The sequence below is a fragment of the Colius striatus genome, chromosome 1 (genome assembly GCF_028858725.1).
Source record: "Colius striatus isolate bColStr4 chromosome 1, bColStr4.1.hap1, whole genome shotgun sequence".
Lineage (NCBI taxonomy): Eukaryota > Metazoa > Chordata > Aves > Coliiformes > Coliidae > Colius > Colius striatus.
Window position 1 is genome coordinate 109,281,453 of NC_084759.1, and position 60,948 is coordinate 109,342,400.

The 60,948-nt window shown below is 42.4% G+C and overlaps 1 protein-coding gene across 1 annotated transcript; it reads right to left on the reverse strand.

Annotated features, from left to right (window-relative positions):
* Positions 1–3,459: 3,459 nt before the first annotated feature.
* PTGFRN (prostaglandin F2 receptor inhibitor) lies at positions 3,460–54,026 on the reverse strand. Its single transcript, XM_062006962.1, has 9 exons — positions 54,022–54,026; positions 44,250–44,659; positions 42,987–43,406; positions 38,909–39,292; positions 33,119–33,544; positions 25,839–26,258; positions 14,821–14,928; positions 7,932–8,237; positions 3,460–6,998 (listed from the first exon to the last, which is right to left on the reverse strand). Exons 1-9 carry the CDS (start codon positions 54,024–54,026, stop codon positions 6,832–6,834), a joined length of 2,646 nt encoding a protein of 881 aa, XP_061862946.1. The 3' UTR covers positions 3,460–6,831.
* Between the last annotated feature and the right edge of the window lie 6,922 nt (positions 54,027–60,948).

Consider the following 60,948-nt stretch of genomic DNA (forward strand, 5'->3'; position numbering starts at 1 on the left):
CACAATGAAAGAGACTACAAAAGAATTGTGTGCACATGTGTGTTGTGCCAGCCTTGTAGATGGTCTGCAGTAGGCACTGACTGGGCTCAGGAGATGATTCAAAGAATATACTACAATATATACCTGCTCTCCTCCTGAGAGACGAGCACAAATGAGCATGGTCCTTTAGAGATGCAGAGACACAAAGGCAAGAATAGACTCCTGAAGGGAAGAATAAAAAAGGAAAGAGGGGAGGCTGAGGGGGAAAAAAAACCCCAAACCATAGATGAAACGAGCTAACAAGGCTGGAGAGAGAAAGAAAGAGGATGTACCTGAGCATGGAAGGGGAGGTTGGTACTGCTGTACTTTTGCACCTACATTTGGCTGTAGGCACATACAGCTTTTGTATATCCAGGCAGATACTAAGCAGCATGGATGGTTTCCCAGCCACTGCACATCACGCTCAGGGCCTGAGATGAGGTCATCACAGAGGCAACAATATCCACAAATGTAACACCAATCCTATCCTCTCAGACATCTTTGTGGATTCTTGGGTGCCCAGCAATGGGTACATTCATATTGCTAGCTCTACTGGAGGGGCTCTGGATGCATTGTACTTTCTCTCAAGCCCCATCCTTCAAGAAATTTCTTGATATTTAATATCTCTTGATATTAACTTAATACTTCTTCAGACTCCTTGCCACCTGTTGAAGGCCAAATCACTGTCAGGATCATTCAAAGAAGGAATCAAAGGGCATGAGCCAGGTTAAGCTGCCAACAAGAACAACCTCGTCCATTTATCTGCAGCTTCATTATTCACTCTTGAAGCCAGCAGAGGTGTCCTCAGACTAAGTCTGTGGTCTAGTCTAAGGCCTAGTACATACTGGAGTTCATAAAATCCCACATGAACAAAGCATGATATAACACTAACTTTTTTCACAAAGTCTGCTTTGGAAAGTCCTGCCTTTCTACCCCCTTGGCAGAGGTGGAAGCAGACATGCACTTACATTTCTGGCACTTTGTGGAATGCAACTTGGCTGCCAGGGAGAGGAGAACAGCTTGTCCTTGTGGCAGCTTTTCTGAGGAACCAGGAAACCTGCAGGACCTGGCTTCCTCAGTCGTCATTCAGGCATTCCCCTGGAGGTCTCTATATCAATCATCTGCTGGCTCCAGGCTAATGCTGTTTTTCTCAGTAACAGAAGGAGAACCCTGGCAAAGGGCTATCTGATACAAGGATAAGTGCTGTATTTAACGTGTATTTACCACACACAAGAGCAAACCATGGCTTTTTCTCCAGTTAGCATATTCCACAGCTTCAATCACCTGCTAAAGGCTGTTCTCTTGAAATAGCATCTGTCCTGTTACCTGCTGTGCAGACCACAGTCCCCTGCAATCAAAGAAACCTACAAAATTCCATTGAAAAGGCTACAGCCATATATTTCCTTGGAAAAATTCCATGACTGGGCTTCAGCTTCACATGATGAAGAGGAGGCAGGTCTTATGCATCCTATTTGACACCAATCAAGCTTCAGCCCAGAGGAGGTTTTATGACTGGCCTTGACCTGAGCAGAGTCATCGCAGCACAACCAGGCTTTATGGTAGAACAAGCAGAGCCAAGCACCTTGCCTGAGCCTGGTGCAACAAGAACAATTAAACTCTCCAGCTCCGGCACAGAAGTGCTTTTCAGACTGCCTCTGTGATAGTAAGGTGTCAGATATCTCTACAGACAGGCAGTTGAGCTGAACCCATGGCAGATAGGAAGTGATGCTGGAGACTTTGTAACTCACATCACTCACTGCAATACTCAGGCAGTTACTTGAACGTATCCCACTTCATCTCCAGACTTGAAGATTTAGCTTTTTTTACAGTAAAATCCTTACAAGAACTGTATTAAAGATCCAGGTCATTCCAAGGGGTAGGGGAGGCAAGAGGATTTTATAAAGTGAATCCAAACTTACCAGTAATCTGTCTCCTGTACAGCTAGAGACCAATGACTGCTGCTGCCCAAGCATGTCACTCCTGACTCATGGATGTGTGTGTTAAGCATCTGCACCTGCCAAAGGCTCTGCTGAGGGATCAGAGACCATTTATGACATTCCTCTCAGCTGATGGCCCCTATCATAAAATCATAGAAGGGCTTGGGGTTGGAAAGGACCTCAAAGATCATCCCGTTCCAACCTCCTGTCATGGGCAGGGACATCCTTCTGTTAGACCAGGTTGCTTAAGGCCCCATCCAACCTGGACTTGAACGCTGTCAGGGATGGGGCATCCACAGCCTCTCTGGACAACCCATTCCTGTGCCTCACTACCCACATAATAAAGAATTTCTTTCTAATAGCTAACCTAAGTCTACTCTCTTTCAGTTTAAAGCCATTATTCCCTGTTGCTATCACTATACTGCCTTGTAAGAAACCTCTCTCTGGCTTTTTTGTAGCCTCCTTTAGGTACTGGAAGGCTGCTATAAGGTCTCCCAGGAGTCTTCTCCGGGCTGAACAGCTCCAACTCTCTCAGTCCATCTTATTAACCGATGTGCTTAAGTCCTCCAGCCATCTTCGTGGCTCTCCTCTGTACCCACTCCAACAGCTTCACGCCTTTCTTATGTTGGCAGTCCCCAGGCTGCCAGTCTTTAAGACTTTACAGCTTAGTGCTCCTTCCCAGCTTTTTGTAAGCACCCTCTACAGAGAATATCTTTCCATGCCAGCTGCAATACCAGCAACTGGTAAGAAGCCAAAAGGTAAACACTTTGCTGTCAACTAGCCTGCGCTGCAGCCATCTTGCACACAGCACGTACTAGTCTGAACACAAACCCACCTTGCCAAAGCCTGTCTTGGTCTCCCCAGAACCACTTCTGCCTCAAGCAACTTCCTCTTGGAAAGTAAGCCACCTCGTTGCTGTACTACCATGACGTCCTTACACGTTTGCTGGGGTAAGGGGATTCTAAATTCAGCTGTTGGAATGGTAAGCGGGAAGTTTACTTCCAACACTACTGAATTTCCCCCCAGTACCTTGGAAACGAGAAGCCTCAGGATGGATTCAAGGAAGACACAACATCTAATGTCCAGGTTTTACATCAGTTATTAAACACACACTCCAAACTCTGACTCCTGGCCCTAGGTAATCAAAAGTAAATTCCCCCAGGATAAAGGGTGACTTACAGTGGGGTAGAAACGGAATGGACTCAGAAAATCATTACATTCCTCAATTCATCCACGTAGGCAAATGTTTAAAAATTACTGTAAAATAGGGCTCAGCCTTATCTCACAGGGTAAATATTAGCTGGAAATAGGACTGTACAGTTTACATTTTCTAGCCTTGCCTGAATAATAGTGTCTGTATACATACAAGGTACAAGCATATAACTACTGCCCAGAGCTCAAACATCCAGACCCACAGCACAGATATAATCAAAAAGGGTCGCTCTTTTATTTTAAACAAAAAGAAACATTTTACACAGCATTGTTAGAACTATTCGGTACCTGCATTCCAGAATTGTGCCAAACACTTATTTTATAACTTTGAAATTAAAACAAAAGAAAGAAAATATCTTGCCCTTCTGCCATAAGATGTTCAAGCTTGTCCTGGACCAAAATTCCAAGTGCCTGGAGGAATTTAACCAGCTTAACCAGGAGACGTGGCAATGCAAACAGAGGGAGATCAACGTGAGCCCTTAGGATACTTTGACAATACCACAGGTTGCAGCAGGGAGGATTTGGATTCTTGTGCTGCATCTCAGGCAGCTTACTCTTCTGACACTCTGCAGGTTTAATACACAACCAGATGCACACACACCTCCACTCACACAAACCCTGGTCACACAGGAAAAAATAATAATAATAAAAAACACAAAAAGTGACCTAGATTGTGGGGTTTGGGGTTTTTTTTCCATTACAGATAAGATTCCCACTCTATTTTTAAAAAAACAGGATAATACAAAATTGGCACAAGTAGAAGGAAAGCTGGGGCGCAAGTCTAGCCCTCAACTTCAAGCCTTCCAACTACAGCAAATACAGGGTGGAAGGAGATGCAGCATTGTCTTCCAAAGGGCTGGCAGCAGTTCAAGCTTGCTTCACTTGGAATGACAAAGATGGTTTGTTATGGGCCATGAAGGAAGGTCAGCATTAGCTAAGGACATGGGGATCTTTCACTAGAGGAGCAGGGAGCCCTGACCAAAATAACCCTGAGTTTTTTCCAGCAGGGAGAGAGTGTGTTATGTCATGTGCTTGGGAAGAGCTGGCAGTTCTCTGCTCGTTCATTCCCTAATTATTGCATTACAGTCATGATCCTCTCTCCCTAAAACCTAACCCAGAGCACATAGAGTAGGAGTCAGTCTGCAAGGACAGAAAGTGACTGATGCTGTGCTTTGAACCTTAAACATCACTAGCACCCTTCCCAAGATGCCCCAATGTCATCGCCCTTCCATGAAGAAAGCAGATGTTAACGCAGGAAAGAAGCTTCTAAATTAGTCTGGAGAGGACAGACAGCATCCCAAACATCAGAACAGTATTTCATAACAGAGGAAGAAAAGCAAAGACTTCACTACAGCAGACAGACAGGAGAGAAAGAAAAAAAAATCTTGCTGTCAAAGAAATATCTGACTGAATCCTCTCCTCAACTTCCTTCCTTTAGAAACCATCGCTACAGATTTCTAGGCTTTCACAGCAAAAGCTAGAGACTGCTTCTGCCCTGTTTTCCCCAGCAGAAGCAGCTACGTCTGCCTGCAACGTAGACCTTTTCAGAGCTCTTCCAGAATAGAAAACATCAGGCCCAAAAGAAAAGTTGCTATGAATGCTCAGGCCAAAATGTTCCAGAGGTTCCAGAGGTTTTGGCTGTCCCAATTTTGGAATACTACATAAATATCGCATGGAATCAAATAACAAGTTGCAAGCCCCAACTCTGCAAATCAAGTCTATTTTGAAGATGTTTCACATTCAGCTTCCAAAAATCATTGGACATCTCTATGCAGACATATGTATACATATGTGACTGCATGCACATTCAAATGGGAAAACTTTCATGTCAGCTTCAGAACAAAGGTCACAATGCAAAGTAAGAGGGGAAAAAAAAACCAACCAATTTTAGAATAGTTACAGTGTTGAGTGCAAGGTTCCACAAATGCTGATGTGAAATGAAGCCTTCATAGCACAGATATTAGACCTGCAGCTCCCCTGGAATGTGTAGCGGGATAAGCTGTTAGTGAAGCAGGTCATCTAGTACATAACTAACATCTAGACTGGCAACAGCACACCACAGCCACTACCTTCCATGGATGCTCTCCTTTAGTATCTTTTATCTTAAAAAAAGAAAAAAAGATCCCAGAAAGGATTGAGCACTGGCCTCAACTGTACATTTCTCACTCTTCTTGATGCAAGCCAAATCCTGGCTGTGACATCAGACTATGGTACAGTCCTGCCTCCTTGTTTGTCTATACACAGTATCTTCATTCTGACTTATTGCTTAAAACACCAGCTGTGCTGGGAAGACAGAACTGCCTCGAAAAGTAGCTGCTCCCACTCAGGAGCCAGGTCAGAGTATGTGGAAGACCAAAGCAGGACTTCTGTACTATAGCACCTAGGAATAGGTCTCAAACCCATGGGGAAAGCCCTGCTGCAGGTCCATGCACAGGACCAGGACCATTGGAACCTGAAAGATTTTTGCTGCCCTCTTGGGCTCATTCCTGTTCCTACCCTGAGCTGCACTTCAGCTACTGTGGATCCCAGACTCTGCTCACAGGTTCAAGGATTACCACGGAGTGACTGGCAGAAGCAGCATTGGAGTCTGGTCTGTGTATTTGGTAATCCATAATTTACAAGTCTTCTCTAAACATGATCAGTTGGCCAACTGCAAAGATCCATCTCGTTTTGGTATTGAGATTTTTTTGTCATAATTCACACCATCATCAGTGGGTCAAGGTCTCCCACTTCCCTGCCAAGGCCAGCAGAAGGCTGGGCCTTGTCATTAGATGCTACGTGCCCACCTGCCACAAGCAAAACAGGGTCTCAGGCACAATGTAAGCAGCTATAGTGAGGAGAACAGAAAAGGGTGGAAAAAAATGGTGGCCACAAGCAGATATCTGACAAATGCTTGTCTGAGGATCAACTCTTCAGGGTTGCCAAGTTAGTCCATATTCATCACAGCTAAGAGCTTTGAACACTGTAATTTAAAAAAAAAAAGTTCAAAAAAGTGTCTCAAAGACCTCCAGACAATTTATGTTTTGGGGTTAACTGCAAACCTTTTGAAACCAGGTAAGAGAAGGCATGCTAACAACCATAAGCCAAGTATTTGCTGGAACAGCCTCAGGAGGCACAAGCAGAAGAACTTTCTCTACCTTTCAACCCAACACTTCAAGAAGTCTGTGAGATACCAAGGCGGACTGAGAAAGGGAACAGATGATATGATGGGGATAAGGGGTAAGGTAGATTGGTTAATACAATGAAAGTTTAACACTTCTACCAGCCCCTCTCCCACCCATTGCCCTGCCCATCACACTTTGATACAGGGATATCTTTTGAAAACCAAGAGGAGGGGCAAATTCCCCCACCAAACAAACAGAAAAATCTTTAGTGAATTTTGTCACAGGGGCCTACTGAAAGAAGGCTCAACAGTTTGCACATTAGAAGGACATATTCCCTATGCAGAAAGTGCTGCTGGAAAAGGAGAACTCCAAGTTGTTAAATATGGCCTGAACACTCCCAGGACATAACGCGTAACAAAGAGAAGCTTGAGGTCCAGACTGGAATCAAGAGAGGAAACACACTGTCTTGTCTGTGGCCCGCAGTCTGTGAGCAAGTGTCTCAGCACAGTCCAAGAGCCCCGGAGTCCCTTCTGAAACACGAGTATGTCTGGCTCCCATGCTCAGTCCATCTCCATCGACATCAGCCGGCGACGCTCTCGTCTTGTTTCCTGCACTTCCTTCTTGCAGCACCAACGGGAGCTGCAGTAGCCAATGAGGCAGGATAAGAGTCCAATGACAGTGGCCAGACCGATGCCAATCAAGAGTGGATACTTGAAAGCATTCAGAACTGAAAGAGAAAGGCAAAGTCATTAGACACCATTGAGAAATTCAGAGATTCCCTTTATTTTGCACCTCCCACCCCCAAAAAAAGGAGAAACTCCACATTATTCGGTTACGGGTAGAATAATTATTTCAGAAGGAAGTCACACTAACTTTCCTTCTTGGCTTCTGTCTTTTGAGGTTTGGAAAATTGGTCTTTTCCTGGACTCCCTTATCTCCTCACTAATTCTTTTTCTACCATTTCAAAGCCTTGGAGAGGCTGGAAGCACAAGAGGAGTCTCAGAGTGAGATAGTAAAGTAGAGGTAGCTCCAAGAGGTATTGCTCTTGCAAAGTTTCCCCATCAGAAGCAGACTGGGGCTGCACTCTGCAATCTGTTTCCAAATGGCACGGAGTGGATTCCTTCATGGTCTGCTTGATTTGAACTACTCGTACAGTATATTCACTGCCACTCAGCAACTCTGTCTAATCAATCTCCAAAGCTGGTACACTAAACAAGAAGTTTGATTCCTAAGCACCTGCTGCTGAGTTAAAAGGCAGGGTTTAAGAACTGTAAGGAGTTTGGAAAGCACAGTTACAATAGTTATCTGCACAGTAGGGACAACAAAAACTTCTGATACTTTTCAAGTTCACAGAACTTCCCAATATGACCTGTCCTGGAAGTATTGAGAAGAAAGCAACTAAACCCCTCCTGCATTGATTTTCCTCCTTAGCTACAGTCTGAATGCAGCATCTAGTGCACAACTTGCTCCTCATGAAGTCTAGCAATACTTGCAACTCAGGGTGGAAAGCAGACAAGACATTGAGTGCAGAAAGCAGCACATCAACAGAAAAGGATAACGAAATCTAATGAGATTATGACCGGCATCTGTAAAAATAGTCATGGGGAAGATCTGTCACAAGGACACAATACGGTGTGTATAATGTGCTGCCATCTCTTACCATCCATTTTCACAGACAGAAAGATGGGTTTGGCTTTGATGTCAGGTTCCCGCTGCCACACGCCGGTGGGTGATCGCACCCAGGGGGTAACTACGCAGTAGTGGTTCCCAAAGTCATGGTCCTCGCAGCTGTGCACACGCAGTCGGAACTCCAGTGGGCTGATTCTCTCCAGGCTGACGTCACTGCTCCCATTCCTCCTGCTCTGGGTCACGATGCCCCACCGGTCCAGCGAGGCCAGCAAGACTGGCTCTCTGTCCAAGGCAAAGGAGCGCACAGCAAACCAGGAGACATCGAAGGACATATCATCTGTATTTGGGGACAAAAAACAATCGAAGTTGGTTGGTGAGCTCTGAGAAGTAGAGTGCCAGCTCTCAGTAAAAAGCTTAATCTGTAAGAAGCCTAGCCAACACTGCTCTGACAGCAGAAGGGAAAAAAAAAGAAAATAAAGGAAAAAAGAAAAAGAGAGTGCCCTGAACATGTCCTTTCTAGGAGGATTCAAGCAGTGAACTGCAATGAAATGCACTGGCAGGAAGAATGCAGATGCACAGAAAGGGTGACTTACTATAAAGGGACAACAAAGAGCAGATTTTTACCTTTCCTGCACGCTATCCTAAAATTTCTATTTAATCTCTGACTAAAGTTTTCACTAAGCAGGTCTAGTGTCATAATTACTCCTAAAACTATGCTGAACCTACAGTGCAAAGGGAGTGGAAGTGCTAGGTATCTGCTAGCAGTATCAATCAAGAGGCTATACTACCACAGTCAGAAGGCTCTTTCCTTATGTTTCATCTGCCTAAATGAATACAGAGATTCTACACAGAGCAGAAATAAATACCTACCAAAGTACAATGCAATCGGGAGCAAAGCCTGAACACGATGCTTTTATACATTTTTTCCAGAGTTGTGGGTTACTGTCACACATCATCAGGCACACACCTCATACAAGTTTCAACACCCAAGGAGTCAGTCTATAAAACACATTTGCAACACCTTCCACATTTAACACAGCTGACAGGGAGTCAGAGTTCATCAGCACATCTAGTTCTTTCTAGGTTCAGGCAAGATCCTATTGATCCCATTAGCAGATCTCAGTCTTAACCCTATTAGGCTGATGTAGCTGAGTATCTGCTTTTAAAATCACCACTATTCTTTGCTAACGTGAGCCTAGCAACACCTGTCAGGGTCTGAAACCTGGTGTGACCTAGAGCACAGACAGGAAAACCTGCTCATTTGTTTCATCAACAGGTCTTCTTTCCCGGCACAGCAGCAAACTGATGGGCCCAAACTGGAAACTGAGGCTACTATTTCTGTCCCAAATTTTGGGTACTGGTAGAATATGTACACAGGGCTTAGCCTTTTCACACCGCGGATGGTCCCAGTGATTCTGGCAATGTATCAAACCTCCGTTTGCTAGCATTGATATCTCTGAAAAACACAGTATTAGCAATCTGAAATTTTAAATTGGTCTTTCGCTAATTGAGTTTGCTCTTCTCAACTTTCACATTTGATCTCCAGGCTAATGGAAAAATTAAAGCTCTAAACCTCCTGTACTCAAATTCTTTGCAGATATAAGTGAGATGATTTCTAAGCCTCTCTCAGGCAAGCTAACACTTCAGGAAAGAAGAGAATCTTAAAATAGTGCTGTTAAGTGACAGGACAGCCTCAGCTCTGCTACTTGAAAAATGGCGTTGGCTGGCCAGGTAGAACATTTACCCTTACTGCAGACAAAAACAACACACCTACTGTCTGGAGTCTCTAATAAGGTGCACTGGTTTTACACACATCTTGAAAAACGAAACCAAAACATGAGAACACAGATATTACTGCCAGAGACACCAGCTGACCAAACTTTTTTGGGACACTGGTCAATTTCCTGCCCTGCCTGCCCCGGCCAGGTAACAGTACAGAACCTCAAGAGAGCATCTGGTCTGTTTTGCAGCCTTACAACAGGACTGAGTTTCCCAGTCCTACATGGGTCGTATGGACCAGCAGCTCCCACATCAATCACTCTTGCCTATCATCCTGCAAACAGTACCATTAGTTACTTGGCATAGCACTCCGATCGCTTCCCTTGAAAGCAAAGTTAATAAAAATTACCATAAACGCACGTTCAGTTCACGGGACCAAACTTTGACCTCTGCTTTGTGCACTCATCCAACTGTCTGCGGGAAACAGGGCCTCTACTGGAGAGAGCTCTGTTTCTATAAACTGCTCTTCATCGCTGCTGCTGCCTGTTTATGCCAAATACGGTAATAGCACTGGTCCACAGGCAGTCACGTCGGGAATAACCGATTCCTTCCAACAGTCATCAAGACTGCCATTACCTCTTCTGTTTCCAGGTACTGTAGGAGCATATGGACACCTTCCAGGCTAAGTCCAGCTATGCTAAACATACCATTGTGCTTGCTAAAAAAGGTTTAAACAATACATTCAGACAAAAAAAATTTAGCCTTCAGATTCTCAGGAAACTTGCTACCTTTGAAGAATTCCTCCTTTCAGTCTCAGTTAATTTGAGGTTCCATTCCTTCCAAAAAAAAAAAAACCAAAAACCAAAAAAAAAAGAATGAGTGCAGGCACTTTCTGTCATTTTGAAATAGCTGACTATCTTCTGTAATTACAACACGGGACAACAGTATTATGCCAACATATTTTATTAGTCAGTATACACTGTGCAATTAGTGACTCACTACAGACAGTCAGAGGGAGGATTTGGCTCTGAGTACTCTTTGTCACTACCCTCTTTGAAAAAGCTTAATACAGCAAAGTCATCTGATTCATTTCTATACATCTTTAGCATTCATGCAATAAAAACACAGGGAAATTTAGCAAGACTGGGACATAAATCAGATGCTCTCTAAAGATCAGCGATGAACATGCCAAACAGCTCCCAAGAGCTAATAAATACGTAGTTTTACTAACATAAACCAGGTTCCACACTGGGCTTCCCAAAAGCATCTGTACCATGACACCCACACCTTGCATTGATGTTGACAAGTCACTTGCACAATTTTTTCCCCAGTCTACAAAAACCAAACCCAACCACAAGAACTACACTCACAGTTAACATTACATAGGTTTCTTTCACCAGTTTCTTCCATGCTCCACTATGTAGTAAGCAGTGTGGGACACCTGGAGAAAGTATCCCACATTAGAGGAAAGCAAAACATCCCAATGCAAACTCAGAAGGCCATGATGCAGCCAATGCAACTCATCTGCTTTCATAAAGGAACAAAAAGCACTGGAAACTCTGTGAGCAGTTAACAGTGGTGCTATGCTTCCTCCCCATCTTGGCTAGTGAGGATCATCAACATGTAAAGCACATCTTTATGCACATTTCAATTTGCCACACAGGACTAAGCTGTCTGAGTCTTAGCTGCTTCCCTGGCCAATCACTCCTCAAAACAGGGAATCCTATTTCTAGAACAGCTTTTAGAAACCATACACTTCCACTGCTTAGAATGGAGTGCTCTCAGCATCTTGTTACAGTGCTGAATCACAATTTTGAGACTCTTTTTGTTTACTACATTTAAATGATGTTGAATAGGGCTTCCTAGAGAGCTGAGCAAACCACTTAAAGCCATACAAGAAGTAAACAAGCCAGTTTTGTTAAATTCTCCAGAGTGCCCACTGGGTCTGTCTGGAGCAGATAAAAAAAAAATCCATCTCCTTTCAGGCATAGTAAGTAATACTTTTAAATCCCTAAGCACATAGCCCAAGAAGGGGCCATCTGGGAAGTCTAGAGAGACCAATGCTGAAAATGTGTATTCAACAGAAATATCAGAAGCAGCTTTTATATCTTCAGGGCACAGAAGAACTACTATTCCCCCCTGACACACACATACTCCTCTCATATCAATTCAAAACACCAACCACAGCTGCCAAGCCAACATAGCACTTTAGATGGAGCAGTTGCTGCCATGTTCTGAGCTTAGTAATACACACTCCAATTCAGCAGGGTCTCAAAGAAGCAGAGGAAATTAAAACACGCAGTAGTCACGCCAAAACCTTTTCCACCCTTTTGAAAATTTCCCACAGGGTAGGTACACACAAGTACACACAGAGTATTGTCAATTGCCTCTACCAAACAAAGGTCCAACTCATAAGTTACACTTCCAGAAACAAATGGATCAATCTAACTGTAACAAGGCACTGAAAAGATCATCGGTCATTTAACTTCTCCTCACCTCCTTGGAAGTATTTTATTTTTCTGATTATGAAGACAAAAAGGGAAAAGAGGTGATACCTGACACCTCAGCTTATTACAGGAAGCATACATACTAATCCACAGGTATCCCTGCAAAGTTTAGTGCCTATGTGTACAAGAGCAGAGCTGGTTGGCATCTTTACTGTGTTCAAAGTGTTTTGGACATGCATTTAATAAAACGTCCTATGAAATTCCCTGATTCTTTTTTTGCTCACAAGAGGGCTCAAAACACAGTCCTGCATCAGGTCTGACACCAGAAGAGTAGATGGCCTTTGAAAGCCATCATACCTTGCAGAAGAGAGCCAAATGCAATTGCTCTGCTCTCATTTCTCTTCACATTCCCAAATGAAAAGACCATGACTGTACTGCTGTCAGCTGTTTTCTTCTAGGAAACGCTGGCATCTCTTGCTTTGTTTATCTGATTACCTGGTATAGCCTTTCCCCAACAACATGCCTTATTTCCCCACTGGGATGAGACAGCCCTGTTATTTTTCACAGTCTAATGTTTTGCACTCATTTAAAAAGCAATTTTTCCATTCCAATTTTGAATTAAATTGTGATACTGACTCAGCACAGAGACAGATCAGAGTGGTGACACAATAAAATAAGGTTACTACTGAGAAACTACATCTGGTTGTTATCATATGAGCCCTTAAGGCCTTCTTCACCTAACCTGCTTCGTTAACTCACTACTATAGTCCATTCTATCTCTCAAGGCTGAGGTGGCAGACTGACAAGGAAATCTGCACATCCTACAGCTGTTGCGTAGATTCCAGCTGTTCCTTGCAGCTCTTCTGCCAGTCTCACCCAGGAGACCAGCAAGGACTGGAGGCAGGCCAGTTTCTCAGGTGCATTTGAAAGGCCCAGATGAGGCTTCTCCACACAGTATGTTTGGTTAGGCCCCAAATCCTGCTTATTCAGTAACTGGAGGTTCAGAGCATGGACTGACATTGCCCAGCTATGGAACAGATTACAATGCTGACATTTCAAACCTTGCACTGGCTGCTAATAACTGCAGGAAACAGCATCATTTCCAAATCCAGGTATCTCCTATCAATTCAACAGACATCCATGAACCCTTACAAAGTTGCCCAATAAAACATAATTGTGCTGATGAGCAGCTCTTCAAAAAGGACAACTTTTTACTTCGATCCCTTTTATTATCTATCTTTATCTTGTTAGTGCTTCTCGCAGCCTCAAGCTACCAAACACACAAGAAAACATCATTAACCCAACCACAGCAGAGCACTGACAGGAATGCCTCACTGTTACCATGTGGCCTTCTGTCACATTTTGCCTGAGTCAGGGATGCTGAGACTTCATGATGCTGAGGCAACCTCAAGCTTATTTTAGCTGTCAAATGCCAGCAGAAGCAGTGGCTGCTCCAGCAATTATTGCTTTGCAAAGGAAGCCAGCTGCTTTGGGTACTGCCTTGAAACAATACCTGTACGAGCTTGGGCACACCTCAGAAGAGGTTTCCTGCTGAGCAGAAACTGCAGGACAGACTGAGGTATATGTACAGGCATATGTCACTGCATACTATGTCCAATATCCCAGGCTATGAATTTTTTGATAGCAATAAAGTTTACTCAGTTTTTCCCCAATAATACAATCTACAGACTTCTTTCATTTTTTCACAGGCCACACACAACTGTAATTTAGCAAAATTGCTTCTCTGCTACACTCAGATTTAATACAGAACAGACATTGTGAAATTTCAAAGTGATGGGCCTTCACTAAGCTTGGTACTTCATCTCTTCAGCTACTACATTATAAGTAATATTTTCTGCACAGCACCTCTCGTAGTGGCTTCTGTGTAGATTTCTAGATTTTGCATGAATCATGGCATCTTTATGTATATACTCTTATATATTTTTATTTACACACATATTCATAGATTTATTTAAAATACATTTTTTATTTTTATATATAGATAAATGCCTTTTTAAAAAAAGTTAAATTCACTCCAAACCTAAATTTGCCACACAATAACAAGAGTTACTCTCACAGCATTTGATGAAAAGCAGCTCAGGCAATGCTTGGCAAGCAGCCAGGTTTTGAGCAATTCTCTGAACTTTTCAGCTCTTCATAAAAATTTGCCTTTGAAGTGTCCACTACCCTTTTCACAGCAATTAGGTACTGTATTTCTTTCTTCTTTCACACAAAAAAGGAGGCTTACCTCTGAAGGCATCAGCAATGAACACTCATTTTTGGCATTTAGGCTGCTGTAGTCAATTATTGTGATTTTTAGATTTACATTAAGGTTTAAATTCATTCTGAAGTGTGAAGCTGACTGGCCAAGAGACTTAAAGATTTGTTTGCAGATGAGCATATTCTTCTACTATGTTTTGGCAATGGACTTCATTTACAATTAAAAGAAGCAAGAATAGTTTTCATTGCCCATCTAGTGGTTGTAGGCCAAGATTTCCAGCAAGGGGGTCAGTTGATGCTGACAGCACTGGGGGATGGGGGTGGGGCAGGGAAGGAGTGTTATCAGCAAGAACACTTGGTTTAAATTAGGCTGTGTAAAGCAAACATGCTCTCCTCTATCTAGTTCTATAGGATTTTTACTGCTGCTTCCCAGTTCTCCAGCCTCACTCAAAGGGCATAGTGTTGGAACCACTGGTATTATTCTGCCTGGCTGAAGGCAAATGAGTTAAAAGTAAAATAAATTTGCCAAAATACCTGGCTCAAGTGTCATTCCTTCCATTGTGATGATACACAGCAAATCTGCCAGTTCACCCTGGTAAATCGTCGGGTTGTCAGAATGCACTGATGCATTAAACACAGGACCTAGAAAAGAGTAACCACAATTATTCGTGACAGGCTCTTCTTCAGTGTACTAATACTTTATTCCATGTTTTTGAAGTATTCTCTGCTACTTTGTGGAGACAGAGCTCTGAAGTAGGGATAAGCAATCATGTAAGTTTCCATAAAGTAGTTATGCATTTTTAGCCATTAATTTCTGCACTAAGACAGAGTACTCAGACCTGTCACCCAAGACAAAGTCTGCTGTTCAAGCTTGCTTTCTACTGTCCTGCACAAAAGGAGACAGTCTTCTACTAGTAGTAACTCCTCTAGGCACATCAGAGTTCAGGTCTACAGGATGATCCAGCATGTATCTTTTTGGCTGAGGCTGTCAATAGAAATTTGAGTTAGAACAAACAAATATTTTAACAACAGAGACAGTTCTGCTACAGAACTGAAACACAGACAATACAAGAAGTGCATCTGATTACAGTTTTCTCTGGGTTTTCCTTCAAGCTCTGCCAAAGATAGCTTCTTCTGTAGAAGTCTCAAAAAACAAGTGTACAGTAACTCCTTCAGCTGCAAAGTGGTGTTGCTACTGATGAAAACCATTAGGCTGTTGCGACATGCTTAGAGACCATGATGACATTTGATGTTTGACTTCTGAGGTACGTATTTGGGTTTTTTAAGCTTTCCCAAATTTTGGCAACAACTGATACAAAATTAACAAAACCACAACTCCTCAGATATGCCAGCATTGCTATCACTCTCCATTTCACAGGGCAGAAACTGAAGAACATGTCAAAATGTCCTTAGTGATTTCTGTACTAAACAAGGCAAAGGAGATGAGTAGGAAGAAAACTGATTCTAATGGTGGCCTCTGGGGTGGCTTTGGTGGAATGGGCCAGGAAAGCCAAGGAGGAATTTGGAACTGAGATTAAGTAGTAATCCCTTTTTACTCTCCCTGGACTGCATTAGCTTCTGCCATTACCTGGCTCAGCTACCTCTGATACAGCAGCAGTAACAAGCATAGAAAGTTGGTTTGGAAGGAGAGACAAGCTGTTGGGAGTATTCTCCCTCCTCCACTCTTACACTCCACTGTTTTAGTACAGGAACTGTAAATTTCAAATCCACTGAAAATCAGGGACAAACAGTGTTTTTGACAGAGAATATTTAAGGAAATCATCCAAGACACCTCACTTGTCTTTTGCTCTTCCACTAAGTTTCTGTGGAAAGCTATGCTAGTAGCTCACCACACTGCACATACTTACAACATCATTTCCAACCTGAGGCTCTGGCAAGAAACATGGATGTGCCATGAAGCTAGAGCTGTCGGTTTTGGTGAAACTATTCTAGACAAGTGCCTGGCTTGTTTTGGTCAGCAGAGGCTACACAGCACACCAAGACATTTGTTCCAATTGCAATACAATGATTACTCCTGTGGCTTCCAAAATTCCCCCATGGTTTCCACTGGGCACAATGTGCTGCTCTTTGTTAAAGCAAAAATTTCTTACAACCCTCTTTTCTGTTCCAGATACATTTGTACTTTGCACACAAGGGCGGCGTGTAGACAAGTAACCTCAGAGGTTTGTATCTGTTTTGACAGTATAAGTCCTTGCTATTAAGAATTAAGATTGCAAGTTACCCCACCAAGCAAGGATAAAATGGTGCTAAAGATATATGTAGACTACCAGGCAAGATTCCCACATGTTTATGCTAGAACAAGTTTAAGGAAGTAAGAGACCCAGAACACTTTGAAGTTCAGCTGTTCAGGTAGTGACTTGATGAGCAGCCTACAGCCTTAACTTCGGCTCAGCATGATGGGATCCTTTTCTGGGGAAAAGTAGAGAGATTAACTTGACTGCTTCCCAGACTCTTTCTATGTGAATTCAGTTTCTTTCCTGACACTCACACACATCCTTCTCTGCCTCCCACCTTATTCACCTTATTGTCTATTTGATAAAACAAGGTATGTTCCATTATTTTTTTTGGAGCTGTGGAGACGGAAGTTTGATGTCCTAGAGGACTAAAGGCAGCATGGACCAGTGCACTCCAGCCAATTGTAACTAGGAAAGCCTCAAGCTGTGCTTATACTGTAACAGCAACAGAAACAAAGATCTGCCTACATTTCCAGCACACATCCCCTGCTGCACTGTTCAAAGGCAAAACAGCACCATAATAATCTTTATATTGTCTACAGTTTTGGGTCTATCCTAAGTCCCAGCAGCAAGTGAGGTGATATTGCTTCAGGAGTATGGGACACGCTCTACTCCAGCAGACAGGCTTTGTCCTAGCTAGATACTAAGAGGGACTGAGCAAGGGAAATAAACTGCCTGATCCCAACTTTGTCAGGCTAAGGATGGGCTGCCTTTTCTCGAGCCCTGACGGGGTAAACAAGGAAAGACACAGAGTACATATAGACAGGACTCTTCAGGTCTTATTTTTAGGTTGAAAGTCCAGGCATCTACTGCCTTCAACAGACACCAGCTTCAAATCCTGGCATGTCAACAAAGCACTAATGCAGAGCAGAGTCTCAGCACTCCTGTCCATTGAATGCAACAAGGGTAAAAACTAAGCCAGCCAGCAAAAGTCACATATCCTGGTAATGCAGCACTCTCTACATACTCTTCAGTTCTGGGTCACTAAGTGTATCTCTACCCTGCCTCCCACATGAGGAGTCAAAGCTTCCTGGACAGGAAGAAGGCTGCTAGGCAGCAGCTGTGTCTCATTTCATGATTGTAGTTCCCCTTGGTAAGCCACAAACAGTTATTTCCCTTTGGTTATTTCCTTACTAGGGTACATATAATTCAAATTACCATCTGTACCTTCAGGGAGCAATCACTGCCCTGTGTTAGAAGTGGATTTCAAGAGAGAATCATAGAATCGTTTTGGTTGGAAAAGACCTTTAAGACTAAATCCAACCTTAAGATAATCAAGTGCAACCACTGACGTGAGAGAATAAAGAGATATGTTGAGGGTTGTGCTCTTCCCTCAAGCTGAAGAGGGAAATTATCTTTTTTTAAAAAAAAACATCTAAGCTTCAGTACAGCACAAGCTTCTTAGTCCAGTCAAAAATTGTGTTGTTGCAACTTCAAAGGTACAATATCTACCTTCTTTGGAAAGATCTCAGGCCTTCTACTGTCATGTCCCATACCCTGGGGCCTCGGGCTGTTCTCAGGCAGGGAAAGACAAAATACAGTATCTTCACAGATTACTTTTTTTTGCCACCACAAAACTTGAAAAGGCAAGAGGCTTTTTTCAACACAGGCCTGTTAGCCCTGAGCTGGGCTAAAGACCTTTTAGTCCCTTACCCTTGACTATAAGGTACCCTTGAGCCGGAACTGTAGTTACTACAGTCTTAGTTACAGAAGCTGACAATAATCCCTCACTAAAAGTCATTGGCATGCCACCCTTCTCTATACAAGTGTTCTGGTCTGGTTTTGTTCAGTTTTAGTCTAAAAAAACCCAGATGACCAGTGCTTTTAATCTGATTATAACTTGCCCGATTTATATTCAAAAGATGCGTAGCTGTGGTGCTGAGGGACATGGTTTAGTGATGGGCCCGGCAGTGTGAGGTTCGTAGTGAGACTCAATGATCTTAAGGCTCTTTTCCAATCATAACAATTCTATGATTCTAAGTCCCCAGCTTAAACAATTTAATCTGCCTTCAGCTGGACCTGACCGGCAAAAGGTTGAGAGAAGCAAGAACGAGCTTCATGCCAGTCTCAAATGAGCAAAACAGTGTCTGTTAGTGGGTTACAAGCATAACCACAACCTTACCTCACTAGACGTCTGCTTTACTGCAGGCTGAAGAAAAGCAACTGGGAAAAGAACAGCATCAGAGCAAACCTAAGATGCTTCCGGAGATATTTTCAGGCTCTTGATGACCTCCCAAGAGGTCACAAACGTGTCACAAAAATCTACAAGGGTGTGGATCCTATTAGGAGTTTTTTCCCCATTACCATCACACCACAGTATTCAAGATGCGCTGCATCCAGACTTCAAATAAGCAAGACTCGGCACACAAAATTCAAGCACTTTTCTTAAGTTTTTACCTTTTGAGATAAAACAAAAAAAAAAAAAACAAAAAACCAAAACACAGCCTCAACCCCAAGCTTACAGAGCCAGGCTCACAGTAACAGGTAACTTCTAGTAGACACCATCGATACCAACTATCAGGGTCTCAGCATCGTTACGCTCAAGCACTTGCAGTGTCATCACAGAAAGGGTTGGTGAGATGACACGAACTCTCTTTCGATGAGATCTGAGTTCATGCTACATTAACACTGAGAAAAATAGAATTCTACAGACAACAGATGATGTGGCTTTGCTCACCTGGCCACCTGGTATTTAACAGTTTGAAATACTATTGTTGGCACCTACTGGTCACTCGGGAAAATAACCAAACCAGAATTCAGTTTCAATTGCAGGGCTGACAGATCGAGCATGACCTGTAAAGCTCATCAAGAGCAAAGCAAAGTTAAATGTAGGAAAGCCAATCAGGAGTTTGAAAGCTGAGAAATAATCGAATTTTACTAACTTCCGTTTTGAGGATAAGTGTCATGTCCTCAGCTAACTGGGAAACTGAAGAGCACAGATTCACAAAACAAATAAGCATTCCCAATTCTAAGAGCTAGAGCATCAACCATTCCCTAAATTGCCATCTTCTGCTGAGAACTTTGATTTAAACTAAGCTAAAATCTCTGTTCCTCATTACTGGAAGGCCATATGTAAGCTTAGATACAACCCCTAAATGAAGTTTTCTTCTTTATTAATAAGTAATAACAACCTTATATTAAAAAGCATCTGCAGTGAAGATAGCAATAAAGAGTTTTCAAGGCATTTCTTGACTTTTGAATGTTTGAAAAACACTACAATTTTAAACAGATAGAGAAGAAACTGAGGTTAGAAGTTCACTAGTACAAATCTAGGAGTAGTTAAAGTGAGATCAGGTTGCAGGATCAGGACTTATTTGGTGCAATTTCTTCTGAACGTTCTCTTTCATGGCAGAACTCATTGCTCAAACCATTGAATTCATGCAACCCGGGAAGAGAACTCCAGGATGCAAATCCTATAGTGATATAGTTTTCAGCTAAAAAAAGTGTATTGCAAATTCTTCCACATATGTAAATGAAAGGCAAAAGTGTTTATAAGTTGCACTAAATTTCGTTTATTATTTTGTGCTCAATCACATTCAAAGCAAATAGGCTGCGGGGTGGAAAGGAGTTGTTCAAGTTTATTGTGTTAATTTACTCAGCTTACAGATTTACATATTGGAGAAAAATTTAAAATCCTGAGCACTATTTACCTGATGTCACCCCGTTTTCCCTGCTTTCCTTCCCTGCTCAATAATACAAACACCTTAAATCTGCAAGATAAAGAGGAGGAAAAGGAGGGCACATAACCAAAGGCCAGTCAACATCTAAATTTACAACAGAAGAGATCTTAATTACCTAGGCCCTAAGTGACATTTTGGTCTTTTCTGTATCATTTTAGCTAGTACCTCCTGCAAAAAATAAGGTATAGTCTCTCCACAGACATGAGTTATCTTTATTTTCCAGAAGTAAAGAAGAGCAGAGAAAGGTAAAGCAACCTGACTGACAAAAGATCCAAAGCAGCCCGTTCCACCCAAGAAGCCTGTGCCCAGTCCACTACCCAGCATGCAGACCACAATCACTGCATGCAGCTTTCCTGCTTGCAATCAGCAGCATCACAGACCATAATAGAAAAAAAGAAACCCCGATGGAACCCTCGAGTTCTCTGTCTTCCAAAATATTACTTATATCTGCCCTGGCACTAAATTATTCACTGTTGAATGGAGAATACTGTGACCTGCCTTTCTTCAGATAATAAACTCCTTCACCCACACTATTCCAGCCCCACACCCTCTCCCTGCTTCTTCATGGAGCTGTTTCCTAACAAGTTTTACCCTGAACCTCATTCACAGCTGTTACTGGAAGAAGCCCCTCGTAGTTTAGTCTGTGGTTTCTACTTCCAGCTACAAATTAACGCACACAGGCACAAAGGCACACAATGACAAAGCACGTTCCTGCCCATTAACAGTGGCTGGAAAATACCAGCCTTTCTTGCCAGAGAGTTTCTGCTGTATTGCTCTTTATTCATTTCTATGATTAAGGTTTCTTTCCTTTACGAATCTGTCTATTCTCCTCTCTTGAAACTGAATATCTCTCAGGGTCATTGCAGGGCATCATTTAATTTTAATTGCAAGTTCAACATCAATACTCAGCTCATATTTCAGCAGCTTTCAGTTTATCTCAGCTTCTTCCAAAGTGAATGATAATACATTGCTGGGCAGTGAGCTCACATGGAGATGTAATCCAAAGTTGAAGATTTCATTGAGACACTTCCCTTAAAAACTTCTCTTTTATTTTTGCCTCTCCAGAACTTTCTGTCCTCTGCTGAATGGCACAGAGGGAAGCCAACTCAGAGCACAGTCAATCTCCCAATGACTCCCTCTCATAACATACTTCTCAATACAAGATTAAAAGCTTCCTTCTCCCCTCAAGGGAAAGGAAAATGAGTCTTCTGTAGAAATCCCTGTGAGTGTAGTGAGCAAAGACACTCTAAACACTAACGGGTTGCTGGGTTCAGGGTGAAGGGACAGACAATTGAAGGACGAAATCCAAAGAATTTACGATGCTGGGATAAACCAGGTGGATTTCACAGAGACCAGGTGTCACTGCATTTAATAAACAAAAAACAGCCGCAGGCCAGCTGGAGCCATTTCAACCAGATACCTGTACAAAGACCTGCATCAGATAAGCACTCTGAAACCAAGCTATTTGACTCTCACCTTTGTGGGCCATCTCAGCTAAGGCTGAGTGCAAAGGGGAGTGTGGAAAAGAAAAGACAGCCTCTCCCATTTGCTGCTCAGCCCCTTGCAGTGCAAGGGCACTACACCACTGTAGCAACATCTCCAGGTGACTAGAAAAAAAGTGAGAGATTTCAGTGTGAGTGGGTAGGATCACAAGTCTTACAAGAAGTGGTCTTGATACACTGGTTTCAGAAGAACAGCAATGAGCAGAAATGATAGATGTGTTCCAGGTTGAAGGAAAGGCTATGTACACATACATCATCCAAGAGGTCAGGGGGAAAAAGGATGCATTTGAGTTTCAGCAGAAGTGATACAATGAAATCAAGAGAAGATTTCAAGACAAGCAGTGGCAGATGCTCTTGTCCCTCACATTGCTGGGCATCTTTTGAAGGAGATGATAGAACCTCTGTTCTAGACTGGGAAAACCGAAAAGAAGCACTGAAGAGTATTAAAAGTCCTCATATGGGGCAGCTTCCCCTTGCCCCAAAAATAAAGCTTAGTTAGCTCACAGCTACTGAACACACAGCAGGCATTCATTTTATGAAATTAGTCCAGTGGTCCATGTTATTCATTAGGCCAGGCCAGAAGACGCATAAGATCCTCTCTGGTCTTAAAATATACCCAGCAGGGAACAATCTGACATTGATTATTTAAAAACCAATGGCCTGCTAGGCTCCTCCTCACCACTACCACCTCCCATCTTCCAGTTCGTATAATTCAGTGGACAAAATCCACATTTTATCTGTTAGTTAAGGAAGTTTCAAACAAATGTCCTTACATTATCATCTCAGATCATTAACTAAATGGAATAAATATGCCCCTCTGCAACAGCAAGTAGAGAAAGAAGAGAGAAGGTCTCTGCTTGCAGCCAGCAAGTTCTGCCTTGAATGGAAAGAATCTGAGCAAGACATTTTCCACAGATGTTCATGGAAAAACTTTTCAGAGCATTACCACATTTCAAGCCCATTGTGGCAGGAAACACTGAAGTTTCATGTGTGCAGTCCCCAGCTCATATGTAAAAGGTTACAGGCTTCCTGCCATTCAGATAGATCACATTGCACAACGTGTATGAGCACTGAAAACCTCTCCTTGAACATCACTCAACTCAGAGACCGGGAAGGAAGTCAAACTGAAGGGACATATTTCCAATCCTAGGCAAGTCTCCCCATCTTCTATCAAAGGGGAAATCGGTAAAAAAGAGAGAGATAGAAATTCCTCCTATTACTAAAATTTTCTTGTAAAACTCTTTTAAGGGCTTCCTTCTGCTGAAAACATTGCTTCTGTATTGATCACTTCCCTACTTAATCCCTCATGGTAAAAGCTGAAAATGCTATCAAAGTCGAATCCTTCAAAGCAAGGAGACGACTGAAATGCCTTCTGTTTTTTTGAAATTAGACTGTTTTATTATATCCCCTCCAACAATCATAGTTAAAATGTCTTTCTGTTACTGAGAATCCCAGAAGTCAGTGCAATTCCATCTTCAACAGTTTTCCTATCAGGGACAAACACATTCATAAGCTGCTCATCCCACCCTCTCTTTAACTCAGGGTTCAGTGTAACAGTGCTCCCCAACTTTTACAGTTGCCTGGAGAGCTGCATATCCCTGCTTTTTCTGACCTTCTCCTGTTAGCATCTTCCCTCCAACTTTGAGAAGCCTCTCATTCTCCCTAGAAACCACTAGCTACCTCGGCAGTTCTACCTTTCACCATTCCCATTAGGGAAAATCTCACACCAACTTCTGTTTCTGAAGAACAAGTCTGACAGTTGCTTGTACCACACGATGCAATACAAGGGTGTGATATCGGAGCTGTGCTTTCATAGCTACTCTACAACTTTGCCATTGACTCAGTCTCAGTTTGCATCAAAGACAGTACGCCTCAGCAAACAAAACCAAAATCACACACCCACAAGACATCTTCTGTCTTGTGTATTCAAGTCCAAACAATTTTCCAAATAATTGTTCCATAGTTAGTCCATTCTATCTGTGCTCATCATATGTCCTCCCCATTCCAAAGATGAATGTCCAGCAAGGATATCTGAGTAACAACTGAAAGACACAAAGTTCATCCTTCAGCAGAAGAAAGGAAGGCATTTTGAGGCAGATTTTGCTACATGCCAAGATTATTTTGGGAAACGGCTCTCCAGAAAATTGTGCCCGGGATCTCATTTCTCTTTTCATTCTTTTGTGAAGAATGAAGGGCCGATAGGGCTTCAGGATCATCCCTCCCACTGCTTCAGCCCTGCTACTGGAATTCACACATTCCCAGGGCAGTTCTACAGGCTGCCTCACTTTCTTCACGCCACACTCCAGAAATCCTATCTGGGTGAAGAGGCTGAGAGTAGAGTGTGACAGCAATAAAAAAGCAAGACAGCAACACACACATTTCCCTCCCTTGCATAGCTCACAGGTTTCCCTCTAACCATGGATATTAATAGCACCTCGCCCAACATTTTGGAAGAGACTTCAAAGTGACATAACACAAGCAATGTTGGGAGAGTCACCAACAAGCACGTTTGTGAAAGAAAGGCTCCACATAAGAGCTGGGAGGGGTTTGGGACAGATTTCATTCTTGCCAGTTTCTTGCATCATCCCTTTGCAAATGCTGCTGTCACACTATCTGACACAGATACCAACAGTAATAAGGCTAAAACTACAGCCCATTAAACCATCCTGAGAAGACAACAAATCTACAGCAATATTTGTCTGTGACAGTGCTGCTCTAAGAGACATTTGGAAAGTATGCAACTAAAAGATCTTCCGAACAGTAATTTACCATAAAAACAAACAACAAAAAAAGCCAGAGATTACCTAAAACTGAAAGAAGCATTGAGCTGAGTCAGTGTCCTGTCTCTGGCCAGCTTAGGCCAGGTTGCATCTTCATTAGGGTTTGTATCAGAATGCTATATTTCACAGCTTCTTACAAAGGGATGTCCTCATTGCAAGGCTGTGCCCCTATGCTCAGCCCTTGTCCTTTTCCCAGAGTGCCCATTATAAGGAAGTTTAGGTTTTAGAAATCACCTCGTAGAGAACAATTACCTTACAGATGCAATCAGAAGTCAGGCTGCTCTTGCCTAGTCACAGACACATCTTTTAAAAACCCTGTAGGGGTATAGGCCTCACTATAATAGGTGTAATAACTGGCATGAAGAACATGGGATGTGAGGGGAGATCTTCTCTCAAGATGTGCTTAGGAGTAGAAATGGGAGAGTGCAGAGGGTTTGAGGTAAAGCACCTAGCTAAAGAGCTACAACACAGGATGCACCTTTGGGCTACGCTGGGAGCTATTCAAAATTGCTCAAGAAGTCACCAGCTTGGTTTATCAAATAATGAGATAAGTCTTTCACCCGTAAGTGCATCACTACTATAAAAACAACTCCCACAGTACTTCCCACACACATAACGTGATAGGAAGTCATTGTTAAATGCATCTCTGATGATCCAAACCAATGTTGTCCCTCTCTCCCTTCTCCAATGATATACCAGGACAGGCACATTTCTCTAGCAAAATCTCAACAGGCAGGCTACATTGCAGCTGAAGGTGAAGGCTCCAGCAAGGACATGAGGAACACAATGCACTTCTGGGTACCGAGGTTCATCCCAATTTACATAGCTTTGTAGTCCAGCCACAGGAGGTCTTTTAAGGTCCTCTAGTGGTGGGATACACTTGCTGAGATGGCTGAAATGTTACCATTGCCTTGCCCTGATCATTTTATGCAACAACATCAACAGGAAGGTGTGCTCAGGCAATTTAATGTTATGCTAATTGAGTCTGTTTTGGAACAGAAATCCAGTTTATACTAACATTTGTCCAGAGCAGCTACTACCCAACAGCAATCTGGTGATAAAGCTGACAAATGTGGCAGCAGTTATTCCATATGGAGAACCAGCTCTGAGTCTGCAGGACAATAAAAGCTGCATTAATAAAGAAGAACCCAGGGGTTACTATTACAGTCAATTCATTAAAGATCTTTCTGTAATCAATTAATAGCACAAAGGACACAAGTACACCAATAGACAGAAGCAGAGCTCTCAGTCATCGTACCATTTGGAGACAGGGGACCACAGAACTCTCTCCATTCTTTTTGAGTTCACAACACTTCTGCCAGTTTCGATACCAACCTGATGTCTGGAAGTCTATCTGGATAGGGTTGGATAAGCCATTCACCGCTTCACGCCACATGCCGCCACCCCCTGGAGACCAGGCAGTCACCACACAGCGATACAGCCCAGCATCAGAAATCTGGGTCTGATACATCCTGTAGCGGAACTCATTCTCTTGGACCTTCTCCAGAACCACACCATCCACACGGGTCTGGTCTGTCCAGTCTTCCAGCCGCACTACCGAATCCTGGTTCAAGGAAATGATGCGAGTGGTTCCATTGGGATTGGACTGATCTGTTAGTGGCTTCTCAGCTGTAATGAGGACGGAATAGCGGGGTGTCTTGATGTTTTTTGAAGACACCTTGCATGTCATCTCAAAGGTGTGGCCCGCTACAAAGAACGGCTTCAATTTCACTGCCTCCACGGTAAGCATGTAATCTGAAGAGGGAAAGAAAGGAGCAGCAAGAGAGGAATTAATAAACAGGTGCAGACATTTCTGCAGCACCTTTCAATCTAGAAGATTGCAAATAAACAAAGTACTGGTTTTGGAGCAAAGGTTTACCTAAACACATATGCATGCCCCAGAACAGCAAACACAGTCCAATACACAACAGCTTAGGTCAAGACATAACAATTCAAATGAATGCCAAATACTGAACAGAATACAACACACAGGTCCCAGCATGACAGGACCTCCAGGATGTTTCTCATTCAGGAGTAAAGATATTAGTCAGAAAAGACTCAAAGTCACAGTGCACAAGACTCACTGGATCTGGAAGAGCACCCTCAGCGACAGGGTACAAGAACACTGCTGAAGTACTCATGGCTAGTGGCAAAAGCTGCCATTAACTGAACTGGCAATGCTTAGCATAGCTTCTTTTATTTCTCTTGAAAATTCACCCTAAGAGCAATCCAGACATTCAGCTGAACTCTCAAGATCAGTTGAAACTGCATGACAAAAATGTTGGTGCTAACAGAAGTCACCATCCTCAGCACTCCCATATACACATCTCTGTGCTGGAAGAGTTCCGTATACCTCTGTTTCCACGTGTGTTCTTTTACCTTGTTTCTCATGCCTTCACCTGAGTACACACCTACCAGAAGCCTTGACATTTCTCAACAGCTCATTTGGCTTCCAGAATGCCAGCAACACTTACTACTCAGTTTCCTTCCCTTTCTTCAACATTCTCAATGTCTGCCAGCTCCTCAGTCCCAAGAATCCCTTAATTACAGGGTTTGGGAAAATTGTACATTTAGAAACACAGCCCCCAAGACATAAAAAAAATAAAAGCTCACAGTGAGAAACTGAGAAATGAGGAGTGACTGAAATCAGAATCAGATGAAAGGAAAGGGAGTTGTTAGTTTCCTGGCACTGTGATGAGAGACATCCCACATACCCAAGTTCTTCCTAAAGAAAGAAGGGCTGGGACAGAATACATAGCTTACAGTCACTTCCTGATGTAGCAGCATTGGAAAAATGCAGTCAGTCCTACTTTCTGGACTTACTTTGCTGCAGCATGTTCTCCCTTCCCCCCTTTATAAAAATTGAAAGTAGGTACATTGATAAAAAACTACATAGATCACCTTGATACAGGGTGAAACTTCTCAGAAAAAAAGGGAAATAAGCAATGGTGAGATTATAATGCATTTCCCACAACTGAACTAAATGCAGTAATATTTATGCCCTCCCCACAAGAGTAACAAGATACTTGTCAAGATTACATTTTGCAGTGTTTTGCCTTCAAGCAGCAGTTTTCACAATGAGTAAACACAGTCCACATGATGAGAAACCCAGTATGACAACTTTAAATCAGTACTGTATAAAACAGATCACAGTACAAAGCCATATAAAGAAACAGCAGGAGCAGCAAAGGCTGAGCTGCTTCTAGTGGTCTAGCTGAGCGAAGAATTACTTGATACTCCACACCAAACCCCTTCTAACACTTCCACCCACTAAGCAAGTGGGAAGACAAGAGGTTGCACATTTAGGCACCCAGGGTACAATCACAATTGAAGTTGCACACGGTGAGTCATTTTCCACTCCCGTATGGCAGAACTCATCATACATCTGATTGTAGACTTCATATCCATTTTTTTCACCCTCTGTGTCCATGAGATTACAATATCATCCCCTTCATAAGGTAGCAGCAGTTAGGAGTCCAGCACAGACTTGCCATGTATTTTTGTAATACAGTAGACAATTCTATTTCGTCCCAAAAGAAGAAGCACTAACAACTAGCTGTACTTTTCTGCCACATATTGCTAATTTTTAAGCCTTATGAGAAGGCTCTGGGCAAAAAACCCTCCTGACACAAACATTTTTTTATGCTGTTGATCTTCACATCAGAGCATTGGGTCCTAGAGACCAAAAAAGAAATCTTGCATTTGGTCTCTCATGCATGTGCTTAAGACAAATAACCTTCACGTGGCCAGAGCAGTATGCATACAGCTGAGAGGAGACAACTCGTGCTACTATCTGGGCTCCAAATGCCTTACTTCAACTATTCTCTGAGCCACGTGTCAGGCAGTACACAGGGGAGTGTCTCTCTGCAAGGACAGAACAAACTGTGTTCCTGGACATCCTTTCTTGACTTTCCATTTAAGGGCAACAGAAAACGCTGCTTTTACCAATTATTTTTGCTAAAGAAAAAGGGGAAAAAAGTGGTGGTAGCATGAGACAAAAGCAAAACTGCAATCTATACAGTTTGTGAAAGAGAACATCTGAGGACCAGAGATGCAGCTGCAGAACAGTGGTACAATTCAAAAGGGTTAGAAATTAGGATGCTGAATACAGAACAGGGAGATATATTCTTATTAAAGTCCTTTCAAAGGATTTTTCTATCTTTTAAAAAACCCAAAGCTCCTTAAGGTTGGATGAATACAGCAGGCAGAGGCACCTCCTCTTATGCAAGACCATAAGAAGTGCACACCAGACAGGTGAGACAAAAACCCAGCGTATACAGGTGGTGATTGTTTCTTGCCGCAAGAAAGCAAAAACAGATCAAAGGAAAGCGTCTGCATCTGTAATAATAGTAAGTAAAATAAAACCCCACAACATATCCTATCAGCTAGAAAATTCTATTCACCATTCTTAACAGTAGGGTTCTGTGCCAAAGTTGTTCTCCTTTAGTAGCAGCAGCAGCAATGTAATTAGCACTCCATCACCTCCCCTAGAAAAGAAGGTAGTTGTCTCTGCATGTAACAGTGAGAAAGATGAGAAACCAAAGATTTGGCACTTAGGTTAGAAACATCTGCAAGGAAAGTTAAGTGGGAAAAGAAAGGGTTTTTTTGTTTCCTATATTAACAGAAACTACTCATTAGATCTTATACGATAAGATGGCCCAGTGAGGTCTAAGAACATTTTATTCCAAGAACTAAGGCCTAAGATCTCATTTCTAGCCTTCTGAGAATTGCCAAGGAAGTAATGTCTGCATCTTGACCACTACTCTGCATGCATGTCCCTCCATACGTATGCTTGCAATCCCACGACAGTCTCATCTCCTTCTCATAAAGTTCCATGAATGAAAAGCATGATAAAACATACTCTGGTTCATCATATACAGGAGGCTGTAACCTGCAGAGTTTATGTTGGAAAGTGGTAGGGGAAGAGATCCTAAGTAAACCATACCCAAAGCTTATAACTAGTTTGGGCACTACTCCAAGACAGAGAGTTAGCAGTAGAAGAAATTCTAGCCAAATGATTCAGATAAAATTTGAGTATTAAACTGCACTTTGGAGCCTGGCAGTGCATGTCCTGTCTTCCATCACTGGTCAGTCCAAGTGGTAAAGCCACACTATAATTCTGTTGCTCCCCGCCACAAAGTGCACACTCAGCTTCAGGAGTACTTCCTGGCTACTGGCCAAAAGTTTTCACCTAATCTAAGCCAGTCAAATTGCTAAAGAAGCCTAACAGTTACAGGGGCAAGGAGACTATAGGAAACAGCAAGCATCTTCCCTGCACTCCACCAACTCTGGTCAGAAAAGCAGCATGATAGCCACAGCCAGCAGTACCCTAGGAGCCTAAATACTTGTTATCAGCTTTAAGACATACCATCTCAATATTCATAAAAGCTGCTTCATCTCCCAGTGCACCAGCTAGATTAGAAGTACAGAGAATGCAGCAGACGTTACTGTAATGACAGCTTTGCCTTTGCTGGAGGAGGCAACTGTACAACACCCTGAGGTACAATTGTAGCCCCAGTAGCTCTGATACCAAGAGCTTTCAAAATACAACAGCTACACAAAGGCCTGCACTACAGCCTGATACGTGTCTATAAAATACAATGATTCTCCTCACTGCTGCACATGCACAACTAGACCATTCTCACCAGCATGCTCTCCTGCCAAGCAAAGAGCATAAACGGTTCACCCTCACGCAGCCACAGGTATGAGGAGCCCAGTCACCTCTGTCTGGGGCTTGTACACCTAACTTCATGCAGTCTTAGTCCTACACCCAAACTGGCTCCTACACATGGCAGCTTGATGCCATGAGTATGGGAATCTCTTTGCTCAAGAGGAACTGCATGTCTGTACTATGCAGTGTCCATTACAGATCAACAATGTCAAAAACAAGTAGGCAGCAGAAACATCACCTGTTTGCTATTCACAGGACTTCCTGAAAGATTAAGATGTCCTTGTTCCCAATTAAATATGATGAGAGGGCCTCAGCAAGTAGTTAGGACAAGTAACATTGTTAAATACAATCATTTTGCCAAAGAGAAGTATTAACAAAACACCAAATAATAGCACCTTTGGGATTTGACATTTCAATTAAAAGAAAATATTCTCTTTTGCAGAGACTTCCATGCAGATCCCAAGTTCACAATACTCATTTAGGAAGCACATACCAATTCTACATTCCACTGCAAACAGCAACTGCTTTAAATATAGGCAATACTCACATTCAAATTAATAAAATTATCTATTAAACTATCAAACTTTTTTCCTGGGTTGAAAATTATCTACACAGTCAAAAATAAGGCTTCCTCCCTTCCTTTTACCCTTTTTTGCCAATTGGAATTTGTACTCTAAGCAAAAAAAAAGAAACTCCAATATAATATATGCTTTTCACTTCTGAAGTGCGATAAAGATGTCACCTTGGTGGGACAGAAGGCAGAAGAACGAGGAAGAAACAAATCAGGCAAATCATGTCAAAAACAACAGTGATCTATGGTAGCAACTGGCTGCATTTACAAAGCTGAGTAAGCAGAAAGATGTGTGAGCATTATTCGTCCCAACAGGACAAAACAGAAAAAGACAAAAACCTCAAGTTAAAATGGGCAAGTATACAACTTATTATACAACCCACACAAAAAGGACTTTGAATCTTCACATGATGTTTACATTACAAGCAAAGTCTTCCTTACCCTGAACTGCCCTCTGTGCTGACTGAGCCAAAGACACCTTTTCTTTCTCAAAAACTCAGAACAACCTTTTCCAATGTGGGATTTCTCTGAAGTCCTCCTCCCCGAGCACTGCTTTAAAGTTAACACAGATGATGCAAATAATGAAATAACTGGAAGAAAAGCCTCTATGTAGGCACAAGCTATCCAAGGAAAAAGCAAATTTCTCTCCTTAGGCAAACACCTAGGAGGCTGGCTTGCTAGCTTTTGTAAGCACTAGGAGTAGTTAGGGACTCAAATCACCAGAGATATTTGTCAAAACAACAGTCAGAGCAGAAGCAGCAGCAGATTAACTCCTTCGTAGTTGCTGGCTACAGCACTGGCCTCCCAGCCGAGTACTCAGTTCACGTGAATGGACAGGGCACAGAACAGGGCCGGCAGAGGAAGTCATCTGGGGCTACATTGCTCAAAGGGGTGGGGGGATGGGGGGGAGGGAGCAAGGGAGTCACACAAGAGCTGGAAGAAGGGGAAAAAAAATCAAAGCTATATATTCTCCTCACCTTACATACCTATAACATGCCTTTTCAAGGGTAGGTGTTTGTAGGAGAGCTCACTTTCACATCATAAATCCCCCAACTCCAAGCTTTGCCAACAAAATATACTTTTCAGCATAGGGACTATAACATGTACAATTATGTTGCAAAATTAGCAGGTTTTGGAACAAAAGCAGAAATAAGGGAATGTTCACACCTGGCACGGTTTGTTTTCCCTCAGAAATGTCAACACAGGCTGAGACTTCTCAACTCCAGCTGGTCTCTCTGTGGCTGCTATGAAGGCCATGATCCATTACGCATGCATGCACATACACACACACTCCATGTTGTGGCATAACAACTGAACTACTTGTGACCAGCACTCAGCATTAATGAGAGATTTCATTTCTGCTGGAGAAGCCAGCTTCAGTGAAAAAAAATTACCTTTTGCTGGACTGTGCTTGGTCTGGGGACGAAGGGAGTACTGAGCAAGCAGCCCACCATTTTTCTGTCCACTGAAACAGAATCACAGCAGAAGCTCTCCAGTTTGCTCTTTAGGGATTAGCCACAAACAGCTTTAAACTAATTTCAAACTACTTGTCTCTGAAATACACTTCTCTGCCAGTGGCTGTCTGAGTTTGACTGTTAAACAAATGTCAGAAATGCAGCTTAGCTGAGCACAGATTTTTGCCAGAGACATTACATCCTAGGTTATCCTATTTCTTCTGTCCCTATCCAACAGACCCTCTTACATGACCTCACATTTAAGTGAAAATTACGTCACTCTACAGGACATCCAGGATACATTTTAAACGAGTGGTAAGCAATTCAGGTAACTTTATTTATTTAGCTTCTAGGAAATGCTCTCAGAGTCAGTTTAGACACTAACTACAGATTATTCCTATCTGCCTGAATAAAGCTCAGATACAAGCCAATCACTGAATGACTTTGCCACCCACTTATTTTGTTTGATACTCTGGTATTATTATTATGCCTATGAACTTCCTCAGCAGTGCCTTCTAAACGTGGGCTATAGGAGATTTAAAAAACTCTCAAACTTGCAGACAGGAAAGATTTACAGTGAGTGAACATCCCTCTTTTCACTTCAAGACAATCTTATTGCTGGTAGCAAGATGCATCCTAGAGAGACCTAAATACTCTGAGTAGTGTAAGGCGACAATGACCTCAGGGTCACTGCTGGATACCTTCAGCAGTTTTGATTGACATATGTCTCCTCTGCAATACTGGTGAGTACTGTTAAGTAGTTACTTCCCTCCACAAGTAAGAGGCCTTTACACAAGGTAATAGAGTTTTTTCTTCTTCATAATACAGAACTATTTCCAAAGGCTATTAGCAGGCCTTCTGACTGATGTGCCTAGTCAAGAGAAAACTAATTTCAGCTATTCCAGGTCAAGGTTCCTACCTTGTGTTGCCCAGAAAATGTTGACAGATGTAGAAGTCACATCTTTGCTCTTTACCCAGCTGTTGTTGCGGTGCCTACTCCATGCAGAGATGACACAGAAATAATCCCCTCTGTCACTTTCTGATGTCCACTGGATTCTTAAACTGAAGGTGTCAACTGCCTTTTTAGAGAAGATTATTTCCCCATTCTGAATCCGTTCTCTGCTCCTGTCCCCAAGCAGCAGAGTCCAGTCTGCATCCATTGTGGCCATGAGTTCCTCTGTCACCACATCATCACTGCGCAGGCGCTTCCTGTAGTACCAGGAAACTGTGAAGCGGATGTTTGCTTCCGTGTCCTGTGCGTTTGTGATCTTGCAATTGAGCTCTGTGGGGTCATCTGAAAACTTAGGTGTTTTAGAGGCATTTAGAAACACCTCATAGTCTGGCTCTGCAGAGGAGGAAACACAAAAGAGGTTAGAAGCTGCCAAGCAGAAGGGAAAGTACCAGAGCTTACCAGAAGATACCACTAACTTCTAACATCCAGTTTGTGAAAGCACGTGAGCTGGAAGCCAAGTACTAGAATATGCATTTTTCTTATAAGACTTGGGGAGTGGGAACTTGGACTCCAGCCCTCAGACTTTCGAGTACCCCTAAGTATGCATTTTTCAAACCTAGACCTTTCATTTCATATGTCTAGTCAGACCACTTTAGAAAAATTAGGACCAAGAGATCTTATTGAGAAAAATCATTCCTTTCATGAGGTCTAGCCCATATAACCCACCACATGGGCTCAGTTTCAGCCCAGACTATCACCCGGGGCAGCCTGCAGGAGACTGGTTATTCTCTATTCTGGACTGATGAGAGATATCCCATTTCCCCAGTTCCTCTCCAGGTTCAGAGACCATTTCTCATCCAGAAATGCCTCCTTTGCCATTCTTAACCATCTCATTGCATCTCTACAGTACCATTTAAGAACGCTAAAAACCAGCCCCGAAACGAAGTACCTCACCCACCCACACACCTAAACCAGAGCAGGGAGGAACATGGGCACTGGCCACAGGCAGCACCAATAACAGTGCACAGAAAATTTCAGCAGTATAACAAACACTAGAGTCAAATATGTGTAGATCAGAAAATCTTCAGAGTCTGAAGAAAGAAGTATGTGCTGTACAGATATGAGGCTGGAAGACCTCAAGCTCGAAAAGGACTGCCTGAAATTCATGGGTTAAGAATGGGGCTGTTGTATTTAAATCTGAAATAGCTGGTTATCCAAAGCCTAAAAGCGATAAGGCAGCCACATGACTATTTTCTCTCAGACTACAGAGATAGTAAAGGAAAAAGATTAGGCAACCTCACACCACAAAGGAAATACATATTTATTTACTAGTGTTGGAATATTTTTCTGCCTTGCTGTCTACTATAATTCAGAAGAAAAGACTCTTTCCAACTGTTCAGCCAAGACTCATCACACAGCTTTTACATCGTAAGCATATTCAACATTCTATATTTATTCCTTGTTTTATGTTTTATTTGGCATTCTGCCCTCCTAGAAACAATTAACCAAAGCTATAATTGGGACAGAGGAGGCAATTCAAGGCTAAAACTTAGGCTTAGCTAACCAATGAGCCAAGATAATAAAGCATCTTAATAGAACTGCTGCACAAGCTGTGTGCGCATATGCACTTCTGGACTTCAGATGCAAAGGATAAACACAATTGTATCAAGCAAGTTGGCTGCTGATATGTCAGCTTGCAGAAAAAATCCCTCACCATTAAGTGTTATGCATGCAATGTCCTTGCATCTAGCAAGAACAAAGGCATTAAGACAGATCAAACACTGGAGCATCTAGTGAGTTTCTGCAGCGTTAGGTAACACAGAAGGTTAAAAGTTCTGTTTACCTACATCCATAGTCTTCACTATCAGTGAGGATTTTCAGTATAAGTAAAGAAAAATAAAAAGAAAATGCACATAACTCTTCTCCTGCAACTAAGGCATGGCACCTGAGGTCAAACTGCACTTTTGGTGCAAGTCCCCAAAGATCCTACAGCTATACTACTCTTCCTGCCTCATTCACAACACACTAGTCTTCTCCAGGGCCTCATGATACGTTACTCACTCTGCAATTTTCTTATCCTTCTCCTTGGTCTCCCGTTCCCCCTGCAAAAGACAGCACTCAAGACAGCAACAGAGTCTACGATGAGAAACTCTTCTCTGGACAAGAATGCAAGAAGGAAAAAGCTGCTAGAAAGTCGAGTTCTTAGAAAAAGTACTTCAGGTTTGTTTTATTTGTGGGCAGGGGAAAGACTGCTAAGAAGAGAGTTTTGGCTTTGACAGCACCACTCCAGACAGGCGCTTCACCCTGACAGACATTCAAACAGAGGATTTAGAAAGAATAAAAGGCTGGCTGGATAAATCTCATTCCTCCACTCTGTCAGCTGTCAAAGAACAGTCTCACTGACAGTTCAATGACTTAATACTCCAGCAGCTCTTAACTTCCATTAAGGAGGAGGAGCTGGTGAATTCTGAATGCAGCTGAAAACCTCAAATGCTTAAAAATTATTGTACTTTCCCTTGCCCCAGCAACAAAACATCTGCTGAAGGGCAAATTTTGTTCTCTCTTGTTCCCAAATAATACCAAAATGGACAGAGTAAGGAATAGTCCCTACTGGTACATGCATTAAGAGAGAATACAGAGACACCCAGTGCACCTGTGCCTGCGTGAACACGTGTGTGTGCATACACATGCACACAAGCAGGCAAGGGGGGGAACAGTCACAAGTTCAATGTGCAAACATGAATGGCTGAATGAGGAGGGGAAAGGAAGACATTCATCACTTGTAGCACACATTACAAGTATACTTGGAAACGGCCACGGCTCAACTGCTCTATACAATGCTAAACCGCAAAATTTGAAGTCATTGTCACTGGGATTTAACCTTGTGACACAGCTATTTATTTCTGAAAACCAGCCTTCAGAGCAGGCTCTCCATATGCTGGCCTCATTCAGTACTTTTATGCTGGGAGGAGCTCTGCCTTTGCAACTGGACAGAACTGACAGTTTCTGATGACAAGAGACCCTGAACGGGTATGTTGAGAGGGTTTAGGCCTGGGTATTTTCATCCAGTCCAAACATCAAGTACTATAGCTCTGCCAGTTCTCCCCCAGCCCACATCTAGCTTCATTCATGCTTCAAACATAAGCAATACTTTTGAGTTTCAGCAGGTGCAGATAGCTTACATATAGCATCCTGCAACACCATCCTGAGTTTCACTGCTTCTAAGCTGAAGCTACTCTCCCCAAGATGAAACTAGGGGACAGGATGGGTAGGCTGACATATCTAGATCTACCCCTAAAATGACAGGCTTTTTTTGAGTTTTGGTGGTTACATTTTTAGTATTTCTCCCAAGTAACTCTACTTCTAAGGATATTTGCATAAAGAGAGATCTTCAGAGCTTAAAGGGTTCAGCTGGGATAATGCAAAGCAAAAGCTTTACAATCTGCAGCATGCATATGAGACAGCGGATCTCCAAAACACATTTGTCCTGGGACATGGGTGTAGGGAAAGTCACTGTCAAGCCTGCTCTTGTAGGCCAGGTAGATCAGATAAGTCTGTGCAATCTCTTAACTACAGCTTCTGTTCCTCATTCTGTCAACAAGTCTTAAATGAACAACTGTTAAACACAGCTGCTTCTAACTAGTCCCTTGCAAAAAAACACATGGACACTGCCAATATTAGAGCTGTAAGAAGGGAAAACTACCAAGAACAACTGGGGGATAAAGGGATGAGAGAATATAGAGATCATTAAGTTTCTGTTCAAGTAGATTTTTTTCCCCACTGGTGAATAAAAAGAACTTGCTGCAGAAATGCTGCAGTAATGTCTGGAAGACATAGCTTCAAGTGCACAAATCATCCTTTGCTTGTCCAAAAGACTAAAAATCCAATCATCTCTAGGACTGAATTATCACAAACACACTGCACTGAGTAGGATGTTAAATATTCCAGGAAAATCTGCTTTGATGGCCACTATGCTAATCAACACTTGCTAGCATTAAGTTAGCCACAAGCCAGGTTCCTCTCAGTAAATCACACTACTCAACAGCTGTATGACATGATGTGGTAGTTTAGCCTTGGCTGGGTGCCATATGACCACCAAGTCCTTCTATGACTCCCCCTCCTAAACTAGACAGGGGAGAGAGAGATAGAACAAGAGGTTTGCGAGGCACGATAAGGACAGAGACATCACTCAGCAATTAGTGTTACAGGCAAAACAGACTCAACTTGGGGAGAAATGGTTTGATTTATTAATGAACAATCAGAACAGGGCAGGGAAATGAGAAATAAAACTGAATCTTAAAACATCTCCACCCACCCCTCCCTCTTCCCAGGACTCTCCTTCCTTGCCCCCCAGCAGTGCAGGGGATGGGGGTTCTGGTCAGTTCATTACAGATGAACTTTGCTGCTGCTGCTGCTTCTCAGGGGGAGGCTTCCTCACAATTCCCACTGCTACAGTGTGGGGTCCTTCCCCACAGGAAATAGCACTCCACAAACTTCTCCAATGTGGGTCCTTCCCATGGGGACAGCTCTTCACACACTGCCCCAACATGAGGAGAACAGTCCTTCAGGAAGAGTCTGCTCCACAGTGGGTCCCCCACAGGGTCACAAGTCCTGACAGCAAACCTGGTTCTCAGGCCCTATCAGGAGCTTGCTCCAGTGTGGGCTTCCCACAGAGTCACAGCCTCTTTCAGGCATCCACCTGCTCCAGCATGAGGTCCTCCACAAGTTGTGAGTGGATCTCTGCTCCCCTAAGGGCCTCCATGGACTGCAGGGGACAACCTGCCTCACCATGGTCTTCACCACAGTTCACAGGGGAATCTTTCTTCCAGTGCCTGAGCACCTCCTCCCCCTCTTTCTCCACCGACCTTGGTGTCTGCAGAGATGTTCTCACACTCTCACTCCCTTCTGCAGTCACTCTCTTTTTGCAATTGCACAGCAATTTCTTCCCCTTCTCAAATCTGTTAATCACAGAGGCAGTACCTCTATCACTAATTGGCCAGGCCTTGGTCAATGGTGGGTCCATCTTAGAACTACCTGGCACTGATCCTATCAGCTACAGGGGAAGCTTCTGGCAGCTCTTTGTTTAAAGAAGCCACCCCTGTAGCTCCCCACTACCACAACCCGGCCCAGGTAAAACTACTACACATAGGTCACAAAATGGATTTGTGTACTGCAGGAGGAGAATAAACCACTATAAAGTCAATTCCATTCTATATCCATCAGTAAGATGTGGTGTCTGTCTCTCTAGTGATTTAAAAAAATCCCACCAACTTTGAAAGCTACCAGGGTTCATTATGAAGTTTCTGTTATAAAGAGTTTTTATGGTATATGACAAAAAAATTAGGGGAAGCATCTGATATAACTGTGTTCAGAGCTCAGAGTGATTATTTTTGGATCAGAGCCCTGCTAGTGGTACAAAAAAGGTTAAAAAGGACAATATGACAACAGGGGCAGTTTGAGGCCTTGAAAAACAAAGCAGGCTTGTAAGTTCTATTGCCCAGTTGCATACCATTCAATGACACCAGAAAGTGAAATGCATAAGTGTGACACAAAGTAAGAGATACAAAAACCCTGTAATGTACAAACCTCAAACCCCCCACAGGACAGATTGGCAATTTTACGTAAGAGATAGCCTACATATAGATGATAGATGCAAATGAAAGAGACACTTGTGCAGAAGAGATTTTGCAAGGTCCTCTTCCTTTTGTGATGGAACCAAAGTACACTGCCTGTAAATATGAAAGCAGAATCACTCACCTAATGCTGTCACCACCACACTGACTGGTGCAGATGTTCTCTCCACCACCTTATGCCAGCTCCCATTGTGCAGTGGTACCCAGACAGCTGCTTGGCAGAAGTAGTAGCCAGAGTCTTCCACATCCACATCACGCACCAACAGGCGATAGGAGTTCCTATCTACATGGCTCAGGCTGATAAGAGTTGAATCGCTGACAACGGAATCCCGATCCACGCTCAGCAAAATCTGAGCATCTGACAAGGTATCATCAGGTGATGCAGAAAAATACCACATCACCTCTGCTTGGAAAATACCACTCCTGTCTGTTGTGATGTTGCATGTAAGATCCAGGGAGTCTCTTTCGGTCACAGACACATTGCTTGTTGAGATGACCACATCTAGAGCTTAGAAATGAAGAGATAGAAATTCAAACAAAAAATAAAACTTTCTTTTTTCCCTTTTACAAAAATAAAAAAGAATCCATTAAGTTATCCAGGACTTTACTTTCTATTACAGCAGCTTCTGAAGCAGCTCAGTAGCCCTGCTTTTAAATGCCTACTGGATACTGAGCTAAATGATCTATTAGAAGGGAAGTACACATTGTCAGTCAACCAAGCAATGCATGATGAGGGTAGAGGGTAGGAAGGGAGAGAGAATTGGTATTTTATAACTCAACAGCAACTGGTCCATGAAAGCTTTGTCCCAATCACAGATCACACATCACCTTCACACCACAGGAAAATGTGTACAGGATTTTCCATTCTCATAGAAAGGTCAAAGTGTTTTAGGACTATCTCTGAGAAAACGCTCACTGGGTTGAAAGGAATCTCAAAGATCATCTAGTTCCAAACCCCTATCATGGGCAGGGACAACTTCCACTAGACCAAGTTGCTTATAGCCCCATCCAACCTGGCCTTGAACACTGCAAGGGATGGGGTACCCACAGCCTCTCTGGGCAATCTGTTCCAGTACCTTACCACCCTTGTAGTAAAGAATTTCTTCCTAATATCTGATCATTAGGAATTATGTTAAAACTTCACTTGGTTTCTGCTGAAATGATTTTTGAGTTCCTCTAACAGAACAGATCTAAATGAGAAGTAGTCATGGCCATGGTGGTGTCCTGACTAACCTTAAGTGTGTTGTAGAAATATGAAATGGAGCAATCAGAAGTTAGCAGTAACTCCTTTTACTGCTGACTCCTCCACTTACTGCTCTGACCACCACACACTGGGGACTTTAAAGCAATGCCAGTAGCCACTTAAAACACATTTAACAAACTCCTCCGCTGGCCAGTGAACATTTTTAATATACATAGCACATATAATAATCATTCAAACAGGACCTTCTGCATTCTGTAGGTTACCAGGTTGGCCACAGCTTTATTGAAAGAAAGTCACGGGATGAAAGTGTCAAGACTAGAATTAGAAAAGTTGGTCTTAGTTACTGGTGAGAGGCAAACCGGTGTTGCTGTATGTGTTATGTGTAAACCTCGGTGCAAATCATTCACTAAGTCACCTGGCCACCACATGTATTCACTTGCTTATTCCCTCATTCTACATTGCCTAAAGATAAGATTTGGATCTCAGCACGGCACCATTCCCATACCAAGTGTGTAATGCAGCTGCTCTTAAAGACTCAACTGAGGCCAGTAGACAGTGCTGCTATGGGAGTGGCTCTCCTCAGCAGATGTACAACCAAGACCACAAGCAAGAGTACAAATTCCTGCCTTAAACAGGCAGTTATATCTCTGGTGCTGATTAGCAACTTCTATGCAAAACCATGTTCTACTACATAATAGGTATCCATCTATAAAAGTTTTCTGGCATTATCATCAGGAGTAAAAGAGACAACATATAAAAGCCAAATCCAGACTTGAGCAGCCCCAGCTAATGCCAGTAACACCAAACAACACTCATCTCATTGCTCACCACCTGAACATGCAGAGCAGTAAAATTGAACAGGGGGTAGCAAGCCCATCTGAGTGCGAAAGCAAAATCCACTACCTGATGAGCATCCCATTCGGATTTCCCTCACTGTCTTATCATGGGATTGGAATCAGTAGGAAAACCTAGTTAATTTAACAGACTAGTACAATAATACAAAATAAGACTCATATGCAGAGCATATTACTAAAGAGCAGTATTTCTAAGTATAACACTAAAGAGTAGTATTTCTCCAAGGAACACTTCTATCTTCACGAAACAGTGAGGGGCATTCAGAATTTGGCAGTATATAAATACAGAGGGACTCTTAAGATGAAGTTCACCCATTTGTATAATCTGAATCTTCCTCTTTGGTTACAGGCATGTCTGAAGGCCTCGCATAAGGTTGTATATCCATTGTGCAAGGCACTATTAAAAAAGACATGCAAGAACAAAGTCGGGCCCAAATACTCATGATTTTAGGAGATTAATGTGATGGACAAGTAGAAAGAAGTGCAACAACAGGAAAAAAATACAAAACCACACAGTTACACAAATAACCTGCACGTGACTTTTTTCATTAGATATGTTAATTAATTTGTTGTTGTTTGTTTGGGGTTTTCTTCAGTTTTGTTTCTACAAATTTAACCCCACTGCTTACAACACATGAAAACAAGGTAAGTACAGCAACCAGGCATACCACTTACAACTCAAGTTCATTTTTTAGCATGCAAGTGCAGAGGTTTTGGATGTCAGCACAAGATTCTCTTCAAGTCCTACGATAGAACATGTGGGTAAAAAATTCACCAGTTTGCTGGAGAATGTCTTATTCCATTTAGCACAACTGTAAAAAAAGCCTTCATGCTCTGACAAAGTTCCAGTGCTGCCAATGACTGAGCTTAGAAAAACCTAAAAAAAAAACCAAACAAAACCCACACACAAACAAAAAGCCACAAACAAAACCCCACACCCAAAGCACATTAAAAAAACTGCACAACTACTGTTCTGGCCATCTTCACCCGATTTTCAACCCCTGATTAAACCAAGCTCTCCAAACGTGCAACAAAATAGAGCAAGCCAGTCCTTATCTCAACAGAGAGCACCTGCAAGCTTTACTATGTAACTGACACCTTGAAAAAGAGGGGGCAGATTAATCCTGTCAAACTTCACAAGCTAAGTACCACCAGGAAACTAAAACTGCATATAAACCAGACAGCAAAAAACCACCCAAACAGCAGTTCTGGGTTCTCCCTACAGTGACTAAAAGATTACAAAAATGAAAAGATACACGTTATGGTCTGAACACTTCTAAAATATCATCATAATATCACATCTCTGAGACACCATCATTGCCTGTTTTTCCACCTATTGAGGGACAAGACATGTCACCCCCTGCTTTTCCTCCTCCATCTACCAGTGGTAATGCTAATACAATTAAGTGCTTAGTGCATCTACTCCTGAAATCTATATGGGCGGGGATATCTGGATATCCTCAGCACAGCACTCTATGTGTATTTGTTTTCTTAGTCAAGCATGCAATGATGTATTTAGCAGAACCATTACTGTCTCAGACCTCTGCCAACGCAGTAGTGCAATCACACCAGTGCTCCAGTGTCAGTGATAATTTAACATGACAAATTTTTTGGTCATTTTTATCATTGCCTTTCTCTTTCTCTTGATCTTTCTGTGTTATTTTAATAAACGACATATAGAAAAGCTTTCCATCTGTCACTGAATCATGAGTTGCTTTTAAAGGGGAAGTCCAGATGTTTAGCACTATGGGACAACCCTATGTTAATGAGGGAGCAGAGGCTGGTTTTGGGTGCTTGGGCATTAAATACAATATTTATTTAAGAAATATAAAAAACAGATGCAAACTGTTTTGAACTAAGGATGAGATAATATCTAAGTCTAGGCATCTAATATGTTCTAGTCAATCCCTCCATGTCATCTTTCCCCTTATCCCCAAAACAGAAGCTAGAAAAATTATGCCAAACATTTGCTATCAACTCGGATGTAAACACGTCAGCTATTCAAACAGCACTCTAGGTTCTGCTGGAACGTATCCTCATTTAGTCCACCCTACGTAATTTCTGCTCTCCCAGTACAACAGCCTGAACACAGCATTGCTGAGGCTATGGGCTGTGACCCCACCCAGCCCATCAGTAACACTCACCAGTCCGTTGGATTGCCACATTTGCTATTTCCACGCTCTTCTCCTGAATCTTCTGCCATGAGCTATCTGTCCCTCTCACCCATTCGCTCACGAGACACCTGTAGGCACCCCCATCCACCGATGAGGCCTGGGATACAGATAACCGATAAGTGTCATTGGCTCCTGTGTCTAAGCGGATATCTCCGTTACGGTAGCGTTCTTCATAGCCAACACCCGGCTGGAATTTGCCCTCATGAGTCAAAGATAGGATGTCCTGCCAAGTGGATCCACTTCTGATCTGCCAAGTCACGTGCAGGTGAGTGTGCTCCAGTGAGTTGCTAATGGCCGAGCATCGCAGCTTGAAGGAGTCACCCTCAGGCAGCCTGAGAGATGTTGAGGAACGTGCTTTTGAACCACTCACCGATAAGCCATCGGAAATCACTATTCAAAAAAGGAAAAAAATAAGATCAAAAGACATAATCATAAAACAGAAGCAAAAGAGCACTCACACCAACCTGCTCAGATATGAGGCAGTAAAGCTACCATGGAGCACCACCTGGCCAATCATTCCTTCTTCCACACATAAATACATTCCAGGAACAAGGAAATTCAGTTGAAGATCCATTAAAGGAAGTGTTCCACTTTAAAGAAGTCAAGACAAGCATTCAAATTCATTTATGCCTCCTCCTGCTTTAGTTTCTCATCCAAACACCACCACTGGTTATTCCCACCCAGAACCATCTTGACTTTCATGGGATTAAAAGATAAGGCAATTGGAAAAAAAATGCAGCCCAACAGTCTCCCAAGTTATTACTGAAGAACCCTAAAAGAGAAGGCAAAGCTAGGACATGACCGCACTATCAACACACTAAATGGAAAGGGAAGATTACTTCCTTCAAATATTTATTGTGTTCTAAGAGAGAAGACAGTCTGTGTTTTTTACCTGAAATTAGCATCTCTACTCAGAGGCTTAGTGACATTAAATATTTGCAGACGTTTTCAGGAAAACCACTGCTTAGTTTTACCATTTTTATTTATGCATTTACTAGACAGAAAACAGGAAAATGGTATAGTAAAAGCCTCCCTTCACTTCTTTACCTCACTTGCCTTAACTATCGCACTTCTAAGTTTTCAATTTTAGCTTTAGGAAAATTAAACAGGGAGATAAACAGAAAAAAAAAAAATCACAATGCCCATAAGCAACACAAATTCAACATTCTTAAGGGTACATCTATAACCAATATCAAAAACAAATTTAGAGCACACCTCACTCTTCAGAAATACCTTTCACTTGGACCTCTGCATCATAATTTCCCTGAACGGTGGCATCAGTGCTGGGCGTGGAGCATTTGTATCTCCCTTGGTCAGTTGGCTGGATGTTTCTAATCACAAGTTCCACAGCATCGTTGCTGCTCCGTCTCAGTTTGATATCCCCGTGGCCCACACGTTTTTGGTACTCCTCAGAGGTGAATGTAGAATCCCAGGTACTCACTATCCGCACGAAGTCAGTCTCCCGGGAGAACTCCCAGTCAAAGTTCTGTTCACTGGGTCCATCGTAGTCACTAACACTGCAGGGGATCACCACCTCTGTGCCCACAACTCGAATCAGAGGACCTTTGGGCACCCTCACAACACGTCCTCTGCATAAAGCTAGGCAAGAGAAGAAAGACAACAAAGATATTACCAGGATAGACCTGAACCAAAAAAACCCAGTGAAATAGAATACATTTGGGTAGTACACTCTGCAGAAAACTAGAACTAGTAAGAGCAATATTTCCCATTAACATTTAAATTTTCTGGAGCAGGAGACCATAAACACACCATTTTTAATGTGGGCAATCTTTGTTTTGTTGCTTATTTACCATGTTAGGTAACGAAATACTGAGGGAGAGAAAATTGTAAGAAAAAAACAAAAACAAAGGAGAGAACTAGCCATACATCCAATGAGCAGTAGCTTCTGTACTAGAGGCCAAGTGCTATGTAAGACATCAACAACCCTAATAATAAGTGGTTTTCATTACTACAGTGAGGCATAATCCCAGCAGGCATTTTTATAAGTCGTCTGCTGACATGAATAGAGGGTTAGAAGTCAGAAATTCTAACTCTCTCCTAGCTTGAGGGCCCTAAAAAAGCTAAGTCAACACTCTCAAAAAATGAGCGGAGTCATCTGTCCCCTGAAGGGTCATGGCTTCTCTAAATGCAGGTGAGCCTCCCTGCCTTCCCAATTGATTTCAAATTAAGAACTGATTGGCTTGACACAATTTGCTTCAATAGATTTTTGCAACCAAAATTGTTTCCAGCACACACTTCCTCTTTGGTGGAAGTTCCAGAACATGGGAGCACAAGCAGAGCAAGCTCCCTGCAGAGCAGAGAAATACAGCATTCAGATCATGTTTTCTGGGCCTGTTTTGCTAGAAGGACTTAAGAACAAAAGCAATTCTCTGCAAGGCTGGCAAGGCAGTGTGTTATGCTCCAGACAAAAGCATGAACCACTTAAACTAGCCAGAAGACCTGGCGAAGATGCAGCAGGAGACTTTTCTGGTTGATGTGGCTCTACAGTCCAAATAATAACCCCAAAGCTGCACATGGATTTTGGCACATTCTTACTTCTCAAAAGAGAAAACTTGTTTGATTCTTGGTTCCAACCAGACAAATATTTTTCAGAAATAGAGGGTTACTACCTAAACTCCAAACATGAGCAGCCTTCTGCATTCCACCATCACTATATCCATAGCAAAATATTTTAGCAGTGAGATAGAACAAAAGCAGCCAAAACATTGAAGGACAGATCTTGCAGAAACCAAGTAGATGGCTGTAACAATATCAAGAGCAGCTGGACCAAAAGGTTGATATAAGATACCACTGTGGCAAAGCCAAATTTAAACAAACAACTCCCCAACACACAAAGTCCAGCAACACACAACTGTTCTGTTTCATCAGTCACACTGAGAAAGAAACAGCTAGTGACTTTAACACCAACATACTTGCTCAGCTGTCCCCTCCTATTGCTCCCTATCACTCCAGATATCTTCTTGTTATAGATCAAGATTCTACTCACTGGCTCAGAACCATCATGCCAATAGGTAACCAGGTGCAGGCAGAGAAGTTACTCTCTTGGAGGGAAACCATCCATTGGGGGACCTATTATCAAATGCAGCTTGTCCACTCCAGAGCAGTGTGGAGAAGAATGTGTTAAAAAATCAAGTATTCTGGGAGCACTTAAGAACTACATGAATGGGTGTACTCACTGAGCATAATTACAAGAGAAAAAGCATATCTTTATCCCCAGTTACAGTTTAGGAAATAGTTGAACTGAAGAGTGACGCTGCCTTTACCTCTTCGGTTTGCAGCTCCCAGCATAGGTTTTGCTTTGCAGGTTGTTCACGTATATGAGTTCAGTCACAAGAGTCCATTTCCTCATTGCCATGATCTTCTGTATTCAACTTTAGTATTTCATTAAACTTATTTGTAATGCAGGCTGGGGTTAATCTCTTACCTCTTCTATCCCTCCCAGAAGACAGTTATTCTATGAATGCATAACCGACTGGCTAAATCAGGGGAGAGCAGCGGATGTCATCTACCTTGACTTCAGCAAGGCTTTTGATGCTGTCTCCCATAGCATTCTCATCAGAAAGCTCAGACAGTGTGGCTTGGATGAGTCAATAGTGAGGTGGATTGAGAGCTGGCTGAATGACAGAGCCCAGAGGGTGGTGATCAATGCCATAGGATCAAGTTAAAAGCCTGTGGCCAGTGGAGTTCCACAGGGATCGGTTCTGGGGCCAGTCTTGTTCAACATCTTCATCAACGACCTGGATGAGGGAACAGAGCATACACTCAGCAAGTTCCCTGGTGACACCAAACTGTGAGGACTGGCTGATTCCCCAGAAGGCTGTGCTGCCATTCAGCGGGATCTCGACCGGCTTGAGAGTTGGGCAGAGAGGAATCTCATGAGGTTCAACAAGGACAAGTGCAAAGTCCTGCACCTGGGAAGGAACAACCCCAGGCACCAGTACAGGCTGGGGAATGACCTGCTGGAGAGCAGCTCTACAGAGAGAGACCTGGAAGTCCTGCTTGAAAATAAACTAACCATGAGCCATCAATGTGCCCTCATGGCCAAGAAGGCCAATGGCATCCTGGGATGCATCAAGAAGAGTGTGGCCAGCAGGTCAAGGGAGCTTCTCCCCCTCTACTCTGCCCTGATGAGGCCTCATCTGGAGTGCTGTGTCCAGTTCTGGGCTCCTCAGCTCAAGAGGGACAGGGAAGTGCTGGAGAGAGTCCAGTGCAGGGTCACCAAGATGATCAGGGGACTGGAATATCTGTCATACGAGGAAAGGTTGCAGGAACTGGGGCTGTTTAGTCTAGAGAAGAGGAGACTGAGGGAGGGATCTTATTAACGTTTACAAATATCTAAATGGTGGGTGTCAGGAGGTTGGGACATTGTTTTTTTCTGTTGTAGCTAGCAACAGGACAAGGGGTAATGGGATGAAGTTGGAACACAAAAAGTTCCATTTAAACATAAGAACAAACTATTTTACTGTGAGGGTGATGGAGCAGTGGCACAGGCTGCCCAGAGGGGTTGTGGAGTCTCCTTCCTTGGAGGTCTTCAAGACCCACTTGGACATGTTCCTGTTGTGACCTGATCTACGTAAATCTGCTTCTGCAGGGGGGTTGGACTAGGTGATCTCTAAAGGTCCCTTCCAACCCCTATCATACTATGATTCTGTGTACCTGATAAAGTGACTAACTAGTCTTAATAAGGAATTCCCCTCACCATTCACATGTCAATCAGAGAGAAAAAGCCTCCACGGCATATGTATTGCTCCACAACCAGGACACAAGCATCATGTGGTAAAGTCATTGATGTAAAAAAAACAAACCAAAAAAACCCCCAAAAAAACTAAGCAAGCTGCAGGCCTTTGATATCCTTCCTCGCTAGGTCTTCAGTTGCAGCAGCCCCATTCAATCCTTCAACTTCTTGTCTTACAAGAAGCAGAAACAGCAACAGGTAAGCTTTAAAGCACTGCCTGACAGCCAAACTGTGAGAAGTCAGCTCGGGATCTTGACTTGAAGGCATTCCTCAAATGCTGATGTCTCTCTAGAAAGTACTCTCCTGTGACACTAAAACAAGCAGACAACACTGTTCTGCATGTGTCTTCAGCTGTAGACCTGCATACCGTGCACTGCACTAATCCAATCTAGAGGTGACAAAGGCATGACTAATGTGGCAAAAGCTGGACATTTGTGCTTGAGATTAGCACTGACAGCTCAGTTTCTCTTCTTCCAAGGTCACTAAATACCCTAGGATACTAAACAAAGGTAAGGGTGATTAGCACCTTCCTAAGGGAAGGCAGGCCAAAGGGAAAGGTAGGGGCACACAAACTCCTCAGTGGATCTGTTTGGAGTCCATACACTATTGTTGTAAAGCAGTGACTATCCACCTCCTCATAGTACAGTACCACAAGCAATTCCAGTTTAACACAAAGTTGGAAGGAGGGCAATGGAACAAGCTGCATGAAAGGAGGGTCAGCCTGCAACAGTTCAAATTTTATACTTTACAAACAATAACATTTGTTACTGCTGAGATAAATTAGGATTCTCATAAGGCAGGAGCACATAGAGACAGCATCACAAGATAAAAGAATAACTTACTGCAGAGCATCTGCTGTGTCCTGCCCACACATTAGGAGGATCATGCACAGGGCAGACACTCCAAGGGTGAGATGCATTTCTAGGTAACCCAGGAGGCTCAGTATCCAGCAAGCTGTGAATTCAGGCTTCTGCCTTTTGTCCTGCTGCAGTCAACAGGATGAGTATTTCTAGCTACTAAACAAGGTGTGATGCTGTGCTTTAGGGATTAACATTTCATGTAGCTGTAGCAGAAGGTACAGAGCTACAGATACTGATCTTGGCAAGAGGTGAGCTTCATTTTACTCTGGCAGATAAACGAGGAGCTTTTACTTCATTCTTACAGTGCCCTGTGTAACTTGCATGTATCTCCTTCCATCTTCCCAGAGCAACTGGAGTTCAGCTTTCATGATATGAGAGCTTCAAACCCTATACATTTGTTGGAAACTTTTATTTATCACAACACCTATTATTTGTCACTGTTAATATAAGGTGACATGTTCTTAATGAATTTACTTGAATTCCATTTAACTGTAGAAACAGATGGAGCAGGACAGAACAATGTATACACTAGTGACAGAAAACAACACAGCTTTGACAACTCAGTATTTTTCAGTATCACTGAGATCACCAAAGATGTGTATTTAGTAGGAATTCGGTAACTATCTCTGTCATAAACTACAATGCTGGACATCAAACCTGTCCAAGCACAAGATTAACAGTTTACATAAACAACTTTATTTTCACAGAATCATCAGACCACCAAATGAAATAGTAAGGAACTCTTTTCCCAAACAAAAAGTAATGAAGTCCCTGTAAGGAGATCAGCACACAAACACAGGGTCCTGTTGGACTCATCAGACAGGTTACAGGGCTACCAGGCAACACTGGTGCTTTTGTAGGGCTGGGCCAGAAACACTTAAACATAGGGTAACCACAAAGCTTTTACATCTGTTTGTCAACAAACGCTGTTAAGTCCCTTGCTACAGGAAGGACACTGAGGTGCTGGAGCATGTCCAGAGACAGGCAATGAAGCTGGTGAAGGGTCTAGAGAACAAGTCTTATGAGGAGAAGCTGAGGGGGATGGGAATGTTTAGCCTGAAGAACACGTCTGAGAGGAGACATGATCACTCTCTACAACTACCTGAAAGCAGGTTGTAGCAAGGTGGGGATCAGTATCTTCTCCTAAGTAAGAAATGATAGGACAAGAGAAAATGGGCTCTAGTTGTGCCAGGGGAGAGGTTTAGATTGGCAATTAGGAAGAACTTTTTCACTGCGAGGGTTGTTCAGCATTGGAACTGGCTGCCCAGGGAGATGGTGGAGCCATCATCCCTAGAGATGTTTTCCAGACACATAGGTGAGGTGCTGAGGGACATAGTTTAGTGGTGGGCTTGGCAGTGTGAGGTTAGTGATTGGACTTGATGATCTTAAAAGGTCTTTTCCAATCAAAATGATTCTATGATTCAAACATTTCAATGGAGGATTCTTCCAAGGGAGCATATGAAGTATTCCACCAGGAGTATGGACAAAGTGTGGCTCAATGTAGATTAACGAACTGGGGCCTGCCATATTAATAACATAGAAGCAAGATAGCCCAGACAGCCTACACAGTTGTGAGCTACTCTTTGTTCCCTAGCAATGGTCCATGAAGAACTTAAATTAATTTGCCCCATCATCTAGATGCACCATCTCATTGATGTCTTTAAATTAAATCCTTTCAAAGAGGAGAACGAGACAATTATATGACTGAGCAGGTAGGTTGTGAAGTCAATTTGAGTATATTAAATAGCAGCCTGTCATTTTCAGGATAATCAAGAAAACAAAGTTGTGCAAGAACTACAGAATGGGCAGTCTGTTTAAACTCTCAAGAAACTGCATAACTCCTCAAGGAAAAGGCTGGTGAGGATTTTATCTTGCAGTAGGGGCATTGCTGTAGATGAAGAAAGTCTTCTCGGAGCTTCATCTTTACACAGTTTTTTCTTATCTGTGGAATTGCCCACAAGGCATTATCATTGCAAAGAACACTCTTCTGCTTCAGTACTCTTTTACACAGGGTGCTTTCTCCAGCCTGTGCTAGACATCTCTAATAAGAAAACACGTTCTCTTAGCAGCGCAAAGAAGGAGGTCAACTCTCTACATCCACCAGCCAAAGAAAAATGCAATGTGACATGCAGTAGGAAGCCAATTAAAGCCAAAAAAAGAGCTGAAGAATGAGTAAAATTGCCTCAGACTAAGCACTCCAGCCTTTGCATCAGACTTAGAACACACAGTCCAGCTCCTAAACCAAGGCTCATGAGAGACACAGCAACTTCACTAATGCCTTTAACTTCAAATGGCTTCCCAAACAAAAGGTTGTTTCATTTGCCAACTAAATATTACCGTATCTAGGAAGAGAACACAGCAACCTTTTCAAATTCACAACAGTTTATGACAGGAAAAAATACTGCAGCCAGCTTTGCAAATGGTGGTAACAATTTTCCCTCCTTGAACTCCTCCATTTATTTTCCATCTAGGCACTACTCTACTGCAGCACTGTGCAAATAAGGTTGAACATGAAGGACTCTTCTTGTAACATGCTGTAGAATAAGCGTTGGATTCCCCACCATTAAAGCTGTGTATTCTAGCAAAATCTAAGGCTCCCACTTCTGTATTGCCCTGCTTAACTACAGTGTTTAGTGATACATGAAGCTGTCTTACAAAAATGAGGGAAAAAAGGCCTGTTTTATTTTTGTATCCTTTTTTTTGTCTCACCAAAGAGATATATCCACACAAATCCTCTTCCTCTACTTTGAAAGAGAACTTATCAGGCTCTCACTTGTGAGGCATTTAGTGTCTTTATCAAGCAGGCAGGTGAAGGGACAGACAGCATGCCACACATTCACAGGCTCTTCTCTTAGAAAGGAGAAAGCATATCAGCATGGGACATTATAATCCCTTCCTCCTAACCTTCCCTTTTCCCCTTGCTTCTCCTCCCTGCCTTGATTATCATCAGGCAGCTACACATCAAGAATGTCATCTGCAACTATCTGAGAGAGAACAGTTGTAACAAATATGCCTACAATGTTTGAAAACCTTTCAGTTCTGTTAACACGATTATTTTTGGTTTTTAAATATGTAACATGTTTCTCCTAGAAGTGGCACATTTACACAAACAGAACATTGCTTTGAGATTTCCCCTTTTTAAATGCAATCAATTACATTTTCTATCCTACGTTGTATATGTATTAGAGAAAAAGTCAGAGAGGTTAAGCAGAATAAAAGGAATTTCTTTAAGTACCAGAAATGCAGCAAACTATTGAAATTTCTTTACTGGTCTCAAACAGAAAGGGAAAAAAAAAATCTAAATAAGTGAGATCTCTTACCATTCTTGTTTAATACACAACATCCTACTCTTCTTTCCAGTGCAGACAAATGCATAATAGGGGTTGGGTTCTCTGCTAAATTAAGTGGTAGGTTCTTGCTACTCTTTCCAAATCACAAAATTTAGATCACTCCAATCAGCAGAAGCAACCTACACCTTAGAACCAGTCAGCCTGCACAGGGAGGGAACACAGGGCTTAAGAGATATCAAATATGATTCCTTACGTCAAACCTTTAATCACCATAAGTAGCCCTGAATCATAGGAAGCATGCAGGGCTCCCTCCATACGTTGCAAGCCAACAGTACTGTTACACCTCCCTAACTGCAATACTCCCTACCTAAAAAAAGACTGATAGATTTTTTTAATGGCTTGAAAGATCTGCAACATATCATCTGAAGATATCAAAGAGCAAATGAAAGAGTGCATGAGAGACACATTTACATTGTTCTTTCCCAGGCGGCAAGGATTCTTTTTTTAGATAATGTAGAGCTCTTATCAAAAGGAATTAGCCTGGGTGTAATTGCTTAAAACCCATTATCTCTATCAGGATGAAGAAACGCATACTGCATCTTAAGTGAAGCCTCAGAAATGCTATCAAACTGCAAGGCTGCTGGATTGCTCTAATCTCCATGCCATCTGAGATATCTCAGAAAAGCCACATCTCCAGCACTGTGTGAAAAAGCCAGTACCTTCCCAGTCGGAATCCATCTATACCATGTGGATTAAGACTCAAGTGAAAGAATTAAAACAATGTATTTTTCAGCACAGTAATGACTTGCTGTCTTTCCCACTCACCCCCCTCACCCACTACCTCCAAGAAAAGGGATTTCAGCTGCACCTCAGCAAAGCACAAGGCTTTCACTAGGACATAGTTACCACAGAAAGACAGAATGTCTTGGGTTAGAAGGGACCTTTAAAAGATCATCTAGTTCCAACTCCCTGCCACAGGCAGGGACATGTTCCACTAAATCATGTTGCTCAAAACAACGGCCTATCTGACCTTGAAGATTTCCATTGATGGATCATCCACAGCTTCTCTCAGCAACCCGTTCTAGTGTCTCACCATAGTAATCATAAAGAGTTTCTTCTTTATGTCCAAAATCTAAACCTACTCTCTTGCAGTTTAAAACCATTGTTCTTTGTCTTGCCACAACAGGCCTTGATAGAAAGTCTCTTTCTTACAAGCTCCTTTTAAGTATTAAAAAGCCACAAAAGAGTCTTCTCTGGAGCCTCCTCCAGACTGAATAACCCCAAGTCTCTCAGTCTTTGTCCATAGGAGAGGTGTTCCAATCCTCCTCTGCACTTGCTCCAACAGGTCCATGTCTTTTCTGGGAGCCCCAGAGCTGGATGCAGTACTCCAGGTAGGTCTCAACAGAGCAGAGCAGAGAGACAGAATCACTTCTCTCAAACTGCTGGCCACACTGCTTTTGATTCAACACAGAATACAGTTGGCTTTCTGGGCCTTGGACACATATCACTGTCTCACGTCCAATTTTTCATCCAGTGGTATCCTCAGTCCTTCTCTACAGGGCTGCTCTGAATCTATTCATTCCCCAGCCTGTACTGACCTCAGTGATTGACCCGACTCAGCTGCAGGACCTTGCACTTGACATTGTGGAGCCTCATGAGGTTCAGGTGGGTCCACTCCTCAAGCCTGTCAGGGTGCCCGAGGATGGCATCCCTTCCGTCTAGTGATGCAACTGCACCACTCAGCTTAGCGTCATCCGTACAATTCCTGAGGGTGCATCCAGTGCCACTGTCTATGTCATTAATGAAGATCTTGAAAGGTATCAGTCAATACAGACCCCTGAAGGACAGTCATCTCCATTTGGACATTGAGCCATTGACTGCAACTCTCTGGATGCAGCCATCCAACCAATTCCTTATCCATCTAGTAGTACATCTGTAAAACTCAGATTTCTCCAATTTAGACACAAGGATGTTGTGTGAAACTGTGGCATAGGCCTTACAGAAGTCAATGTAGATGACAACAGTTGCTCTTCCTTCTACCTACTAATGCAGCCACTCCATTGTAGAAGACCTCTAGAGTAGTCAAGCAATTAACTTACGCCATCGTGCCTCTTTATCTCCAGGAGTCCTTCTGCATACCTGTTAGAACTTCACTGCCTTTTATGGCTAGTTACCCAAGTTTTATCTGTCATCAATGGAAAGTTGCTCTCTGGAAAACTTCTCTCCCACTGCTGTTTATAGTTAGAGTCTAGGGAGACAACCACATGAGCTCAGCAGAAAAACTAGATTTTCCATGCTGCTACCTATACACAAAGCATACCAGCACAATGGGCCAGATGAACAGCCAGCCAGTGAGTCAGACCTGATCTGTTCTGCTCAACACCAACGTCTGGATGATATTACTTCAGATAAATACATAGTAATCAGCAATTTCAGATCTGGAAACAGCAGTCAGAAAGCCTTGTTATCTAAAAAGAGATACATATAAAATATAAAACACACTATATCACTGCAGATAGCAGATCATCTGATCATTGCCCAGAAAGATCTGTTTTGGAAAAACTTCATTCAACTGTCACATGAGAAGGAAAGCCTCCTTCTGTCATGTCCCTCTATGACAATTGCAACAGGCAGAACTGCCTCTCTTGCTATCTCTTGGGCTATCAGCAATAAAGCACCATTCACCTGCTCAGCTCCACTCTTCTGAACACCAGCTGAATGGCACCTCCTTCACTCAAGCACACAACTCAGATCAAATCTCTCCTAAATTGAGCCACAGGAGTTTGCTGCAAGTGCTTCTGTGAATTATTACTACAACACAAGAAGAGACTGATAAACTACAGTGGAAGCTCCTAAGGCAGAAACCAGGTTGCATACACAGTACTAGCTAGAGTTTAAAACACTATGGCTGGCTGCTGACAACACTGTGCACCACTGCTCCCTAGTCAGGGGGAGAAGTATGCTACTGGAAGGTAGAGCAAGGCATATAGCAGATAGAGGGGAAAGGAGAAGCCATACAAACCTTTCCCAGCTGTGCAAAGCCGAAGGCTGGTTTGTCAAACAGAAGCAGCCCTTGGTAGGCAGAGAACTAGGGCACCACTGGTCCAAACAGAATAAATGTCAGAGATAATACTAAATACAGGCAGAAATAATACTAAAGATTGTGTTTTTTATTCCTTTGGACGTCAAACAACTCCATCACATATGATCTCTATTTCCTTTCCCTACCACCATCTAACAGTTGAAGATAAAAGGCTGTATCTAAAGAATTACTTTTTGTAAATCTCCAAAATGCAGCTGGGAGCAAAAGGGGAAAGAGAAAAAGGGAAAAACAAATAAAAAACCCAAATGAACCACGCAGTGTAGGAGTCATCATGCTGCTTGTTCCTGAGTCTCACTTGAAACACCTGTCCCTGCTAAAGACACTCATTTACTTCCCTCCAAGTAGGTTTGAAGGATTCCTTTTTTACCCTACTCTGACAGAGCAGCCCATTTAGGTTACCCTGGTGACATCTGACCTAGAAAGTCCAGAGACTCTGGAAATGGTATTTAGATTGTCATGCAAGACAGGTGATTTTCTGTTGTTCTGCCTCAGAAGCAATTTGTGTTGACAGAGGAGAGGTTCAATATGTTACATTCTAAGGAAAACAGTTGACAAAGCAGTAAAACTCACTACTCAAAGCTGAAGATCTAGCACAGTTGGAAGCAGGGCTACAAATACTTGCAGAAATGCTGGATCTACAGTATCTTTGCATTTTCTTTAGTGGGGAGGAAAGACACAGGTTAAAAATTGTAATACTAATTCCAGTTCAAGAAGAAAGCATACACTTACCAATATTTTTTAAGAAGTCCTCAAACCGGAATATACAGAATTAAAATCAGTTGGTGTTCTGCAACATCATTAACTTGCACTTATCTGTTATCTTAAATCTTTCCCAAAGCAGTTGGAACTGAGCAGAGCAGTCCAAATCCATTCACTCTCTACTTCAATTTCCTCTAGGCAAAGACCAGCCTTTTTCTTTGCTCTATGTGCAAGACAGAACACTTTCGGGATTAAACTGAACTTGGTTTGGATTTAACTGGAGAAAACAATTGGAATAGAATATATGACTTTCTAAATCTGCATCTACATTAACTAAAGTCATACATCCAGTGTGAAAATCCGAGATAAGACAAAAAATACAAATTTAAGACAAGATCACGTTAAACTACATGATCACATAGGCTTCAGAAAAAAGAAGCAACAGTGCAAAGCCCAATTATAAAAGTTAGCCACACCACAGAGCAGTCCAACACATAAAGCTTCCAGACTCTCTGGTCACTCACTCATCCCTGAAGGGCAGATTTACTCTGTTTGCATCCACTGTTGTGAGAGATTATGGAACAGGGTAGCTGGCCAGCATGGCTGCTCACGCTGCTGAACAAGACAGCATATGGCACTGGCCCACCTTGGCTCCACTCTTGACAATTGATTTGGAGACATAGCTGCTAGTGGAGGGATGGATCTCAGTATTTATAGAGTAATCCTTTACATCTGTAATTTAATTTTCTAACAGCCTCATCTTCACCATAAATAATCTCCAAGCAATTGGCCACATTAAAAACACCCACAACAGATGTATGCAGAACGGGTGTCACACCATGGGAATGAGCATCCGTGCCCCATCGGCACATGCAAAGAAGTGCAGTAGCACAGCTATTGCCAGCTCTTTTGCTGCAGAAAATGTACTTGAACAGATTAACCAACAAGACCACATTCATGCAGTAGAGCAGGAACAGTTAGGAATAGATCAGAGGCATTCCTGGTTTCAGGCTTAGTGCTCATTTCAGCATATCACACTGTTTCTTTCCGTATAGATGAAAACAGAAAGATATGTACAGCTAGGCAAAGAAGACAAGAAAATGCAAAGCAGACAGTTAGCTTGTGCTCTATCAACTGGTGCCCCCATAACTCAGAAGCCACCTGAGGACTTCATTTGGGCACCTACACCACCATCATATCCATACTTCTGTCTGCAACTTGGAAAGCCATAGGCCACTGTTTTCCAGCCCCTTTTCTCAAAGCCCATAGATCCAATTAGCACTCAAAAGCCAATTTCAGGTCACGCAGAGCAATACTGTTTAGTATGCTAATCTCTACAGAGTCTGCATGTTAGGAGCACAGATATTTTTCTCCTAGAGAAAAAGGAATTGTACGCATGCGTGCACACGGAGTGTATGATTTAAGAGACATCAGGGCTCTTCCTCCTTTAATACAAGATTTACATAACTAATTCTGTAATTGAGAACAGGACTGCAAGGTATTTACAGTACTTGTTGCTGCTGAGCTTTCATTATTTGCTGTGGCACTGATGGTGAGAAATTCTATTGCCCCAGAAAAGGCAGCTAGTCTAGTCTCCAGCATAAAAGAAAGCAAACACATTACATTACCCATGTTTCAGGAAGAGACATTTTTCAGCACAGTATTGTTTCCCTCTTGCAAAGGACAAGCTCAGCAGTTCAGAGGAGGCAAGAGGAGCTAAGAAAAAGATGAGAGGTCAGGGACATAAAACAATATCTAGAAGGCACACGGGGATTTCAGTCAAAGTCTTTAAGAGGGTCTGTGTAACCCCCACACAGGCCATTAAATAAAATTACACCCAGATGGGTCTGTGAAACAGCTGGATTTAAAAACAAGCATGCCCCAACACTCTTCATTATTTGAAAGAAAAATACCAACATGGACAGTTCTGGAAACAGGGAAAAGCTTCTCAAAATTCAAATTGATCTAGTTGGTTGCCTTAACACTCCTGAAAATTGAGAATAAGGTATTAGATCAGTAGATGGAACTCAAGACAGTCTGATTATTTACTTCACTAAGATTTGAAAAGCAAAAAACAAAAAAAAAAAAAAAACACGATCATTTATCCTCCCCCCTCTCCCATCACATAGAAATTTAAAACTAGCACAACTGTCTACTTTAGCACCCAGCACAGTCCAAATGTACTGTAGAGGGCAGTTGGGACCGAGGCCTCAAGAATCCTGCTATGTGTGTTTGAGGGTTTGCATTGGACCAGGTTCATTGCCATAGGCCAGAGACTCAAGGGCACCTGATGCACAGCAGATAAACTGCTACAGGGACACTTCTGGCTCAGTTACATCCAAAGGAATCCTGACTGCACACTCCTAACTGCTTCCGAGTAAAAAGCAATGTGCAGAAAGTGGGACAGTGGGGAGATTCACCTCAGAAATTCAATCCTTGTCCGAACTAAAACGTTAATGAAGATGCAGCCTATGTGCTCCTAAAGGATACTTAAAGGGCTGTGAACTTCAGTGTGGAAATGGAAACTCATCCTTAAATCACAAACGTGAGCTAAGCCATGAACAAATGTACGGCTGAGATACAAAATCCACCCACGCTTCACAGTGTTGCTTATCCCTGCTCAACAAATTTAACAGCCAAATTTTTTTTAAAAGCATGCAGGAGGCAAAAATTTGCTGGCATTCACTGCCTCTGAGAGCTCGAAGGCAAATTAGCTGTGTGATGATTAGCTGTCTGTGCCACTGATTTCTACCTCTAGAAAGCTGTTTTCACATGTGAAAGGAAATGGTATTGTATGCAGCTGCTATGTAATTTACTGGAAGATTAATTTTACTGGACAAAAGAAGATAGTTTCTGAAATGCGTGGGCAGGTATGTGCATGTGGGCAACATACGAGAGATTCCAAAATCAGCAGAAAGCTGAACTATGTCACACAAGGCACACATCTGGTACAACTCCATTCCTAATTACCCCAGTACAGGAGAGAAACAAATTCCTTTGTATTTGCACCTTGTAGAGCAAGCAGGAAAGAAAGAAACACTCCACTCTTGTGACCAAAGATAGCCAGTTCAAGAAAAGTATAGTGTTTAAAAAAAAACAAACACACACAAGAAAACAAACCAACCCTGAGCATTAACTTTCTGAGGAACCAAGTCTCTGTAAAATTTCAAGCTCAAAGCCTCAAGCCTTCCATCACCTCAGAAAACCTTGCCCTGTATTCAATGCAGGTATTCTGTTAGCTCCAGTAATGGAATAGCAAGGGTCATCAAGTCAGCCAGTACCTGGCTAAAGAAGTCCAGCAGTCTTCCCATGTTCCCCATCACAAATCAAAAGTCTGTTCTCCCTATGGATTATATGCCAGCAAGTTTTCACTGTTATTTTGGTTTTATTAACTCATAGCATTTGCAGTAACATCTACTTTTACCTCTGCAACTAATACTGAATAACCTCCTCGGTATACACGGTGACACACAGCACCACAGAATGTCATACGTGTTTAAGCTTTTGGGGAAAATGTTATGTCATTACACATTTGAGAAAACCCACATGTATCTGTGTAATAAGAGACTGTATCACAACATATTACTGCTTGACGTCCTAGAAAAGTTCAGCACTCAGCCACTAGCTACTAAATTTCAGATAAACATGCCTAAATACACATCTTAATGTTTCCTGTTATTCTCACTTCTAAGAAACGTATCTCAGAAGTATCTATTTTGCTGCTGTCATTGGCACGCTGTATATAGGAAGGTCAACAGTACAGGTGATAAGAGAAAAAGTTAACACACAGACAGAGACCAGCTAATATGCACCGTCACTCAGAACGTTTCAGAAAATGAAACTTCAGGGAGTAGCCAAATGCAACACTCAAGAGTCAACAAAATCTTGGAAGAAATATCCAAGGTTAGACATGAGGATACAACCTCTAACTTAGGAAGTCTCCAAGCTAGAGATGATCTTGAGACAATAGACTAGGACAGTAATGGAGTGTGCTCACTCCTCCCTAGGCTAGAGGCAAGATGTGAAGCTGAAGGGATCTTTGGTGTCAGCCTTCCCTCTTTCTACAGCTTTAGCAAGTAGAAGCTTGGAGGAAGTACCTTTTTCCTACTGCTATACTCAGTGGCACCCAGGCTGGTGACTATGCTGGGCTCAGCACCAACGAGACTAAGAAAAAAATAAAGGAATGAAAGAACACAGAATTTAAATAATTCTCAAAAATCAGAAGAGTGGGAATGCTTTTGAGCATAAAAGAAGAAAGATGGGTACAGAACCAACATGACATTAAAATAGCAGGAAGAGGATACAGTTTTTGAAAGACGCTCAGAGGGAAAATGCCTAATTGTTTCTTTTCTGTTCCAGTCTCCTTGCAGGGATGTTCTAGGTTACACTATTTAATAAGACAAGCTACATACAAAGTAAGTAGTTATTAACATCAGTGAAACTTGGATAACCTGAAATTATTCAGTAACTAACACTTGTAATCAGCTTACACTGAAACAGATAGCAGATTGCATTCACCCTAGGCATCCTTACATTTGCTACACTGGGAAGAACAGTTATGTCCTATAGTACATTGTTCAACAGAATGAAAGACTTCACAGCCAAACTTTATCCCAACAGAGAGCATTCCAGCCATTTTCCAGATCCTGAACTGGTTAAGTCTATGTAGCATAAGAATCAAAGACAATGTTGCAAATTCAAAATATCCTTGCAAAAAAAAGCGGCACACTACAGACCAAGTGTCAGAAATTTCTACCAGCCACTGTACTAACTCAAAGAAATAATTTTAACATCAACTAAAAAGAAATTATGTCTGGTGCAAATGCAGCAGCTAGCAGCATACAACATAGAGCAATGCAAGAACAGAAGTGGGAAGTATACCACCGACTTAGAAAATCAAGGGTGTTAAAAATTCACCTTGAAAAGCTGTAGATGAACTTGGCCATTGACACTGTAATTAGCAGTCCACACTTTTAAACTGTAATAGAAAATTATTAGTAGCATCTTGTAAGCGCCTTTGAGGTTTCTGTCTAACAGATGTCACCCTGAACTGCCCCTTCACTCAAGAGCAAACGACCCTCAGGTTATGAAGGAGATGTACTCAATGCACAGGGTAGAAGCTAATATTTCTCTGAGGTAATTATGATAAGGACCAGAATGCTGAAGCATGAACCATTGCTGTTCAATGGTTCAAGCCCTGATCCCTTTATCAGAACATATCCTG

Excerpts from the sequence above, each read along its gene's own strand:
- PTGFRN (XM_062006962.1), bottom strand. Across the intron at positions 33,545-38,908 it reads TGTGGTGGTGACAGCATTAG|AGCCAGACTATGAGGTGTTT; the intron begins GTGAGTGATTCT and ends CCTCCTCTGCAG. Across the intron at positions 14,929-25,838 it reads GATAGACTTCCAGACATCAG|GTCCTGTGTTTAATGCATCA; the intron begins GTTGGTATCGAA and ends ACTCTTTTCTAG.